General features: G+C 48.3%; 1 protein-coding gene across 1 annotated transcript; it reads left to right on the forward strand.

Moving 5' to 3' along the window:
- The first annotated feature begins 9,208 nt into the window (after positions 1–9,208).
- On the forward strand, positions 9,209–33,653 carry WSCD1 (WSC domain containing 1). Its single transcript, XM_068415576.1, has 10 exons — positions 9,209–9,292; positions 9,786–9,830; positions 18,346–19,007; positions 20,879–20,993; positions 21,442–21,626; positions 24,235–24,356; positions 28,952–29,117; positions 30,268–30,432; positions 31,235–31,435; positions 33,281–33,653. The coding sequence occupies exons 3-10, from the start codon at positions 18,581–18,583 to the stop codon at positions 33,631–33,633; spliced, it is 1,734 nt and encodes a 577-aa protein (XP_068271677.1). The 5' UTR covers positions 9,209–9,292; positions 9,786–9,830; positions 18,346–18,580; the 3' UTR covers positions 33,634–33,653.
- The last annotated feature ends 38,133 nt before the right edge of the window (positions 33,654–71,786 follow it).

Raw genomic sequence — 71,786 nt, forward strand, 5'->3', positions numbered from 1 at the left:
TGTTATGGAACAGCATTCTTGTTTTACGCATTGGCATTTTCTTGATGCATAGAGACTTTTTATAGGTTTTTTGTAGTTCATCACAGTGAAAGTCCAAAAAAAAAAAAGAATGAAAGGAAACTACCAAGGAAACATTTGTTCTCCTGCAATTTATTCTAGAAAATCTCTTTCCCTTATCCCACTTCCCTTCTTCGGGAGTTTCAGGCAGACTTCACAAGCAAATGCATTGGCAGAGTATCTCCTAAATGGGAATAGGGCAACAAACAGAAAATAGACTGTTGCCCACTAACGCTACAGAGACCTGATCCACCACGATGCAGCCAAACACCAGAGCATCGAGCCCAGCGTTTCCAAAGGGAGGCCACCACGCTGCAGGACAGCTGGGGCACGACATGCTCTCTCACATCTCATCCCTGAAATGGTCCTCAAAGAGCCAAGACAGCTCCGGGCACTAGAAACATCTCACAGGTAGTCCTGAGCCGTGACGGATATTCCTCAGGACCTGCCTCGGTGCTCGGGTGCAGAAGGCACAAACACATCTGAAATCAGCCTCATCTCCGGTGCCCGCAGGGGGCTGAACTCCTGAAGCCAGGCAACCCTGGCTCCAGCACCAAATTAATCTTGGTGCCCGGCTTGTTGCAATTGCTATGACACTACAAATTTGGGACATGGCTCAGAGACGTGTTCTTGCACTGTTAGCCGCTTCTTCTTTTGCAGCTGTGTGTGTTTCTAGGAGATGGGACAGCAGTCGTGAAATGAAAAGTGACAGTCCACGTCAAGTGTCCTTAAGACACTGTCATTTCGATTGTTAAACAGATGGACTTGGCAGAAATTGAGTGCAGCTCTTCAGACACACTAAATGGCTTTAGCATGATTGGTGGAACTGACCTCTGCGCCCAGGACATAGAGCTGTCATTTAAAACACGAGGGATGACCTGACGTTTCATACAGTGCCGCTGCCCATCAGTCAGCGACCCGGGTACTGCTGGAAAGGGGTTGTGCCTCTGCGCTCAGGAGCCCTCTCGGATGCACAGCACCGACACTGCAACTGCTGCTACTTGTACAGCCCGGCAAGGTGCAAGGTCCTGCGCACAAGGAACGACCTTGGGCTCTCCCACCAGCCTCCTCAGACCACCAGTCACCCAGCGCTGAATCTGCGTGAAGAACCTGACCCGTCCCCATCCCTACGTGGGCTCACTCACTGATGTTTGAGAGTCTACAGCAACTGGGATCGAGACAAAATTGTCTTGGTACCACATGGCTGCATGGCCAACACCTTCATCACAGCGTACTGCAGCAATTGCAGGTCACCACGATGCTTTGTCTCCCTTCGAATTTGGCGAAGACAATTCTGCTAGCAGCACAGAAAGATCCCTCTCTACTACTTTCCTTCGCTGGTAATGTGGCTGGCAGCCTCACCCACTGCTCTGCGACACCCTGTTCTAAAGGCTGGATAGAAATTCAAAACAACAGCAACAGCCTTTGATGTTTTCCGAGGTAGGAAGAGTGCCATTTGGACAGCCACGGAGCATTACAGCTTGCGGGACTACCATTAAAACCTGAAAAACCTGCCTTGGCATGGGAATACCAAGCAGACCTTCTCACTGCTCTGATAATAAAGGTTTATATTCCATTACACCACTGAACTCTGATTATTTTGCAGAGCCACTTCTCCATCCCCACCAATTTAATGGGTGTGAGAATTCGTGCCCTTGCATGTGCAATTTTGAAAGTTTCCAATTTGTTAATCAAAGGATCAGGATAGAGTGATCGTCCTCCCGGTATTTATTACCAGCATTGTAAAGGTAATTATGTGGAAGATGTCCCGATATTGACGCCATACAAAAACTCAAGATTGGATAGAAATTAATTACTAACAGCACTTCTGTACTGTGTCTTTGGGAATAATTGCAATGTGAGTGACATACAGCGGCTGTTCTGCTTCCCACTGGATCAGAGCCCGTGCATCATCCGTGACAGAGGTGCTACACGGGCAGGAACGGGAAGATCAAAGCCAAGCCAACTGATCGTGCCTGTGGCATTTACATGTAATTCTGCTGACCCCAGTCAAGGGTGCGGTGGCTCGCACTGACGCCCCCGCAGGGCTCAGGCGGCCGCCCGCGAGGCTAACGAGGAGCAGGAGGCTGCCGTTAGGTGAATGGCAGCAGTCTAGTTCCAGGGTCCAAGAGGGCCATCAGCACACCACGCTGAGAGCCCAGAACAGACCCTGAACGCTTCCATGGCACCGGTCCTACCCACCACGGTACCTCACCCTCCCTCCACAGGGTGACATATGCAGCTCTTAGAAGAGGAGAGCTGCTCAGCGAGAGGAGAGGTGAGACAAACGCAGACACTATGGGAAGCGCTCGCAGTTTCCTTCCGCTCAGACTGAAATTCAGAAATGATAACGGCTAGACCCCAAGGAGAGGGGGATGAAAGGGCTTCGCTCCCGGGCCTGCGACACTGCTCCCCTTTGTGGGACCAGATGCGAGGAAAGAGAGCGGAGGAAAAAAGCAAAGCTGGAGCTGAAAGGCTCTTTTTTTTTTTAAAAGAAAGAACAAAATGAAAATGATCCTGAAAGAACAACTGCTCCTTTCAAAGCCATTAGTTTGGGAAGCTGGCTGTAAAAGGGTACATTTTTGAAACGTGGCTGCGGTTACCAAGCAACAGCTGAGCCCCTGCTCCGCTGCCAGCAGCCCTCGAAGTGGGGGAGCGCGGGGCGGGGGCAAAGCCCGCAGCTGCACCCCGATGCTGGACGCGGCCCCGGGGAGCTGGGGCAGCCCCAGAGCAGGTGCTCCGCGGGGCGGAGGATGCTCCGCGGGAGGGCCACGGCCCAGCCCCTGCTCCGGGAACAAACCCGAGGGTGGAAAACCGACCGAGGCATTTCACCTGACAGAGTCTGAGGGAGGAACAGGGAGAAGAGGAAAATCTGAAACAAACCCAGCCACTGCAGCAGAAGAGCTCTGGCTTTACGTGGGTGTAACTATAAGCACAATTTGATGTATATTACCAAGACTAAGGGAAACAGCAAACAAGACTAATTTAGAGCTAACAGTTCTCACACGCATTGGACACACTGAAGTGTTCTGCAGGATTTTGTACAGCTCAGGGATCTAACAATGGAAAGAAGAAAACAAATCCTCCTGGGACCTAATGTTTCAAGGCTGGTTCTGTGAGCAGCTGAAAACCCACAACTCAGGCTGGGTCCAGAGCTCCACGGTGTTTCATCCCAGTAACTCCAGACAAGGATATCATTACACTTACACAACCCACGAGCTGTTTTGTTACCTCCATTAATGTTCTAAATGAGAATTAGGCTCAACATGTGCTTAATTCAGGCTATGAGTTGACCTGGCAAAAATCTAAGCTTATATCCAAGCTGTGCAAAGAGATGAGGGGTTTTATTTCCACCCAGTTGGTGAAGAGAACTGGCCCCGAAACCTCACAGCCTCACGCTGCCCCAAACATCTCCCCAGCAGCATGCACCCCTAAACGCCCCGAGCTGTCTGGAGCTGAGGGCTGGTTCAAGCGTGTCGGCTTGAAGCATTAGCAGAAAGACAGGGGTTAAATGTCATACGAGATGGCTGAGGATGCCCATACCAAAAATGCCCATCTACATCTGCTCTGTTCATCACGTAAAAAATTAGGACTGGGGCCATAAACCAGTTGTCCACACAATTCCGTATCCTGTCACTGATGCCGACTGCTTGCACAGACTTGGTGAGTGCACGGGAAAACTCTTTTGTGGATAACCGAGAAAATAAAGGTTTTGCTGTACTCCATTTCATTCTGTTAGCTATCACTAATGGGACTGTTACTATTTCCTTACATAAATTTATTTCACTCTCTTTGCATGCCACCAGGCAACTGTGCAGATAGTTTTTCAAGTCTTGAAACTCACCTTGAGCACTGCTGAACACCTGTTTGTTCCGATGTTACAAAAGAAATGAACTTGGCCCCTCCAGTTCACTATTTCTCTATCATTCGTCTTCCCACATTTCTCTGTGATGTTGCCCTTGTCCTTCCTTCGGGATCCCTGACTCTCTGGATTCACCTCTGATGGTTTGCCGTGTTTGCTGTTTGTGATGCACTTCAAACCGGAGGGAGGGGGCAGCTTTTGCCACAGAAAACCTAACCAGCCAACGCGACAGGGCTGCCAGACAATAACCTAACCCACGGGCTCCGAAGACAGCAGACTAATTGCCATGACTCAACTATTTCTCCTTTCAAAGCTGGGAAAAGGCAGTGAGTGTTAACTGCAAGGCCAGCTTGCAAAGAGCACTGTGTGGTATCCTGACTCTCATTTAAACTCTGAATCGGTGTGATCTTCGCTGTGCTGGGTGTTCAGGGCTCACTAATTGTTGCTGTCGGTTCCTGATAATGAACGGTTGTGCCAGCATGGGACAAACCCTCTGATCTAATGCTCTCACAACCTCACTCTTCCGTACAGAAGCTGAACGGGAGCCTGCAAAGGTTTCTGAGAGGTGCTGGTGCTGCTATTTTATGAAATGGGCAGACATTGGAGACATTCAAATGTTTATGGCTCGGGTGACTTTCTATCTACTCAGGTTTATTATGGGCCACTAAAAATAAAGAACAAGACATTACCTGCACTTGTCAAAAGACCTTCAAGCAGAAACCTGCCATTAAGCAGAAAACAAAAGCAGACTTTTTTGATCAAAGGCTTTAGCTGGCATTGCTTTGTGATTACGGTCTTATCATCCACATTACTCCTTCACCCAGTCTGGCTGAGCAGCTCCAATAAACACCCCTTGAAACCCAGCTCTGGGTCAGAACGGGAGGGGAGGAGGCAACACCTCAAGAGCTTGGTGTGGTGCAGGACCCCCTGCACACGTAACTGAGACAGCAGTGACGCAAGGCGCTGGTGAAACGGCAGGTACATTGGCCCTTCTCTTCAACAAACAGCTGCATTTAAAAGATAATACCAGTCAAGAACATCGACAGGCACCACTCAGAAAAATACCAGTACTTTAAGCTAAATGTGTTTTCTGAGGCTGAAAAACACTCAAATAGAAAGGACAAAGATAGCGAGCTGATTTGGCCAAGGACTGTCCACCTCCCTTGAGCTCCGCACAAAGGGATCCCACAGTCAGACACACAATACCAGGAAGGAACAGACATCGGAGTCGCGCTGGGAGGCACCTGACTGGCAGGAAGCGCTCCCCTTCACGCAGGGTGACTGTAAACACGCTGTTTCCTCTTGCCCGCGTACCTTCACCAGCCTCAGTGCTTACCCACCCAAGACCAGGACGCTCCGTGTTTCGCCACTGCTCCCCGGCTCCGTTCCTCGGGCCCGGCGGGCTGGGCACGGAGGTGCAGCATGGCCCGGACACGCTCCGCGGAGCAGCGGTGGGTCCTGCCAGGCTGGGGCACGGCCGGCCCCGCTCGAGAGGCACCGCCGAACAGAACGGGGGGTTGGCAGCCCCTGCACCCCCAGCCCCCGACACGCGGCCACCCCAGTAGGTTAAAGCACTTCTGCTGAGGCCAGGAAAGGTGGATGTCACAAACCAAGAGGAACATGGAGGCAGAACAGAGAGGACTACAGGAGATGCGACCAGAAGCGTGGCACAGAATTTGAGGCTGAAAAGAACGAAGACCATTTCGTGTGGCTTCCTACAGAATACAGACCAGTACATGCCCAGTAACGTGCATCATAGCTGTGTCCTGTGGTCGTGCTATACCAGAGACCATCTCTTATGACTAAGGCTGTTACTCTACAAATCATAATCAAATCACCTCAAAGATTACAGGTATATAAAATCATTTCTGCACACATATTGCAATACGCTCAATACATTACCGACCAGAAGTGCTACTGTGCTCTTTGGATCTGAGTCTTTGAGTGGTGCTTTTAGCAAATTTACCTTCGGCAGCCACTTAGAAACAATTCCTGTGCATCACCATAATCTCTTAATGGTCGGGTCAAATGATACCCTCAATTTAGTTGCTTTTGCATGAAGCTGCAAGCACAAAGACCAGCAGAGATCAGCAAAATGTTGATTTTTACTGCAAAACTAACAATAAATTCTACCTCAGAACTCATGTTCACGTGCCTGTCTCTTCTGCTCAGTGCCTGCAGCTGATTCCCTTGAACCCTCTCCTGTCCACTGACAACACCTAGCTGTCGTGTTCCTCGTCAACAGCAGAGAAAAAGTCATGTCATCTAATTTTTGTTCCACTGGTTGCATTTCTTTTCCCAGGGATGCTAACCACACCACCAATACTTTCTTGTGCAGCAGTATGTGCAATTGCCATCTGTGTAGTTGGCACTTCTTCAAAAAATATTTCAATATCTGTGGAACTTACAAGAGTGTAAATGAAACATGACAAAAACCGTAACACAACGCCTGTATGCCTGAAGTAAGGGAACACCAACAAGTTCACAATGTTTGAAATGGGGAAAAAACCCCTGCACCAGTGCTACACGATCCCCCTCTCCCACCAGCTTGCTAGAGCTCCCTCCACAATTACAGCAATCCTTATCTATGCTGAAAGCTTGCCTTCACCTTTCAAACCCCCCCTGAACTTGGAAATTAACTTGGCTTTCCTTTATTGTATCTCTTATATTTTCAAGTGGTATTTCACCTCCACTTAGACACCAGGAGTGTGTTCAACTCCCTCATCTATATTATCCTTTTTGTTTTGTTCATTTATCTTTTAAGCAGTCATTTCTTCATTACTGGGAACAGCATCTGTCCTTTCAGACCCCCAAAAGTGCAAAGTGGTACCAGCTGCTTCCATAACTACAACCCACCTCAGCAGCAATGATAGTGGGAAAGGGAAACTGGAGCTGGAGGCTCCAGACCCAGGTGGGCTGATTTGTGCTGCATCTCCCAGCACCTCTTCCTACCACTTCGAACCACACTCCATCATTACCTGAATCAGACGCCACAGCGTAACACCCTGTGCTACAGCATCACTTGCTATAAATCACACAGTATTGCTATACCGATTAGCACCACTTGAGCATCTGCCTTTATTTTCATTGCTAAAGCCAATTCTGAGATGTCTTAGGAATGTAAGATTCTTCGCTGATCTGCACAATCTTCAACAAACTCTCTGTGCACAGCGTTTGACGTATTGAGTGCTCCGAAATCATTGGGAGTTTTGCCAATAATTGTATTAGACCTGATAGTTTTCTCTACATTACGCATAATATGGCATTTATGTTATGAAAGCAGTCATTCTGAAAAAAGAATGACGTTGTCAACCACCGCACTAAACAGCTGTTTTGCTCAGTCATTTCATGAAATAACTGAAAATTGCAGGTAGGCATTACATGGAATGCCTAATCCCTGAGTATTTAGGATTATTAAATAAAAAGGAACAGAAAACTATTTGCTACGTTACATTCATTTATGGAACCACACAGTCTTTTACATGTTTCTTCTTGAAACCACACTAGTGAAAACTGTCACTTTCTGGAACTGATCCTTACTTTTACGATTGGGCCTATTTTCTGAAGTGACTGAGAGTTTGAGTCATCCAGCACAAGAACTGCTCCCACAACAGGATTCTAAAAGTAATGCCACTCATTTAGCAATTTCTGTGCTGTATTTTGTGGAACAATGAAGCACAACCATCAAGCAGAGAAAGAAAGTGGTTAGGATTTTACTAAGACGCAGAATGCCTCCAGCTGCCACTCATTCCATCAAGTGACTGATTTTACAACAGGACCATAATACCCACATGCTTTATTTTCCTAGTTTTGCCCCTTTCTCTTAGTCTTATTAGATACCATTTTTCCATGTCTGCATCCTGCTCAGCTTTGTACCTAGTGCTCCTTTTCTTTGCTCATTCTTGCACTGCTTTTGCCATGTAAAACATCAGATCGTCCTTTGAATTTACGGTCTGATCCATTTCCTTCTTCATCTAATAGGAACTGCAACAGGCGCTCACATGGGTCTTATCAAGGTACAACTTCTCTGTAGACAACGAGATGACACAGATGAGAAAACAGGGCGAGTAAAACAAGAACAATGTCCTGTAGGTCTGAGTATGAAAGCATGTGAAACAACGTTCCTGCATTTCTTTGCTTTTAAGGCAAAATACAACAAGACAAAACAGCCTTCAGAAAAGGAAAGGAAAAGTAAACTGACAAACTCCAGCAGCCAATGCACAGCACAGTCTGCTTACATAGGTCTAAGACAAGAAACACACCTGTAACTACGGCAATGCAAACACAAAGGTGGTAAAATCCATCCCTTGATGCTGGCGCCAGCTAAAGATTGAACCTTTCCAGCACCACTGCGCTACTTTTTGCAAGGTGGTGAACAAGTGAGATGAGTCTACGGCTCCCGTCTTTGCAGTCTATAGCTCCTGTCTTTGCGTGCGTTTCTAATCCAGGTCTGCCCACAACTAGAGCATTTTGAAATCAGCTAGCACGTGTGCAGGGATGTGAAACGAGGAGCCAGGTCCCTCTCCTGCCCTGTGCGGAGATGGGAAAGCCAAGTGCAATTTAAGCAGTGTCAGCATCGCGTTGGCAGCTCACAGGGCGTGCTGTGTGGAGAGAGATCCACGCACACAGCACCACCGAGACCTGCGGGGCCACACGGAAGTGAACCAGGATCAGTCCCCACACGGCACCCGAACTCCCTCTGTCCCCAGCAGCCCCTGGGCGCTGCGCTCTGGCAGCCAGGCGGGTGTCCGGTCTGACGCTACTGACCCGCGCTCCTCAGCACGGGAAGCAAACGAGGGTCCTCATAACCGCGTCCCATTTTGGCTCCAAGAAACAAATTCCCACAGGTTTGGTTTAAATAGGCAAAGACTATGGGGTGCTTCAAAACCACACGCAGTTACAAGCGTGCAGCCTACTCCCACTTAAACGCAGATGCTTTAAGAATAATTATAAGCTGACCGACCTCCGTGTGAACCAGCAGCAGAAAGGGGTCTGTATGTGGAGAGAAGACAGCAGAGCAGGCAGTCCTAAGGACGCCGAGCAAACTGCCTTTCAGCTCTCACATTTATAAATAATTTACTTCCATTCACCTGTGCCCAGAATAACAATTTGCTGCCTGCAATCTCCGCGCCAGTGCCGGCAGGCTGCTGGGGACTCGCTTTCCCGGGACCCCCCGGACCCGGTGGGAAGGGGTCTGGGTCTCCCGAGGAGCGGCTCAGTGGGACCTGCCCCTAGTGGGAAGAGGCACCGAGGAACAAACACGCGCATCCGTTCAGCTGATCGCGTTAGGGCTTCACGCCGCTGCTGCCGCCACTCAGCTATCTGCCTCTGCAGCCACCCGTGCGCTGAGACAAACACACAGAGAGTCTGGGGGTAGGTCTGGAAACGTCGTCGCTGCGGAAGGCTGCAGAGCCCTCCCGCGAAGCAGACGTAAAGGAGAGGCTGTCTCCCCAAACAGGGGGAGCGTTATGAAAGCCGAGCGTGCCGGCGGCGGCTGAGGATCCTGGCAGCGCGGCGCCGGGGCTGCGTCCATCCTGCCCGTTGGCGCAGGAGGCCACGGAGCGTCCCTGTGCCGCCAGCCCCCGCTGACCGCAGGGACCCGGCGAGGGACCGCGCTGGCAGCGGGGAGCAGCACCCCGAGCGGGGCCGCGCGGTGCCTCGCTCCCTTCCGATATAAACAGCCGGGGGGACCCCAGCGCCGCGCAGACGGCGGCGGAGCACGGAGGGTGCTGGGGAGGATCAGGGCTCTGCGCGCTGGAGGTGGGAGGCAGGAGCAGGATTAGTGGGGAAGGGCAGAGGGAGCAGGATTTATCAGCTTTTCAGATATGCATTACAGCTTCTTATAATATTTCACTGGATTGCCTAGGACTTTGCCTGGCTACAACAGGAGTTCCTCAGTCATAAAAGAAAGGTGAGTTTTTTTCCTCTTTTTCTTATACAGTTGCATTATCTGCTTCTGCAAGCTGTTTGTCAGCCGGCCTTGACACAAGTAATAACCGGACAACTTTTTGCAGATGCTGAGGTATTAACATTCATTGCAGTCTGAATGGCTGTTTGATTTATTATATTTATCCGGGGCATCTAAGCACACGAAGCTTAGCTGCATTATTTATAAAGACTGCAGTTTGCTCTCAAGATGCCCTTCTTTGAGCATCCACAAAACATTATTCTTGAAAAGTAGGCATGGATAATGCGAGCGTGCGTTTGTGTCACATAGCCTGGTGAGGCAGGCTGGAATGCCTGGCTTCTCTAAACAGTTTCTGAAGCATCGTTGTTCTAAATAAACAGCCTCTAACAATTCTTAGTAGGTGGATGTTGCAGGAATTTGAATGTTGAGGGGTTTACGAAAGACACTTTTAAAATACCTATGATTTAGTTACAGATCTGCATGTTGTTTTAGTTCCAGTAGATTTCCTTGCACACAGGAAAAGATCTCTAGCTACTATGCGCTGAGGCAAAAATCAATATATGGTACATTTTTTTACAACAATCTCTTGCAAAACTTCAGCCTATAGCCACAGAACCATATCAGCTTCTTTGGAAATTGCAGATAAAGCATCGTTTGCTGGGTGCTTGAGTTCTTAATATCAAAGGAATGTGCATTATGCATGAATGGCTTATTATCGATCAAAATACTTTCTAGGTTCAAGAATACTGTTGGCTGACAGGTCGCGGTTTATCAGTGAATGGTGACAGCAGATTGTACGTTACCTTTTGAGTACACGTCCCTCTGAGTACAGAATGCATACACACACATATATATGTCTGTCTGTGTATACATATCAAATGTAGGTATGCATATGCCGACATCTTTTCCATACTGGCATGGAATCAGTCCTTCTGATTACTGCTGTCACTGAGCTAGGTAAAAAGTACTGGATTAAGGGAAAGAACACCGTATCGCCACGGTATGCCGTCCGCTACAAGCTGTCACTGGAACACTTTCCAAGTCAGCACTCCCTCTCACAACAAGCCTGCCTGGGCCAGCTGCCTCCCGCAGGCTCTTTGCATCCCTCACCACAGGCTGCTGCAGCCACCACCGAAATTACGGCCCAGATTTACACCTACCCATGCTGGAAACTTGGTCTCAGAAAAGTGGAACGTCTAATGAAAGAGCTGCTGTGACCAAATGTGCACAAGTTAGCGCCGACTCTCCAGCCTCAGGCTGCAGCTCTGTTCGTGACATTGCCTTTCACTTCCAAAGCTGAATTATCTGTCAGCTGTAGAACACCTCCCATATTGTATACAGGGGATATCACGTATATTTTTAACTTGTGTATTTTCAGCCTGATTTGACTAGTTTATGGACTATATAGTTTCTCTCCATCTTCCTGCTATCTCTGCATAAAGATTTTTTTTCTGCTTTATTTACCACAGTTCATCATTATTTAACAGTTTTAACACAGTATCAGCATCAAAGATAACTTTACGATCTGATTGCATCTTGTAGCAAGCGCACTTTCAACGCAGCGTGGGAAGGGAGGACGGGTGAGGGAGGAAATGGTAAACCTGCTAGAAAGCCCTCTCAAGCTGCAATGTTTGCCACTACGGCACGTGGAGAAGTTGTGGTGCGTCTACCTCATTTCTAGTTTGTTGACAGACCTTCGGTTGTGCTTAAAGTAACACTCCGAGCAGCACTGTGTCAGGAAGGAGCTGCTCAGGAGCGGGGCATGCGCGTAGCATCCTCTAGCAAGTAAAACTTTATAAGTTGGAAGAAGTGCTTATTGCTCCTGCAAGCCCAGACAGCACGGGCAGATCTTTGGGTAGGGAAGCTGGCATGACACATCGGCGCTGCAGTGGTCAGGACAGGCTGAAGGTCCCTGCACCTCTGTCTCCTTGGGCACCTCATTACTTCACCAAAAATCCCCAGATGACAAGCTTCATTTTGACGGGAAAGGGGTGGAAGAGTTAGTTTCTAGAAATATTTAAAAGCCAAATTATTCTCTAAATCAAACAGTTGGAGGTGGTTTGGGAAGAGATGGGGAAGAAACCCTTCTACTATATTTAAATACAAACCCTCAGCAAGTTCTGCAGCAGCAGCACTGAATGACGTGGCGCGTTTCACACGCGGGCTGATGCAGGATGCGCACGTGCAAAGCACGGGCACTAACCCATCCTCAGCCTCGTGTGCCTGAGCCAGGCATCCTGGGTGCGAACACAGGAGAAAAGCAACTCCAGTTTCCCATTTGCAGGAAGGGCAGGGATGAGAAAATGAGAGCAACAGAACCAGCGCGAGCCGCGGCGGCTGCGGGAGCCTCGAGGCACGTCGCCGTGCGAGGCCTGAGCCGCGCCAGGGCTGGCTCCTGGCCCTGCCCGTGCCGCACAGCTCACTGCCGGGACGGCAGCTGCGGCTGCCCCAGGGTGGGCTAGTGGAAGAGCGCAGGGGCAATGCCAGCCCAGGGCCAGAGCTGGAGGGTGTTTCTGCCTCTCCACCTGAGGCCACGTGCCCTGGGAAGGCCAAGTTGTTGGGTTCTGGATGGTCTTGCTTGAGCATTGCGTTGTAACTGCCAGAAGGGCCAACAACCGGGTTATGTTCCACAGACCTCATCTCCCACAAAAGTACATGTTTACGTTAGTGAAGGAAAGGAATATTATAGTAACTCTTCATCGAAACCTTCCTCTCTTTTTGGTGAAAGAATAACCTAGGAAAGGCGACGGATTTACGAAATCACCTCTTTTTCTTTCCTTTGCATAAATTCCTAAATTACATTGTTAAGTCAGTGAGACGATTCCACGTGACGCTTTTTTAAGGAGCTAGAAAAAGTAACAATGGACCTGAGCCAAAATCCATCAGCATCAGCCTGTATCTCGAGCTGAGCGGATTTTGGCTTAAGACAGTAGAGTGCCAGGATGTTTCTTCTAAGCTTTACTTTTAGCATGTGCTGCTTTCCACACAAATGTGATCCACAGTTCCATTTTTCTCTCTCATGCCACGATTTGGAAACTGGGATAATGTGAAATTTCTGTTGATTCCACCCGAGGTATGAGGAAGAGCTCAGACAGCTCTACCTTTGTAATCTCTTTTCAACTCCTCTCTCAAAACTCAAGAGGCGGCTCTGGCCACGTGTGAAAGTTTGGCTGCGAGAAGCACTCGCTGTCGGCCGTCTCGGGACCGACACTGGCAGATACTCAGGGTTACTCAGGGTGGTTTTAGCTGCAGGAATAAAGGGAACTGCAAATATTTGACAGGATCCCAACATTAAATTTGTGACTTCTCAAGAGCTTTTCTTCCTTCTTGCATTCACGCAGTATGATGTTGGCCTTGACTTTCCAAACAGCCTCAAGAAAATGGCAGCGTGTATCCAAAAGAAACGCTGCGAGCCAGAATCCTTCAGCCTCGTCCTAACCGACTACGTTTGTCCTCAAAGAAAGCTGACAAAAGAGAGGAGAAATGTGGAAGAGGGATGGATTTTTCTAAAAATAGTGTTCGTGACTCCAATTCCCTTCAGTTTACAATAGGAAACATAGTCTTGCTTCCGTGCCAAGAACTCTGAATTTGCAAAATCCTGCTGGTCTTTAGACAAGATCAACTATTGATGAGCTGCAGCCGTCAATGCAGTAGTTCTGCATTGAGCAACCTATTAAGGGACCGGCAGGTCTGGGGCTGTTCTTTGGTGTCTTCAGCCTTTACCGGTTTTCATAGCATCACTGAAAGTATTCAGTCTTCCCTTTAAAGTTCTGCAACTACTGCTTTAGCTAGGAGAGTAGAATTGCCAAGAACTTTACAATTTTCCTTCTATTTCTCTTTACAAATATATTACTGCAGCTGCCCAGTGTGACATCTTCTGTCACACTTTGTGAGATCATTTTGGAAGCAAGGTACTGACCTGCTTTTCCTTATAGCAACTTTGCAACGGCACTTATAAACCTGGTATTATATATGTAATGAAAGAAAAATAAGGATTAAAAACAAACCAGCACTTTAAATGGGAAATGCCTCAGGTCTGGTGCTTAGTCCGGTCGGCGCACTCCGAGACGCAGCGTGCTGAGTACACAATCTGTGCTCTGGCATTTCTCAACGCTGCGCATAACCTCGCAGCATCGCAAAGACACCGAGGGAGGAGAACATTTCCAGAGCGGTCTGAAACGAGCAGCACATGGACAACTCCCTCCTCCGCCTCCTTCCAAACAGAGCCCCCGACAGTCATGTCAGCGGGGCAGGTGTTCCCCTACCTGGCAACCACACGGCTTTATGAAATATCGATAGAGCTCTACAGAGATACAACATCCTTGTTGAGGACTCCCCAGCACGGGGCACTGGTCTGAAACCTGGCTACAGCCAGCAAATCCACTGGCGACCAAGTCAGGCCAGACTTACAGGAACCCTTCTTTTAAGATGTTGGCTTTCCCACAGACAGTGAGACGAGTGGCAGCACTGCCCAGCTTAGGAAACAGATCGGAACAGATTTGTATTTTGAGATTCTGGGATTTCAGGTGGGATGGATTTTTCAGCTCTGCATTGAGTCCTGCTGGTATATATACAGGTATTACAGAAAAGAAACTCGAACTATTTTTTCTAATGACATTTCCAGACCAAAAACTTCAGGCACAAACAGCTAAAAGTGCTGTTCAAACAACTGAATGGTTATCTGACTTCTGAACAGTTAAAAATTCACCTGCCACTAGTAAAGTGAATAAATTCATATTTTATGAACTAAGATCACTCAATGCTTTTCTGAACCCCACCAAATTCTTGCCCTCAATAACCAGACAATTATCCATTTCATAAAAACATCGCCACCAGATGCGCCACCTTTTTAGCGGTGCGGGGGACCCTTTCCTTGCTGAAGGCACAGCACCCAGCAGATCCTCTGTACCACCACTCACCAACTCCAAAGCTGGTCCCTGCCAGTGCTAATTGTTTTCCTTTTTTTTAAGGCAGCATTAACCCTTTCATTGTTCCCCTCACCTGGAGGTCTTCTCTGCTGTTTAACAGTTCTCACTGCTCATCTCAGAGCCCTTTCCATTACTGTTTTATGATTTTACTAAGTCAACTCTCAATTAATGTGGTCCTAAAACCCCTTTGGCAGCGAGAACTGATAAACAGGAACAGAAGACTACTTTTCTTCCATTTCACTTCATTCATTTGAAGTGAATCATGTATGAAAAAGACAAATGATACATTTTCTATTACCAGATACTAGTTCATATCCTCCTTACTCTTTCCTTTTTAATATCACCATCAAAAGCGATGCACTTCAATTCTTTTAGGCATACTTTGATGATATTGCAATATGCAGTTTATGGAAAAATCAAATGACATTATTTTATGTCAGCAGCACTCTCTGCTATTTCCCCACTAAAAAGCAACATTTAATTTTTGAGTTGCACATTTGCAGCAGTTGCTGTGGGCGGAGAGTCTGCTTATTTATTTGGTTGGTTTCTACTACAATGTACTGTCATGGCAACTGTACTGAGGGCGAATGCATCTGGACGTAATTTATATATGTCATATTGACTGCAGTAAAATTGCCTTGTACCATTTAAAGTTTTTCAACCACTGGGCAAGGGCAAAGTTAGCCTTTTGAGACCCAGAAGCAGCTTCTCCTTAGTAACTAAACAAACAAACTAGGCAGAGCAACAGGAGCAATGCCAAATGTTTCTCGGTGTTTGGATGCGGAGCTTGCTGCCCACCTACACCAGGTCCGACGCCCTGGGCAGTTGCCCTGGTTCTGCTGACGCACGGCAGGCTCCTCACCCTGCTCACGTGGGAGGCAGCCACGGGGCCCCGCACCGGCATTGCTGGGCAGGCGGTGGCCAGACCCATCTCCACGGCACCAGGAGGCATTGCCACGTGCTGCCCAGAAAGCAGCAGATCCTCTCGTCGTGGGGATGACGCAGCTTCCTGCTGCTCCGCTTCCCATCACTGCAAACACGGAGAAACTCACCCAAAACCCGCTGAAATCACGCAGTGGCGTTAAAAGGGACTAAATAGGGCCACTGATGCAGTTTCAAGCACAACATGCCTGACCTCCATGACACGGCCTCGACGGTCCTTCTCCTGCCAAGCTGCCACTCTCAGCATCGCTGACTAGCAATGCCTAAAGGTTCCCAGCTGCCACAGCACCGCCTTCCCCATGCAAACCTCTTGGACACGCTTTGGCTCGAAGCATTTCTTGATATTGCAACTTGATCACTGTGTGAGTAAACCAAAAGAGCTACGAAACCCTGAATCACAGTTGGACAAAGATGACTGCAAGTCTGATAAATTTATCTACCGTTATCTCGCTGCTAGGGGGAAAAAAAAAATCTAAAACCTTTTGAATACCTGTGTGATCGCAGCCGTCATCATCTCAGCAATGAGGCTTTGCAGCAGCATTTTCCTAAGAAGGGCCACCCCTCTGCACCCTCAAACAGTGCGCTGCCTGCTCAGCCACCCCGGCGTGCGGCTGCCTCCTCCGCTGGCCCAGCCTTACCTCCAAGTGCCGCGTGCTGTGAGGAGCACGGTAATTTCCCAGTCAGAATCTCAAATGGCTAATACACGCACACATCCTTCTTTTAGATTAGACAGCCTCTTTTGGGAATAGTTCAAGTTTCCAGTAGCCCCATGTTAGGAACAACTAGTGAATCAAATCACACCTCTGCTGATAGACAGTATTTCTTCAGATAATTAGCGCAGTAACAATCTGCAGTATCTAATTATGGCTAATTTCTTGTTCATCTGTCTAGGTACTTCTGACCCTTTTACTGTAATTCTTGAGCACTCACAACGTTGATCAGAGATTTTCAATAATTTAACTTTCAGGGTCAGCTCTTCAGCTGGTGTAAATCAATGCATTTTCTTTGGCTTTGGAGCTGATCAGAAGGGAGTTGTGTTAACTTTTACAGTGAAGAAAGCGTTCTTAATTTACTACAGCATGCTACAGCCTCGCAGCCCTCGGCACCTGCTCGCTCTCTCCAGCTCACTGCCTGCTAACAGACCCACACGTACTGGTGGGAAGAGAGCACTAAGTCCTTGTCAGACCGAGCTCTTGGAGAAAGCGTAGAGAGAAACACATAGAATATTTTTGGATATTCCTCAGCCCTATACAATTGAGACCAGCATACATGAACTTTAACAAAAAAATCAAAAAAGGCATCTAAATCGGGTCCTCAAGACCACCCGACTTGTAAGATTACAAGACAGGGACTCCTGCCTTGTGCCAACCCTGTTTAGCAGTCGAGGCTCAAAGGTCACACAAAAGGAATTCAGGCTCAACTGACAAAGGGTTCAGCTGAGCTTTAACATATTTTTGGCCTAGAAGTTTTTGGGCTTTGTTTTTGATAGAAAGAAGTTGCACAACTAAATGAAAAAGGGAATGGGTGGAGACTTAATCGGTAGCATCTATTTAAGAAAGAGGCATAAGTGAATATCCACAATTATCCACAGATACTGAAACAAGAAACACAGTGAACGGATGTTTCTTTGCCACGACTGTGGATTTCAAGAGTGTGCCCCAAATGCAAGTTAAGCAAAAGCCATAATATTTTCTTTTCTGGAAAACACTGCATCTTTTCTCAACACTTGCCTGGCTCCACAGAGAAGTGATTGACTGGGAAAACAGGAACTTATGGGGAGATGCCAGCTTTTATTTGCTGCAGGAGGTTAAAGGTTCCCTAGAGCACAAAGGAGCTCTTCTTGCCCAGACAATCCCATCACGGTATACATCAGCACAACTAAAGCCTGCAAAGCTCAGAAGCAGTCAAGAGATATCTGGTGAAAGTTGGAATGAATTTTCTTCAAACATCCACTAGTTTTTATCCATGCGCATCCACACATCAATACTTGGCAACAGAAATCTACTAAAAAAATAGTAGGCTCTCTGGTTTCTTTTAAAGCAACATGCACAGCAACTCACACAGCCCTGTGTGCAAGTCAGAATCCTCAAATATTCTTCCAGCATAAAGCCTGACTTTACTGTGTTGCAAAGAGTAATAATTATTATCTTATCTATTGTGAGTTGATGAATTTCTTTTTTTTCCCCACACCCCCACACTGCTCTTTCCTTCTGATCTGCATTTGTAGCTTAGCTACAGCTTAGCTGAAAGGAAGGAATTTGATAATACCTTCCTAAAAAGATGCCTATACTGGGGCTGCCTGTTCCAGCCAGCGACAAAGAATGGAGATGTCAGCTATTGACAAAAGAAAATAAAGAACTTTTTTCCCAAACATTCCAAGAGAAATAACCTCATCATAAAGGTATTTCTTGTGCATTCCAAGTTAAAAGAAAGAAAAAAAAAAAAAGTAAGGCTGAAGATCTGAAACTAGCTTCTGCTTAATCAATCATTCTCATTGGATTATAGTTTTTAAAGTGCATAATTATAAACAACAGATGGAGAAACGCTCAGCTAAAAAAAAAAAAAAAGGGGTGGGTGGGGGAAAGTCACCCTGACGATGGGTATGTTCTATCTGGATGTGAACCAACCTGCCTCTCTCGGTGTTTCAGGTTTCGGCACCGGCTGTCGGCAGCTGGGCGATGGCACCACGGCGGGCGCGCACGGAGCCCCGGGGCCAGCCGGGCGCCTGAGGCCGGCGGTGCCCGCAGGGCGGTCCACGGAGAGGGCCCTTCGCTGGGAGAGGGCACCGGAGGGATGGGCTGAGCTCACGGGAGGAACCAGCGCCGGCCAGGCGGAGATTCGGGGCCCGTCGGGAGGCGCGGAGGGCCCGGTTTCAGGAAGGGCATGGCCAAAGCTTTCTTCAGGCTACAGAAGTTTCTCCGTCGGACCCAGTTCCTGCTCCTCTTCCTCACAGCAGCTTACCTGATGGCCGGCAGCCTCCTGCTGCTCCAGCGGACCCGCCTGGTTATCCAGCAAGGTTCGCGTGGGACCTCTGCTAACCAGGCGCTGCCGGTGCTGGACGGGGAGGCCGCAGTCGGGATCATGGACCCCAGGACACTGCAAAGCCCCCGCCCCGGTCCCAGGCTGCTCGTGGGCACGGAGGTGATGCAGAAGCTGGCCCCGGACCAGTGGCACGGCCCGCGGTGGCTTATGTCCCGCAACTCGGGGCTCAGGCAGTTGAGAAGAAGGTGGTTCCACAGGTTCATCAGCGACCAGGAGCCCGCGCAGACAGCAGGATTTAAAGCGACGAAGCACACTGCTGAACACAAAGGTAAGGGACATACCCCTGCCCCGCCTTCTGGCACGCACATAAGCTGCACGTCCTCCTAGGACTGTCCCAGGCAGACTGGCGAGCACCATAGCGTCCCTGCAGAAACACCTTCCTCCTTCTCATCACCACTTTCGAACTGGTTCTTCAGCATACGCAGAGGCCTAAGTACGATCCTGATGTCCCTGGTCGTGCTGAGCTGTAACTTCCTCCAAAAATGTATTTTTATTGATTGAACGGAAGCCCAGACAGTGAAATACACTTCCCTAATTTAAATTATTTTCTCTTCAAGCAGGCAGAGATGAACACTGTGTAATTGATTTTCTTTCTCAGAACAGGGAACACTTTAAAAGTGGGGTTTATTAAATTAACTATCCAAAACCACACAATACCTTAAGTCTAGAAGTGCCTTCTTGCTGCTACAGCTTTCTAGCATATACCAAATCACAGAATCACAAAGAATCACAGACTGGTTCAGGGTTGGGAGGCACCTCTGGAGATCACCCAGTCCAACCCCCTGCCCAAGCAGGGTCACCCAGAGCACGTTGCACAGGGTCGCGTCCAGGCGGGTTTTGAGAATCTCCAGAGAAGGAGACTCCCCCCCTCCCCGGGCAGCTGGTCCGCCTGGGCCTCCCGACTCGGGCTCTTTGGCCTCACACACCGAGGTTTCTGCTGCTACTGGTTTGAATCAAAGTACCCAAATCAAAAGTCTCCAGTAAAATGCAGAACATCTTTATTGCAGGTGTGACTCCCATCTCGTTAAGGGTGTGCTGTGGGTATATATTCACAGCTTGTGAATTTTCTAATTGCATGTTTGCAAATTACCCACATGCAGGTCTTTGAACCTACTGTTGTGTATCTAATATTTAAATGTTTGATTTGTTATTCCTAGCTCCAAAATCTGTCAGAGTGGTTTGAACTTTCTTTTTCTTGTGGATTATGTTATTGTTAATATAATGCTTTTTCGTTTCATTTTTTATCATATATACTCTTCCTGTCCACAGCTCATGTTATTTAATTTTCCTGTGTTATCACCTCAATGCTGCTACTTCTAAAATCAAATTTCCTTTTTTCCTTCACATTATAATGATAAAATGTACTTATACACACACAAGTCCTGTATAATAGTGGGACTCTACATCATCCTTCCAATCGTATATTAAAAAATGGGCTGGATTTTTATAGTATTTTGTTCATGACAACAAAAAAGAGGCTTAACATAGGATGCAGTCTAAGAGAAATATTTATCTTTCATATGCTAAGTAAAGCAAGACATATTTGAAGAGATTCATTTGCACTGGAGAAGAGATAGTTCAATGTGATAGTAGACAGTGCTGCCTAGTTAAGACTGAAGTTATCGTTCCACTAGAGCTTTAATATAACTCTATGTACCCAAAGAAAACCGATTTTCTTAATATTTATCTTGCACCATCTCATTGTCAACTAGAGATTTTCAAGAAAACGTGGGAGAAATCCAACAAGATTTCCCCAGGTTTATACCGTTTTGAAGGCTGCCTTCTCCTTTACACCGGAGGGAGTCGAGCAGGCGGCAGCCGCCCGCGGGAACCGCGGCTCCGGGGCAGCCGCAGACCCTGCAAAAGCAGACCTGCGTCAGGGAACCGGGCAAGGGAAAAGTCTCGTTTCCCTTCTCTCCATTTCCATCGGGCACTTGGGCTGCCCCTTCAATGGCACCTACGAGCGCTGGGTACCAGCGGGAGGTCGGCAGAGCAGGCAGGACCCCAGACGGGTCGTGACTTGATCGGACACCGCCCTGCTCGCAGCTTACGGCACCGGGTCGCCACCGCAGGTCCTTTCCCCTCTCCCCCGTCCCCATCCCCTGGGTGTTGCCTAACTCTGGTCTTGCACGCACACAGGCACCTACGTGGGATGCTTCAGCGACGATTCCAGGGAGAGGACACTGAAGGGAGCTGTGTTCTATGACTTAAGGAAAATGACAGTGTCTCACTGTCAGGAAGCTTGTGCTGAGAGGTGAGTGGTATTTTTTCACTGCAAGAGGAACCGAATTTGAAATGGGAGAAGCATGCATGCGTTAAACGTACAGTACCTGTGAAAACTGTGATTATCTCATACCTTCAAGCAGATCTGCCTTGCTTGAAGTTGATTATTTCACTGCTGCCTATTCTCTTTATTATAGCATGGCTACTTAAAATATATTTTCTGTTGTCCTGCTCAAAAATTACTGTTTTGTTGGACAGTCTTTGTTAGACGTGGTCCTGGGCAGACTCTGGCCACCACCGCTCCCTCCTATCGCCTGTGGCTCGAGGTGGCCGCGCTGGTCCCCGTGGCCGCGGTGTCTCTGGAGCAGGGCGGCAGAAGCGCGCGCGGCACACGGGGCCGGGCTCCTGCCTCCGTTAGGTGTAAGCTCAGGAACAGACGGGGTGCCTGCACCGACCGGGCCTGGTTTTGTTCCCCACAGGGCTTACGCCTACGCGGGGCTGGCGTACGGAGCAGAGTGCTACTGCGGGAACAAGCTCCCCGCGGCCGCCTCGAAGCCGGAGGAGTGCAACAGCGAGTGCAAGGGGGAGAAGGGCTCCGTCTGCGGGGGCGTGAACCGGCTCTCTGTCTACCGGGTGGAGGAGCTGCGGGCAGGAGCGAGGCGACGTAAGTGGGCGCGCGGCCGGAGAGAGGAGACCACCGTCCCCATGGGAGGAGACGCCACGGCCGGGCTGAGCGCGTGGGCTGTCCCCGCTGCTCGTCTCGCTCCGTTTGCTACCAGGGTTTGAAACAGCAAAGGACGAAGGTGCCCGCGGGGCACGGTGTCCGTCTGCTGCTGGTCCAGTCCCTGGCTCCCTCCCCGAAATGGCACGCGGCTCATGGCCTCGGCGCGGCGTGCCCAGCCCCGCTGCCCCAGGGCTGCCGCATCGGAGGGCAGCTCACCAGGGAAGAAACAAAACACAGTGCAGAGCAACTGCAACGGCAGCAGAATTTCAGCTGCAAAACTACCCCCCCTTCTGCATCCATTGCAGAGGGACAAACCCACGTGTGTTTAAGAAACAGCCCCGGAAGCGGGTGCCTTATAATGGAAGGGCAGAAAAGCACTCGTATCAATGCCACCCTAAGCTCAGAAATGATCCTAAACAAAATAAGTACTATGTGGCTGCAGCAGGAGAATAAGTAGAGGCCAGAGAGAGAGGCACAGCAATCTCTTTCCTAAGAGAGAGAAATGAGACCACAGAGTTTTGCTCTTCCAAAGACTTCTGCTCTAGCAGCAGTTGGGATTTCTGCTTCATCTTTAGATGACAACACTTACTCTACCTGTCATTCCATTAGCTACCATGGGATATACAATAGCTAAACCTTTGGGCCAACACAAAGCACATAAAAATATCTAAACAGCTGAGCAGTCTTTACTGTTGGCAAGCTCAGAAGACCTTACAGATGTTATTTACTGAGAAGAAGCACCAAGACCTCAGGTTGTGCCAGTATTGATGGTACTTCAGTTCTTCTTAAAGACAAGTCAAGGTTTGTACAATGATCCACCCAGCTACATATAAATTATACATCAAAGGTACATAGACCTAAATTGCTAGTGTCAGGCTGACAGGCACGTTGGCAGGTTTCCCAGGACATGCATCACTGTTTAAATCTTCAGCATAAAATATATATACATATGTCAGAGGAAAAGGCGGCATTTATTTCTTTCTTTGGTATTAATGAATTAGTCATCAAATTAGTCTAGCCTGGAGCTAGATTTGTATTTTGTTTGCCCTTAGTAATACCTGGTATTTGACTGTTTGAAGAATCCCACTGACACAAGCTAGCTGAGGGGCCAACAGAAGTATTAATCACGATGAACAAGCGTATTGGAAAGTAACTCTGAAACTGTAACGGCGTCCGTGATTTATGCTGTGCAATACAGAGAACAGACCTCGCATAAGGCTTCTACTTATGCAGAGCAGATCCAGTGGCATCTCCACTTGAACCTTCCTGACATGGGGTTTGCTGGCCAAAGATAAGCATTGCTTGTAGTAACTGGTTTGAACAGTTATCAGAACAATATTTGAGCAGCTTCTCCTCAGATGGCTCTTGGCTCATGCTGGAGGATCTGGGCCCTCCTGCCAGCAAATTCACACAGAACCAAAATGTTCCTTCAGCGCTGCACTGCACCTCTTCTGCCACCCAACATACTTCTCACATCAGTTCTGGTGAGCATTGCTTAAGGCAGCCACTGGGTGCTGACCAGGACTGAGAAGACCCAAATTCATTCCTAAATCCACCTTTCTCCCTGTTGAGTCACGCTAGGCCAACTCTGTCAACAGAGCATTAGTACAGAGCGATGAAGTAAAGGCATTTTCCACCGTTGTAAAGGCCACAAAATCCTAAGAATTACAGAAGTGCCATACAGCACGCGGACTTTTTGCTTTTCTAACCAGCCACACGATGTCCCTTCCCTCATTACCACTAGTTCATCTGTGCAAATGCACGGCCCCTCCCGGGGTACTGAGCTTCCCTGGCAGCTTTGGGTTTTCGTTTGGTTCTGTCAGGGGACATTTCTCTCTTAAGAAGGAGGGAAAACTGTATTGCTGCTTGTAACAAGTATTTGAGACAAATCCTGACTTCAACCACGGTGATGCAAAAAATGGAGCAATTCTGCCAAGCTCTGTGGCATTTATAGAGAAGCAGGCGAGATCAGAGGCTGATGCTGAAGACTTGAAGAAAGCTGTGCTCCCTGAACTGCTCACAAAAGCCTAGTTTGGATTTCGAAGGCTGCCGCGAACCCCCTTGGCCTGAGCAGAAAGGAGGGGGAAGAGCAGAGGGATAGCTCAGCAGCTGAGCAGGAAGGTGGGTCCCTGGGGGGGCTTCAGGATTCATTTGAATCCCTTTCCTTTCCTGGTGCAGATCATGGGAAGCTTTGTAGATTTTTATCGGAGCTTTTAAGTCTTTCAGGGGAAAGCATGTCTTCAAAAGGAACCTGGGACTTGCGAACAATAGCAATGCCCTCCACTGGTGGAATTTAATTTAAACTCTTTGCTGCAGCCCTGCTTTCAGTGGTTTGTACAAAGCTAAAGGCATGGGCACCTTTCAACACCACAGGATTTGCAACACATCTTTCTAGTGTATATCACGGTTTCTCTTATTTCTCCAGCATTTGGAATATAAAATTTATTTTATTATTTTTAGCTTCTGAACCTAATATTGTTCTTTGTGAAAGAGGCAGGATACTATGGACATTGTTTTCTCAAGAGAAACCTATTTCATATCCCTGCAGGGAGGAATGTTATCTATCGAGGATGTTTTAGAGCTCCAGAAAATTTAACAGACACCTTTCCAGCCTCTTTGATACAGCCCAATTTGACGGTGGAGATGTGCTCTGAATTTTGCTCCAAGAAAGTAAGAACAATTCTCATTTCACATCCTTTCTTCTTTTTTTGTTATTTTAAATTTTAATCTGCTAAGGGAATAGCAGAGATTAGTGCCTTAGAGCTTTGAATTTGTAAATGAGTTTCTAAAGGACAAAACTCATCAGAGTAAATACCCAGTGATACATCTGGTCCAACCGCTCTCTCGAGTGGGGATGGCGGGAGGGAAAGCCACCAGAGTGATGCCACTAAACATGATGCACGGAAAAGCCATTCTGAGTGAGTGCCCTTTTGGTCTCAGGCTCCTTGACAGCGTAGCAGCAGGCATTGCCATAGCGAACAAGAGGAGCTAATGCTGAGGTATCTACACACAAGTTTTACACCAGTGTGTAACTGTGTTGGCTAGGAACATGATACAATGTTAAATATAAAAAGAAAAAAAGCTGCTCTTGGTCTGAAGCATCACCTTCACTCACCCTCCACACCTACCACAGAGGAAGACCATGGATGTAAGAACTGAAGGAGTTTGACTCTGATGGACTCGTGTATCCTCCCGGGAGGGAACGCTGGGCCCAGGGCACCCTCTGCTTTAGTGGCTCTTGCTGCGGTTGGTTCCCTTCCCTCCCTCCCCACTCCGATGGGGCTTCGTTTTTTGTCCAGAGGAGGGTTCACTGCGTGGTCAGGTTTAGCCTGCAGCCACATTCAGCCTCGCACACTAAACTGAGCATTCAATTACTTTGTCTTTTAGCATCACAAAATTGATTAAAACTATTAAAGCATGAACAACAGATCTTCTTAATTACTAGGTAGAGTGGGAAAGCTTTTCCTAGTCAACATATCCTCTACACCAGCTCATCAGTGTTTTAAGAATGCGTCACGGAATTAACGCTGTGCAGTGAGCTGCAGTGAATCACCCACATACCCTGTATGTGGTACAAACACGCATACCAACACACTCTCACGTCCTCTATGCATGTAAATGCTCAGTAAAGCAGGACTTCGTGAGCAATTCTTTCCAAGCTCTACCATTAATCTGTTGTTTAATGATGGAAAAAAATCTTGATCTTTCTGTCAGTTTACCCACATGTAACATCGTTTCATTAATATTTACTGATTAAGTCAATTAATTATTGCTTCTCTATCTGGGAGAATGGTATGAAATATCTGGAGAAGTTGTTTTCAGATGTGCTCAAACATGACGTCAATCTTTCTAAGCACAGTCATGCCATTCTGGTTTTGGGAGATTACTTTTCTAAATAAGTGGGTTTTCAGAAGTATAGTTCCTTCAAGGTTTTCTGGCCATGCAGCCAAAAAGTAGAAGCATCTGAAATTACTGGTAACTCAGAAGGATTGGAAAAAAGACCACAACGAAACTGTACCACATTAGCGTGACATTCGAACAGGACTAGGGCAGAGGAGGAAGCCGTCCATCTCTGCAGACCAGCTAGTGTCTTTCCAGAGTCAGAGTCAATGCATATTTGCTTGATGAAGCTTGGGTGAGAAAGCCTTAATGAGCCATCTCCGTTTGAATTTGTATTTTTAAATAGACAGTCCTTTTACAACTCAGCTGCTGTATGCAGTTATATATGACGATATGAATAAAATGTGGAAGAACACTAAGTCTTGAGGAGAGAACCCCAGTATCTCAATGCATTCAAAAGCCACGCCAGCAAGTTTGCACACTTGAACATTACCAACTCTAAGGTGCTTTTCCTTTTCTGTATAAACCAATACACAGATTATAGCAATCTTCTAATTTCAAAACCAGACCTGCTATTTTGGATTCCAGATGTAGCTACATGCCATTATTTACCCATAAACAAAAGACTCCTGGGATTTTGATCCAAATCCCATTGTAGAATTCATACAGAGTGTTTCCATAGCTTCATTTACATATCTTTTTTTAAACACAATAAACCAAAGATAAGTGGGCCAGAACCTCAACTGGCGCAGATAATCACAGCCCTGCTGACTTTATTCAGCAGCGAGAGGAGTATTTCAAATCAGGGTCACATTGGGTGTTAACAGTGCACTGAGAAATTGTGCCCCGGCCTCAACAGATCACAGTGTAAAGCAAGCCAGATTTTTTATGCAAGATCATGATTGGCTCTGTGGTATTTATTCTTTGCTCTTAGCAGATCCAGTTCAATGAAAACTTGAAGAATGACTTCTAGGTTTGTTGCCAAATGAACATGCCCATCTTTAAAAAAAAAAAAACCAAACCCAATCCATCATTTTTACTTGGGAGAGAAATTTTCTGCCACGAGTAGCCCCCCATCTCTTATCCTTTTTGGCTGATTGAGTTAGTGTAGAAGTTGGAAAAGAAAGGAATTTAGCAGAGTAATCAGAGTAGAACCAGACAAGTGTACTTTTAAGCTATTCATAATTCTTAATTCGGATACAATCTAATAAAAAAAAAAATCAGTGATTGAATCATCACATCGTCTGTGCTGCTATTGGAGAACGATTGCTTTCCTTACAGCACTTAAACTGCCTGTTGAGGCTTCATCTCACACATCGTTACGTAAATAGTCCCACTGTCATCAGCCCTCACTGAGTTACAGCTCGCAGGATGGACACCTGAGCCCGTCAATGCACACACTAAAGCTCAATCCTGAAAAATGCTTATGCACAGACCCGCAGCTTTCCCTGGAGACACACCTGCGTTTAGCTGAAGTGAAGCACCGCAGATTGCGTGCGCTGAGCCTGAGGACTAGTCCTGCACTTACAAGTTACATGGCTGCTTAAAGCCGTAACCACAGCTTGGGGCGTACGTCAATACAGAGGTGAGCGAAGTGGATGGCTTGTAGGTTCGATTAAATACTGACGGGAAGTCAAGACTGAACACGTTATTTGCACTCACTCTATGCACCGCACCAAGCGGACAGGCAGCCCGATCCCAGCGCTCTGCACGGCGCTGGGGATGCCGGTGCCATCCCCAGAACTATTGTCATGCTTCTTCCGACACGCGTGCTGCCCTCCCCGAAACCCTGAACCTTTCACCTGTGAAGCCCGCTCCCGTTTCTGCCCTTCCTCAACCGCTCGCTGCCCGGGCAGCGGGAAGGCTGCAGGGGCGAGGGCCACCCTGCACCACCGCGGAGGGCTGCGGGACAGCACCGGGTCGGCCAGCGCTCTGCAGACGCAGGAGTACAGAGAAGCGTTTGCTCAGGCCTCTTCACAAAGCCTCCAGCCTTCCAGAAAGGTCAATCGCTTGCAAGTGCCACTGGGCATGAGGTACAAGGTACATTCTTATTCTAGGGCTGTGTTTGAGGGCCGGGACGCTTACTAATTTCTCAAACGGAGAAACACTGCTTTCTTGTAAAGGGAAAATTTCTGTTTGCAGGCAGAAACAGAACTATTTTGCCCTTGGATCAAATCTGTAAATAGTTTTTGACAGCGTCATATCTCATTCGCTAAGCAAACGTTGGCTGTTTGGGCGCAGATGGCACATGTGCTGTATTTGACTCCTTATCAGAGGATGAGCACGTGGGGAAGAGCAAGAGATAAGCTGCTCGGCAGTCCTGTCACGCACTCCCAGGCTCCAAAAGACTTCTAAAAGGCAGAAAACGTTGATATGGAATAGGCGGAATTGCGCGCTCTGCGCTCACATAACCCCCGACCTTGCTCCAGCCCCGCTGTGCCCAGCCCGGCCCTGCACGCCCGTGCACCCCGCGGTGCCGCTTTCCTCTGGTTGCACGTTTTACACGCTGCTGAGATACCTGTCATTCGCAGCAGCCGCTCTGGATTTCATACGAAGTTTCCCTGCCTAGAAGCAAGATCACATACACCAAGAAGTGCCGGCGCCTGCAGACGGAGCCCAGGCGCCCGCCGAGCTGACCCTGCGCGCGGGCAGGCAGAGCCACGCGCGTTCCCCTCGGCCGTGTCTGGGGCAGCCCCACGCTCGCCATCAGCGCAGTCCCCCTGGACAGATGTGCCAAAAATTCCTCGGTATCACATTTCTAAGTAGTTTTTTCAAAAAAATACACAGTAGCTCTCAAACCCCGTATGCACATGCATTTTTTGCAAACTGTGAAGAAGTCACACTAAGACACGTACTTTAATGGCTTGACTTTTTTCTTTCTGTTTTTAAACACGATGCAGCAGTTAGTAGGTCTAAATTTCCTTCTTCCCTTTAATTCTTAAACTACAGGCAAGTTTCCTCTACACAAATTCTGGTAAAATCAACTGAATACAGCAAACCTTTCAACAGCTGTCTCCCCAGTTTGGGGCAATATAAATGTAAGTTTAAAAGATGATCCAATTCAAAATGCTCATTTTGGAGGCAATTAAGAACAACCTTCTCTACACTGATGTTCTGCAGGTTGAATTGCATACTAGGTGCTGCAGGAATAGTATAAAATCATTTTTTATGAGTAATGAAAAAAACAGAATATTGTGAACTTAAGCTTTACGAGGTGTGTATCTGAAAACCACTTTTTAAGCAATTGCAATACGAAAGACAGCAGCAGTATAAGCAGCATGAGCTTTACAATGCGATATCAAACACTGCTTTGATCTTGACAGCGGCCTTGTGAAGATTTATTTGTCTTTGCATAGCAGCAGCGTTCCCCGCAGGCTGTCCATGCCGTGGCATTTACGCACTGATCTATTTTCTCTCTGCCGCAGGAGTTTCCCTTGGCCGTCATCCGAGGGCGGGAGTGCCACTGCGGCTACCCCACGGGGCGCTTCTCGCTGCGCGACGGCGCCGACGGGCTGCTCTGCAGCGGGACGCACGACGCCAGCGGTGCCGCCCGGGGAAGGTACTGCCTGGTCTATCAGACACCGGTGCAAGGTAGGAGCTCCAGCCTCCTCGTGCCAGGGCCAGACCCAGCACTGCTGGAAACAGCCCCTGCGCACCCGCCGCGGGGCGTAAAAGGGACCTCGCTTACAGCGGCCTTAGCCACAACGGCTGGTATCGCAGTACAGGCAGGAATTTAGGAAACAGCCCTTATGCAAACCATTTAGGTGGTACTGGCAACTTTATCCGTGCAGTGATTTGCACTGAGCTCAGTGAAACCTCCCACAAACTTAAAATTAAATTAAGTGCTTTTCTGGATTGGTGCTGGGCTTTTTTTTTTTCCCCCAAAATCCTTTTTTTCCCCCCTCCATCCCCCAGTTCAGAGGTAGACTGCAGACACCAGCACATGAAAAGATCATGCAAGAACACTTGTTCTCATGAAACTGCTAGTACTTCCCACCTCTGTGTAGATCAGTAGTAGCAGACGACAGCCTCCTCTGGACTGTGCTGGCACTTTCCAGCCATGGCTTCCACCAGAGGCTGCTCTGAAGAATGAAGAGAGTAATTTCTAATTTATTCCCTGGCTTCATTTTGAATCATCACAGAGGGTCAAGTTTGGTTCTCATCCTACCCTTGCTTTTATGGGCACGCTAAGAAATAAGGTTAGGATTTACAAAAGCACATACGGAAACCAGGTGTTTAGCCCCCATGGGAGATTAACACGACGCGGGCTCATCACTGCCTTGGGCCCTCGGGAGAGGAATGACAGCCTGGAGCTTTACCGAACGCCAGCTCCTTTCGGCACGAGGGGTTTCTCCTGCCTTGTAGAACTCGCAGTTTCCAGGTGTAACGGCACATGCAGGGTTTCACTGAAGAGCCAACCTGCCAGGCACACAGCCGTTAACAAACGGGCATCAAGGGGCTCTCATCACAACTTGCTGGCAAGTACAATGGTTTGCCACAGCTCTATCACGGAAGTGTTCCCTAACACAAAACCAGGAAAAACCTCTTCTGAGGATAATCTCTTGGGCCTCTTATGGCTGAATTAATTTTGGCAAGTAGCTGACTCACAACTGGACTCAAATTGATATCCTGTATTCGTAAGGGACAGAAAAAAGAAGCAATAAACCCTGTAATCAAGAGCTGTCGGTGGAATTATTAAAAAGCCACAATGCTAACACTGATGTGTCTTCTGTACCCGCAGACACCCGCTGCACGGACAGGAAATTCTTAGCCACTAAATCCAAAGCGTTTGTTGCTTTGTCGAGCTTTCCTGGGGCTGGGAACACGTGGGCTCGCCACTTGATAGAGCACGCCACAGGATACTACACGGGAAGCTATTACTTCGATGGAGCTCTCTACAACAAAGGTACCGTGCCCTCAGGGTCGGGGCACACACAGCCCTTCCGAGGCGCAGAGCTTTACTGACTCGCTCTGCCATCCTTCTGCTTGGAGCCGGCGAAGGCTGTCACTGCCAGCGCGTTCGGTAAAATGTAAACGCGTGCCGGGCAGGAGCAGTCTCACGTGGGGCAGGCAGCAGCGGGGACTGCTCCAGCAGCGTGCCGAGCCTGGCAGGCCGCTGCTTTCACACCCGGCAGCCAGGCGCTCGGTCTGCAGGATTCGCCCGTCGCCTGCGCTGGTGCTGCTGTGCCCACGCACACGCAGCTCCCACCTAAAAGGCTGGTCCAAAAGACCAGTTGACTAAAAAAAAAGCCAACTAAACGCTGAGGGTAAGACTCATCAGTAACACAAGGGTTATTTAAGTGTTACTAACCCTTCTGGGAGGACAGTATCCTGAGAGGGCACAATATTTAGCAAGTGCCAAGCGTGGGCCCTGTGAAAAACAGCCCTTTTGCAGCAAGGTGCCATCAAAGCTCTCCCGAGCGGAGGAAAGCCTGGCTCCCGGCACACGCCCCGCTCAGCGGCTGGGCTCCGGCCAGGGACGGGGTGGAGAAGCGCACAAGAAGACGGTTCCCAACCAAATAAAGTCAGTAAGCCTTGCAGGTCGGTGGCAGGCCAGGAACAAAATTCAGCCGTGGTCCCAGGTGATGGGTTTAACTGATTCCTGCTTTCTCAACAGTTTTACACCACTGCAGGGAATGATTTAGAGTGTGGAAAGGCACAGACACATAATCAAGTGAAAAAGCCAACCATCCTGTCTTGTAAAACAGGTTTCAAAGGTGAAAAAGACCACTGGAGAAGCAGAAGGACCATCTGTGTGAAAACACATGAAAGCGGCAAGACGGAGATCGAAATGTTTGACTCCGCGATCCTGTTGATAAGGAACCCGTACAAGTCGCTGATGGCGGAGTTCAACAGGAAATACGCCGGGCACCTGGGCTACGCCACCGACCGCAACTGGAAGAGCAAAGGTAACGGCCGGCGGCGCGGGCTGCGGCGCGAAACCCGTCTCCTTGGCACGCGGGGAAGGGGTGACGCGCTGGGACCCGGGTGAACACTGCAGACGGGTTCAGCGGGACCCGAGCCCCCCCGCAGCCGCGATCAGTCCCGGCAGCACCCAGCCCTGCGCGCTGGGAGCGGCCGTGGTCCCCCCGCCGCGGCGAGGAGGGCGGCGCGGCACCGACGCTGCGCCCGGGGCACGCAGCCACGCTGCTGCCGTCGTGCCGGTTAGCAGAGAGAGCACGTCCGGGTACAACACCCCTGGCACAGCCCGTTTGCCAGGCTATGCGAGGGGAAGAGAATTCGCCCCTGCAGCATGTAATAACCGTGAGAAATCTCATTTCAGCTCTGGAGGACTCAATGGAGCATGACATTTCCTGAAGCAAATTTTACAGCGCTGCACAGGTGCTACTGCACTGCAGATAAATAAGGATAATGGCAGTAAGGGGACGAGATTCAGTGTTCCCTGAACGCATGAAAAGGCTTCAGGAAATGCCTGCCACGCTTCACGCACCTCGCTGGCAAGCCGAGTGGTGTGACTGCAATTTCCCCACCGAATCCGCTGCTGCATTCAGACTGCGGCAGAGAGGAGGCTCAGCTCACGCATGTTTTAGGCACCACAGCTGCGGCTCGGCAAACCGCACAGCACGGGGACGGGGAAGCGTCCTCTGTCACAGTACATTTCTTTCCCAAGTTCATGTATCAGCTTTCATCAGTCACAACTCAAGGCCGATTCATCAAAAAACAGACAAAATAGCCCTTAGAAAAAAGTCCAGAGGGAATGGCCTTCCTCTACTGCAAACTACAAATTGTTACGTTTCAGCCACAAATGCTCTTTGCGCAGCCCAAAAGCTTTAGCTGGGACTATCTTGACCCTCAGAAAATTATTATCACAGACAGCAAACAGAGATTGAGGTGTAATTAATGCCCAAGGCAAAGGTGGGAAAATAATTCAGTAAATTTTGTCCCAGTGACCCTGGCAGGTGACCTTAAATCCCTCCCATGTGCCAGGAACAGAAGAATCTTCCCTATTAATCCTGTTTCCTTATCCACTCACCCCATAAGCAGGCTGGTAACCATGCAGAAAAGTATGTTATTCAGATTTGGGAGTCAGGAGCACCTTGGGCTGCAGCCAAGATCAATGTCTTGATGCTGCATTTACATAATAAAAAAGTTAATATATTACTATATAATTATTATATATTATTTGTTTACATATATATTAAAAAATAAACCTGTCTCTTTCTCAGTTTACATTTGAAATGGAGGTAAAAGGGTAGGAAAACCATAGAAGTAAAAGAATCTGCTTGAAGTTACATGGCAAAGTGTTGCTTAAGCCACCACCGGAGCAGGACCCGCTCCCTCCCCTGCTCACACCCCTCCACGGGCTTTCAGCCAAACTCTTCCCTGGGACGTTTCATCCTCCCCCAGCCCCTGCACAGCGCACCCGCCCAGCGCACCCGCCCAGCGCACCCGCCGCGGGGCTGCACAGAGAGCTCAGCTCCTACAAACAAGGCACAGGAAAGATGCCAGGTTGCAGCTCTGGCCGCTGCTGTGCCCTGGCCCTCCCTGGGGCTGCCTCGGTGGCTCCCAGCCCCGGGAAGGGCCATGAAGCCCGTGCGGTCCAGGGGCCTGGGGGCAGAGGGTTCAGCATCACCTGTCTCTGTGCCAGAAGCTGCAAAGCCGAGCTGCTGCACCCCAGCCGTATCAGCCCGTGCCCAGCAACACCAGTCTCGTTGCACAGGGTAACGTTTGGAAACCACTGGAACGCAGCATGGCTAACGTTGTCTCATTTTCCCGGTTCTCCGGTCCTCTAGAGTGGCCCGATTTTGTGACCAGCTACGCTGCCTGGTGGGCCTCCCACGTGCTGGACTGGCTGAAGTACGGGAAGCGCCTGCTCGTCGTCCACTACGAGGACCTGAAGCGGAGCCTCATCCCCAAGCTGAAGGAAATGGTGGAGTTCCTGAACATGACAGTGACCGAGGACCGACTGCTCTGCGTCGAGAACAACCGGGATGGGAATTTCAAGCGGTCTGGTGCTAAGCAAAAGGATTTTGAGCCATTCACCCAGGAAATGAAAGATCTTATCAACAGATACATCCTGACAGTGGACGAAGCCCTGAGGGAAAGAAACTTCACAGGGCTGCCCAGAGAGTATGTGCCAAGATGATAGCCTGGTAGCACTCAGCTGTGTCTAAAAATAAAATAATTTTTTCTATTAAAAAAAAAAAAAAAAGGACCAGAGCTTTATAGCAGTTAAAGCAAAGATGCTTGTGGAATCTGCTGAGCAGTGCAAATTCTTTCCACTCTTGGGTGTTCTTCAGGGCACTAAGTGTTCCAGAAGGCAAGCAACGAAGGATGGAAATTGGGTTATAAACCAGGGGAAAAAAAGCTGTTAGTGTCTCCCTGCGCGTGCCCCTCCCCGCACAAACAGCTCAGCGCTTCGCAGCGGAGCACCCCCGCTTCTGCAGAGGGCATCCTGCCTTCTCGCCCCCGCTGCCACCACAGACCTGCCACGGGCTGCTTGGGTTTTCACAGCAACTGCGTTGGAAATGGACGTACGTACAGGTTGGGGGGAGTAAGTCTTAACTCTGATCAACAATTTTCATCTGAGCATTTAAGAAAATCAGTTGCTTTCTTCTTAGTATAGCCCACTAGCTTCCTTCCCCCAGGGTTGCTGCTCAGGTCACCTGCCACAGCGGTGTCAGAGGTGCAGGGGGAGAAAAGCACGGGTGGGCGAAGGTGCCCCAGATGCCGGGCAGAGACGCTTCAGGACAGACCCCAGGCTTCCCTGCAGGGACGGCACGGCCCGGGGCCACGCGAGCTCCGCAGGGAGGTGGGCAGCCACCGCATCCCCCCATGGGGAGGTGCACGGCTGTGGACTCAGGAGAAAACCAGAATTCAGCATGGCCGTGAGTAGAAATCCCTTGTGTCACCCGTCCCAAAGAGACCCAAGACCTGGCCCCAGGAGTGCGGAGGAGGCCCCGGAGGGGCGGGAGAGGAGAAGCTCCCACGTCAGGGGCTCGGCACAGGTTTCTGCGCCTCATCCCTGTGCCTGGAGAGTCACGGCGGGTCCAGGGAGATGCTGGGGTGCTAAAGTGGCCATGGCTGGGCAGCACTGGTGTGAGCTTGGACACCCAGGGAGCGGGGATAAAGGGGATGAGCCCCAGCACGGGCAGGATCCCCCCTCCCCTCCTGCCCCCAGAGGAGGGCCAAGGCAGCCCAACCTGAAAAACGCTAAGCTACCTATTGCCGCTCTCCAGAGCCGCCCCGGCAGCGACACGTTTCATTTCTAACTCACTGCAGTTCCCCATGGTTTGTTCCCTCCTGGCTGGGCTGCGTGTGCGGCACGGAGGGGGCACAGCGCGGTGTGGTGGCCCCGTGGTCCTGCTGTGGGCAGGAGCAGCTCGGGATGGTTAAGCCACACAGCCCAAGGGGCTGCCCTGCTGCAAGATGCTCTTGTTCGTGTGAGATAAAGGGCTCCCTAAACACTTGAGTGAAAATACTAGTTTTAATAAAACAAGAAGTTTACATAAAGGGAGCTGGACTTCCTCTGCGTGCGTATCATTGGCACTTCAAAACAAATACAGGACGTGGAGCACACGGGCCTGAGTCTCTCCCTGTTTGTGCTCCACACACGGCTCGTCTCTGTGCTCAGGGCCACCCGTCCCGCTTCACTGACTCGCTCTGGCATCCTTCTGCTTTGAGCCCAGCCTAAGCAAGGTGCACAAATACTTCACAGAAAGAAGCTGCTCTCAGCCTCCCTGAATCACACACATGAGACCACAGACCAGAATTTGGGTCCACCACAAAACATTAAGATCATGAGAATGACATTTTATTATATTGCCTTTCTAGCCTGGTATAGCTTCATAGGATCATTTCAAACCCATAAATGGTGAGAGTAACGACAGTTTGCAACCTATCAAGAAGGGTGTTTAATTATGTGCCTGTCCTGTAATGAAGACTCTAGGTGACTAAAATTAGAACTGGCAAAAATTATGTATATTCATTAGCTCTGTGCATGCCAAAAATCAGCTCATTTGAAAAAGAAATGGTAGCTAACCAGTTCTTAATGGATGAGGTACAGGAACTGCCTCATATATATTTTTAAACTAAATCTATATACTCATTATATACATTATACATGTATACACACACATGGGTACACACCAGCTTGCTATATGTTCTGCAAGGGTTCACTTAAGAGCACAGGACTAGACAAGGACTTCTCAGGCCATCGCACACAATCCCTGCTGCCGCCTGCATCACTGCATGCAAATCACTCACACGAATACACTGACTTCTCTTAAAAACAGCGGCAGTATTTTTAGCCCTTACTCTCCTAGGAAGAGGGCTGCAGAATCTTTCTCCTCCAGTGGTCAGGAACCATCTCCAAACCTACAGTCTGAACTCACACTGCCCTCCCTTTTTTTTTTTTTTTGCCAGCACTGTCTTTCAGCTGAAGTAGCCCTCATTTCCCCCCCGCCGTGTGCTCACAGACATCCATCATATCCTCTCTCAAGGTCCATCTCACAAGGGCAAATAATCTGTGTTGCTTTAGCCTTGTGCCCTAAGTCAGCAGTTCAACGGCATTTGGAAAGACAAAGCTCTTTGCCCAGCTGACCCAAGCACCGCGGTCGGTTTGCACAGCAGACGCTGATGGCAGCACGCTGCACTGCGCCATAAGAATTTTGCACAGATATTGTACCCATTCATGAATATGAAAACATGCATTTCTTACAAAAACAGTGTGCAAGTTTCCCGTACGTGGCTGCACGCGCTCTGCTCAGGAGCAGGAAGAGCGAACCACCACGTGCGGCTACTGCTGCCCTGGGCAGCAGAGAGGAAAGCTTCTGTCCGCTCTCCTCTCCTTGAAGGTCACCTCCCTCTGACCACAGAGGAACTTCTGGCAGATTAAGACCCGCAGCACTTGACTCTGCTAGCTGTATTTGTCCCACTTTCCCCAGAACTTTGTTTAGAGATTGCTCATCCTTCCCACTCTCCACGGGGTTCTCTCTAAATACAGAATATCCCAAAGTAACACAACGTTTTAGACCCTCACACATTGCAAGCTGCCTAGGTAAACCTCTCCATGTATTTGGGCAGGTGAAGGAATGGTCAGAGTCCAAAACCTGTCCCCGAGATGGAGAGGACAGAAGGCTCTGAAGCCGCAGACTGTTACATCCAGTACAGATTTTGGACCACAATTTACTGGGACTCCTCTGCTTTATGCCAGGTCAGGGAGTGACACTAGCAACAGATCTATCAAAATCAGCCAAATTAAGTTGCATTTGGGGCTGTCACACAGTAGAAGCCTATTGGGGAACGTTAGGTTTTATTGAATTATTTCTCCCCCTGCATCCATTTTAATGAAACATAGGAGTGGATGAAGAAAACTACTTAAAAAAAAAAAAACAGCAATTTCCCTGCAAGGCAGGTTTTCCCACACTCAACAAGCTCTATGCTTATCACACTGAGCTTTAATTAACCAGGATGTTTTAGTCAAAAAAAATAAGCTATCATGCCGTTAAAAGCCATGTTGATGTTCACTCCACGTAGATTTTCCTTCTTATTTTGTATTCAACAGTAGCATATTAGAAATGGAAACATGCATGCAATTCCCTGAAGCTGTCGGATGTCTTCAGGAAGGTCAGGCTGTGATGAGTCATAAGCACCAACTTGAACAAAACAGAGATGCTACATTTGGAAAAGGAGAAGAGTTTAACACTTGAGTTTTTCGAAGTGAACAACTGTCACAACAAACAAGTTTGAATCAAAATTCTCCATTAAACTGCAGCTACATTTTGTCCTGCTGCACATCTGGATTCAGGTTACCCCGACCACTCTCCTTTTGACTCAAGGGCTCGAAGCCAACCTCCAGCCACACCACCAAGTTCAACCGGCTTTTTCCTTAAAGACAGAGGTTGCTCACACTTTGCATGTCTCCTCTCCTCCCAGAACAGCCACTGCCGGGACCTACAGGATAAAACACTTGCAGACACCCTCGCACCTCTCTGCGACCTGTGCAAGGTCCATCGTGTCGATGAGCAACGTTCCCCGGGCGCTCCAGTACTGACAAGCCTGGTCGCTCAAGCTAAGCCCAAGGACACAGGCAGTGGCGATGCAGGTGGCCACGCTCCCTACAAACCGCCGTACGCACGTAAGCTTGCTACAGACACACACCGTAAGGGCACAAAACCAAACCCAAGTTGTGCCGGACTTGGCCTGAGGAGAGGAACAGCGAGCCCCTCTCCCCCCATCAAAGCTGAGGTCCTGGAAAACCTTTACATGTAGACAACCTCTCTAGAGAGACAGGGTCGGTATCTACTCACTCCTCCAGTGCACTTGCACTCCTCCATAGAGGGGAGGGGAATTAAAAAAAGAGGTAAACCTTACTAGGAACAGAGGGCATCATAGGAGAGGAAATGGTTTCGCTTCCTGGAAACCAGCTGCAAAATAAAGCCTTTAAAGCAACACTAAAAAAGCACGAATGTCATCAGCCTTCATATGCAATCCAGCCATTCTGCACTGCTTTATTAATTTTTCCATTAAACTCATTTCTGCTAAAACCTATTATTCACTGCTAAGACCAAGCTACTACTCTACTACAGCAACATTAACCTCCATAAAATAATTAAAGGATGGATTATCAGCATGAGACCTTACGTGCCACCTCTCTGGAACCTAATGTGTCTTCCAATGGCCTAGAATATAATGAGATGTTCAAATATAGAAAGTTGAGTTACTGCTTTTCTCAGTTGTGACATTTATTCAGCCAGAAAGATCCAACTTCTCAACTGCATTACTTATAATTTACTTTTGACCCTGGGTAGTTGAGAGCAATCTTTAAGGAAGCTATCCCTTTGAATCTCCTTTTTATATTGGCATTTAATTACTCTAACAAATTTCCAGATGTACAAATTATAATGGACTGTAAATCAGCTCTTCCCCTTTGAACCACGTCTCATAGTAAGGCATTTTTTTGCCTTGCTCATACTCAGACCAGCAAACATATCTATCTCTCAGCATCTGTTCTTGTTCCTTACAGCATCTCTTTATTTTCAATTAATGGCGCTCGGAAGCTTTTCCTGTTGCAATACTCAGCCTACCACCTGAGCACCGTGGTCCCGTTTCAATCTGCAGGGCTCCCAAGTGGCACCCTAATGCTATTTTTCTTACAAGTACAGCGACGCAGATGCATGTCCAAGAAAATGCAAGAAACATATCAGAAAGTGTATCATTTCTACACCTGGGGGCACGGGCATCGTTAACGGGTGTGTATTTTTGACCAAGCTATCTGTAAGAGCAGCAGAGAGAAGAACGGCTGCTCTTAGTCACATGAAACTGTGTCAAGCAGTCCCATAAACGAAGAGAGATACGATTAAAATGCATTATTAAAATGAAATGTTTTATGCAATAGTTAAGATGGTGTGATAGGCCCAAAGATTTTTAAAAGAAATCAATTCTCATTTCATTTCATCAAGTTTGTCCCCCCCCCGCCATTCACCACAAGCTGTGTCTCTCCCCTATTTTTGGAGCCCGCTCACCCCTCCCTGCCCAGGGGAGGGTGGTCCGCTGCCCCCTGCCCACCCTGGGGACACCAGGTGGGATTCTTCTGAGGTTCAAGGCTCACCAAAGCCTTGGCCAGAGCTCCTCCAGGTCCTGCCCCAGTGCAATAACCCCTGGCTGCCCATCCGGTTATTGCCGTTGCCTTTCAGCAACGCTGAACGTAAAGCACGAGGTTTGCAGGCAGGAGATACTGCGTCATTGCAAGCTCTCCCAATTATTGCAACGGAGAATAGTTTTCTCATGTGGACCACAGTGGAGAGATCGTTCAAGGTCAGTTCTGCATCAGTGGGGTGGGTCAGAAGAAATACTGCGTAGCTGGAGCCCTTCCTGCGGATACGCATTGACTGGATTACAAGCAATTATCATAAAACCACTGCAGAGGCAGAACAAACGACCATAGCCTTTGGTTTTTTAAGGTGTGTCGAAAGCCTGCATTAACCTCTAATGCTTCTAAAATAAAGCACTTAGCAGTGCCTTAGCAAAATTATACAGCTCATTTCATAGGAGAAAATTCATGTCACAATGGATTAAAAAATACAGATAGGGAAACGATTTAAAGGAAATACCTTGCTAATGACAAGAACATTTCTTTGACGAGTGGGGTTATAAAGGAGCAGTCTGAAGTAAAACTGCATCCTTCATGAAGCATCAAATATGCTGGAAAATAAACCGAATCTTCCACGCTGACTGACCCTATTAAAATGATGTTCTGGAAAATTGTCCCATGCACGCAGGTACGCGCATGTGTGACCGCACGGGCGGTGGGTCCCGCGGCCTCCACGGCTTGTCCCTCCTCGGGCCCTGGCGCCCCCCCACCGCCCCGGGGTGCGCAGGGCCAGGACCCCCACCCCACACCCCGGCTGGGGCGGGCACAGCGGGGCAGCAGAGCGCCCACCGCCGCGGGGCACGGCTGCGCTTCACCCACCGGGCGCCGATGGGGTATTTCTCGTTAAAGCCTGTGCAGAACACTTGTTTTCTTACAAACTGTATTTCTTCCGCAGTCACTCATTTAAATGGATTCCACTGCGCCCGTTTCATGCCTCTCTTCATTCCAGCAGAGACTAAATTAAGCTTTGAAGTTTAGTGAGAAATCCCAATGGCATAAGACTTCAATGCTATTTCCTGAATCCTGGGGAATTAAAGAAAGGAGGAGAGCAAGAGAAAAGAAACTGCTCTTCTCTTTTATTGTTTTCTGCAGCTTGATCCTGAGATGACTGACTTTGAAAATAACCTTAGCGTCTAACTTTATGCATTATTCATATATACTAAAACATGTAAATATAGTTTTCAAAGGTTAAAATAAAACTCCTCTCCTATACAGGTTACAATTATTTAATATTTTGACACAGCAACTTACATCATTAATATTAAACAGCAGATAAGGGAAAAAAGTGACCTAAAACGGGCATGTACTTTTCTCTTCAGTATGCAACATCTACACATTGCTCAGAAAACTGGCAGACTACAAATGTGCATAAGGTTTTCCAAAAAGGAGGGAAGAATTAAGCATTTTAATTTTGCATAAAACTGTGTGGCTGCCAGTTTGCCATTGACTAAGTATGTAGTCTGTCAAAATGTCCATTTGTAAGGATTTTCCTGGCATAGTACTAGTCTCAGGGGGATCAAGTAGTAGTATTATTTCAGTTTTCAGAAATAATAATGACAATTTACTCTCAATTAGCAGATAAGTTAAGTGTTTGTACTTGATTACTACAACAATAGACAGGATGCATCTGGAGCATACCTAGTACACACTAGTCTGGACTAATTTAAGGCCGTGTCCTCCTATATCACAGAACTTTGTTTTCCACAGAAAAACCTGGAGATGCTGTGAAGTTTGGACAAAACAGTTGCCTCAAAGAGCAGATCACCTGATGGCATCTTTTTTTAATTATTATTGGGTCTTATTATAAAAGACCCACACATTTTGGGTCTTTTTTCCCCTCCCCTCCAGAAAACTCTTCTTGGTGTAAGCAATCCCAGGCCAGCTCACCCCAAGGCCCCAGCACAGTAGGGGCAGGAGGAGCAGGGGGATGCTCCCTGGCCCGCGCGCCCGCCGGTGCCAGGCTGGAGGGAGGGAGCAGCAGGGACAGGCAGGGCTGGTGGGACGCCAGCCTGTCCACACACCCACGGCCTCTGTCTATTGCTTTTACCTTGAGGCTGCAGGATTTGAGCCGCGCAGCTCCGCTCGCAGCACCCTCTTGCACCACCCAGCCCATCGCAGATCAGCACTAACGCGTACGGTGTCGGGCAGGTTTGCTGCACGTACTCGTACAATGGGCAGGAGACCCACCTCAGCCTACGTGGACGTACCTAACCCCGTGCCAGCTCCTCTGCGTTCAGCCCCTCGAGGTCCCCGTAGTAACTCACGCAGCAGAAACCGCCTCGGAGCATTAGAGGTGTGACATGCTCAGGAGGAGGTTTCTGTGAAGGCACTCACTTGTAATCACCTCAGCTAGAAGAGCTTACTGTAAGATTACATTAAAATTAAAATTAAGCATGACTAATTTTCAAGTTCCAGAATGAAATTTAATGGGCATTTCTAACCCATTTTGTCTATAGCAGCTTGGTTCTCACCTGGCTCTCTCCAACACGTGTACAAGAAAAGCATGCAAGAGACAGCAGCAGCTTGCTATTAAAACCTTCATGGTCTGCAAGGGAGAACACATACACAAGTGCTGAATGTGAGAGCGCATGGTTTCTGCTATACACAAGCAAGCCAGCAGAAAGAGAGAGGAACAAAGTAATAGTGACAGGCTGCACAACTCGCTGAGTCCCTAAGGACTCTGGCATGGATGCCGATGGAGGAGTTCCCGATGCTAAATAGCTATACAGTGGGGAAAAGTCACCAAAATTCCATGGGAACTAAGATAAATTGCATTCTCACATGTGATTGTTACCAACAAACCAAAAAAAAAAAAAAAAACCTCATCAGGGTAAATCAGTTCTCTGCATACCTTGAGATACCAACTAAAAACTATTCTAAACCCATTTGGGCAATGTCAAAGATACCATTTCACCCACCACTGTCATGGTTAAATTTCCTTATTGAAGGATGAAACAGGCCTGAGCTTTAAGCATGCATTCATTTCTCCCAATGTTCATTCAGAAAGGAGAGAGACAAGAACTTCTGCCCTTGGCAACTCCTCACCAGCCGTGAGCGGGACTAACCCTAATCTCCAGGGACAGCAATCCTGCCAGGCCATCCAGCCCCACGGGCTGACAGCACAGGATGGTCCCCTGGGCCTCCGCCTTATTATCTACTGCTTTGTTTAGTCTGAGTTTCGTGTTGATGCCCATAACTAGTACCCAGGCACCTCTCGAGTTAATTACATTGCTAAGAAAGATCAATAAATGTCATGGACTCTTCAGTTCTCCAATTCAGGTCACTTAGGCATGGTACCAAGTATTAGATGCTGACAAGAACATCCCGCACCCTCTTCCTGCCCTGTCAAAAACTGCTCATGGAAACAGGCCACGTTCAGTGTCCCACTTTAAGAAAATAGACTTGCGGGGGGAAAAAGGCAACTGCCAAAGCAGCATTCATTGAAAAAGATTTGTTTTAGTTCAGAGTACAGCAGCTTTACAATTTCAGTTTATGGTGGTTTGCTTTTTTTAGCAATTGAAGGTGAAACAACATCCTTTCTGGGCCTGTTTTCTTCCTCAGACTAATTACATTCATGCACACACAAATTGCCCTTTCATCTCTCATTTAAAGTGGCAGCAATGTGAGAGAGTAAAGAAGGTAAATAAATTGAAATCTCAAATTTCTTCTGGAACAGGAAACAAAATCTTCTGCTCATACCTGCAGCCGTGTTAAAATTAATTTCTGAGCTTTTTTAAACATAGGGGTTTATTACAAACGCTTAACACAACCTCTGTCGACTCTCCATGGACAGTAGGCACAACAAAATTATTTTTTATGTACTTTCTGCATTATTTGACCAAGGATTGTTAATGATGTTTTATTTGCCATTGCTGTAAATACGTGGCCAGTCATAATTAGAACAGAAGATGGAAATCACACGCTGCTGTTCTCTGGAGATGCACGAGAAAGATTCTTGGTTTACAGGATAACCGTAACCCGGTATCAGCGCACTTCTTTCAAGTTAGAAAAGCTAAAATGCTTCATTTTATCACACCCTGCAAGATATATGCTAAGTGTAAATATAGCCAAGTTGGAAATTGCTAAAGCATTAGCATATATGCAAAATACCTTTAATCAGAACCATGCAGAGCGGAACTTCCAAAACAACTTGTTTCCACAGCATTTTATGAAAACTGATATCACTATTTGTACTCAACTAACTTCCAAAAATAAAAATAGGCCTGCATCAACAGTGCCAAGAAATAAAAGTTACGTAGTATCAGAACATAAAAATCTGGTCAATCCTGCCAATTTTCTCTGTACTAGAAACATAATAAAACTTAGAAAAAAGAGCAGAACGAATAAGGAGGACGGCTTTTATTTAACTGATATCTAAGACTTAATTAAAATAAAGATTTGCCGTCAGTTGTGAGCATCAACAAATGAACACAACATTATTCTAATAATGGCTTACTGCATTATTTTTCTGCTAGGACGCAATATTGATTGGAAATCCTTGGGATGGAACAAATCGAGTATTTCAGCAAATTTAACAACTGTTTACTTACGAACGCAGATGCTTATTGTTTAATTTGAGTGAGCCTACGGTAAGCTCTAGGCGCTGGCGAGAGGGCCCCGTGCACCCCAGGCCTGGGCGGTCAGCCCTGGACGAGCTGATCCCGGGCAGTTTTTCCCCGTGCAAAGGTCTGACTCAGTCTGTCCTTCCCCAACCGCCGGCGCAGCCCGCGTTCTGCCGGGGGGCGCGTCGGTTACCCAGCCCCGCAGAGACACGCGTGCTCACGAGCAGGGCCGGCATCCCGGGCACGGCATCGCCTCTCTGGGGCGCCGGGACCCCCGGGGGGGCTCACCCCGAGCCCCTTCCCCTGTAGCACCCGGGCAGCTGAGCGCAGACCCAGACCTTGCTGTCCGCCTGCAACCTACCCCTCGAGTCATGTATTTAATGAGACACACAAACAACTCGCTACACACAAACGCTGATCCACCAAGAACTGCGACGGTGCCAAGCTGGTACCAAAGAAACATACCGAAATAAGGACAACATCCAGAGATTGGTTACCCTCCATTTGCGGCTATTGAATCCACTGCACCTTCGACTTAAATGTCTGGATTCCACAGCTACAACTTAATCAGCACCGAGGTCTCAGGGCCATAAACTTCTGATAATCCTAATTCAATAAAACACTTTTCAAGCAGCTAGCTGAAAAAAAAAAATTAAAAAAAAAAAACACACCACCAAACCAGTCACACCCAGCAAGAGAAAAAATTCCCCTTTCTTCTTAGGGTGCGACATGAAACACTGCAGTCCTGACCCTGGAGAACTGTCCTTTGCCACAACAGCACAATTTGGTCTACGCGTCCGTTTTGATCAGCATTACTAACAGCACAGAACAGCCTTCGTGCTTCCAGTGGGGCTGGCTCCAGGTCTTAAAACAGTCAGTGCACATATTTAAACTAGAGACAATAGCACGCACACGCTCTATAAATAATTTTCAATGTGTCAGCAACATGCAGAAAGCTCAGAAGGCACCTACAGCCTCTGACAGTGCCCGTGTTCAAATCATTCCTGCGTTCTTAGGTTTTAATTTCTGTATTATTTATGCTGATTTCAAATCTACTAATATTACCAAGCCCAATTGCAGACTTTTAAATTAAACAAGTACCTGCAAGGTAGAAGGGGATGGAAACCAATAGATCAATACCAGAAAATACCAAATTGGCTTATTCTACAGGAGCTATGCATAAAATACACATCTTGTTTTAAACACAGCAAAAAGACCTTAAGACTGGCTTCTTTTTGACCCCAAGCAGACAAAATCCTTTCTCCTGCTTTCGACCCAGCTGTTGAACCTGAGAAGAGACGGTGGAAGGGTGCCACAGCATCCACTTGCAAGTCACAGAAAGAAAAACATTAACGCAATCACATCCACAAAGCTTAAATCCCCTTTTGTACCTGCCATAGCCAGGTTTACAAACAGCAGGTCTGCTGTATTACCGAGTATTTGGTCTTATAAGAAGTCAAGAAAAAAGAGCAAACAGGTTTTTAGTAGTAATTTGTCTCAACACAGGCTTCAAACCCTCAATTTATCTCTGTCATTGCCAACATTTAGCTTAATCTGTGTCTCTTTCTTACTGCTAAGAATCCCACAAGGATAAGAAACTGATATACACAAAGAACTGAATTTCAATTAATGCAAGCTCTCACTAATTTTTCCAACATATAACTAAAACATTTTAACTCACTATTTTCTCATTGCTGAGCCTCTAGAGAAAATGCTTCTACATATTTATTTTTTCTGCAAGTTGGTATTTATCACCCACCATGGCTGTGTCAATGCCGTGAAGGTTTGCAAGTAACATCTCCATCTTCCACCTTCCCAGAAGTAAACATTTCAATTAAAATGAGATGCAATTTAAATATTAGCATGAGGTTTCCAAACAGATTTAAATAACACCCCAGCTGCAAGGTGCCTTGTCCTTGTTTGGTTCATCATTTTAAAGGAAAACATACAATATTAACCAAACAAATATATCCCATGTTCTTTCAACACACCCCCATCAACAGGCCTGACACCAAAACACACGTGAAAAGCACGGATGTACCTGTTTGCCGAAGCAGGAAGCGACACGTGGGGCATGTTTAAGCAGAGCCGTTGCGTTCGTTCTTACCAAAGACAGGACAACGCCGGAGCAGTGCCCGGGGAAGCGGAGCGCAGGAGGGGCTGCCGGGGACCCCGCTCCCAGGGACCCCTCTGCTTCCCCGCAGCCAGCGACACCGAGCAAGGACCAGCGTCCTACCAAGGCAGTGGCTACGCTCCACAGCCAGGAAACCATCCGACACGGCACAGGCAGTAACAGTTGTCCCCCAAGGAAGCTGAATTTCTAAGCACCAATTTTTTTTTGACAAAGTCATTGAAAGGTTTGTTACACCACCCTAAGTGAATCTGAGCCTTCGCTCTGGCTGAAAGCTTTCCCAGAGCCAAGCACCAAAGAAATGAAAACGTTTTACTTACGGAGCCAGGCGAAGACCCGACAAAGCCGCAGGAGCCAGCAATCCTGTGGTTCTTCTGTGTTTCCCACGTCGTCAGGAGCTTCCTCCACCAAAGCGCCCGCTCTCTGTCTCAGCCCAGGCAAGCAGAGCCCCGGGGCACAGCAGAAACACCACTGCGAGACCCTACCCGGGGCAGAAACCAGCAGCTGCCACGGCTGCGTTCCCCCACCACAGCAGAGCTCACCAACAGCAGCGAGCCGGGGGTCTGAGCCATGGCCAGTCTCACCATCACCTCCTTCCCCCCATCAGCACTGCCGCCCTCGCAGCACCTGGGGGCCAGCCCGGCCCTGGGCAGCAGGACGGAGTTAGCACCTTGTTCAGAAGACAACCTGCCCCAGCTGTGAAGAGCACTGGGCCTCACCAGCCCCAAGCCTCTCATTCTCACCTCTGAGAAACAGCTGGTACCAGAGCACAGGTGAAGCGTTTCTAACGTGAGCAAGCTGGTTAATCCTGGTGGGGAAGAGAAAGGGAAATACTCCCTCCCTGTGATGACTGATTAAAGGCAGGAGCGGACACCTTTTGGTGTGGTGTTACCAAGAATAACTCTCGCGGTGCTTTGACAAGGCTGCAGGGCCCTTTTCAGAAGGATCTAACACCAAGCTTGGTCCCGGTCCTGAGGACCGTGAGCCCCAGGGCCGAAGGTAAACCCGTGGCTACAGCAGCTCCCCGAACAGAGCGCAGCAACCCGGCCTGCAGCGTTTCAGCAGAAAACCAAACCCCGGGGCAGGGCGATTCCGTGCTCCTTCGTGGTGGTCGTCCCTCGAGCACTTTTATCGCTCCATTTTGTTTTCTCTGTCTACCTCCACAGCCGTGATGTGTCCTGCCGAGGGCGAGGAGAGACGCTACGGGACAGGCGCTGGCGCCCGAGGGACGGGGCACCTCCGGGGTGCCGGCGGGGACGGGGGCTGCGAGGCGCCGGCCACAGGGGCCTGCAGGGAACGGCTCCGTGCTGGTGTAGGAGCTCACGCAGTGAAAATCACAACCCTGCTGACCTGAACCCAAAACACAGCTTTCCATTTCAGCCTGGTTTTGACAGCAATGTAAACAAACTCGAGCCCCGGCCTCAGGAAAGAAAACACATCGAATTAGTTAATTAGGCCAAGCAGAGTGCTCTCATATTGCCTCATTTTCTCCCAAATTAAAAACAGCCTTTTGAATTTTTTTGTCAGTGAACAATGTTTTCTTCCTAAGAAGCCAGTCTAGAAATAACTGCACTGCTATCTGACAAGCTTAAAGATAAGGGACCTGCAGTCCCTTCCCAGCATTGGCACATGCTTTGCATTTCTCCTTTGTGCTACTAATTCGTTAATCCCCTATATCTGCGCTCCATTCAGATTTCTTCCCTGCTGTTTTCCACATAAAGTAGTGCTTTGTATCTTCTGAGTGTCTGTTTATTGACTAAAATAAACAAGACTGTACAAAAAAGGCCATGCTTGTCCTCTTCAGCTTCAAAAATAATCATGTTTCTTTTTATCTTGAAACCATAATTCACCACATAGTTCAGAAAGCCACTTTAAAGAAATTGTATTTTTCCTTTGTGAAATCTTTATTTTCATACCTTTTAATTTTGATGTCAATGTGGAAATGGGTACAAATTACTCTCCACATCAGTTAGCAGCTTTAGGACAATTCGGTATTTTCTTTTGGTAAGAATTGGGACCAAAACCTGTGCAGGGCTCGCTGCAGGAAGGGCTGTCACCACCGTGAGCTGCTGCTGGAGGTGGCTGCCAGCACACGTTGTACCTGGTAGTGCTGGTGGGGGAGAGGGAGGATTTTTCTCTTCCAATAAAAAACAGGAGATTTTTATCTCCTTCACTTTCCCGCTAAATACCAACACAGAAACCCACAGACTATTCACAGCGTGCAAGTTACACACACGTAAACCTTTGCAGGATGCTTTTCATTCATTCCAAAGGGCCTGTTATTCTGTCTCTGTACAGTGCTTAGACTTGGGGAATGCGGCCAGGAGTCATCCTGTCAACACCTGAATTAAATAACTCTTAACAAAAGCCATAAATGGTTTTTAAAAGTCATGAGCATGTCTCCAGCAATCGATAAAACAAGCCTGTAACCACGGAAAGACTCCAAACACAGGAGATGACCAGGCTGGATTCCCTACGAGTCAGGCACGTGCACTTTGAGCACCCTGTGGTCTGCAAACGGACTTTGGGAAGAAGGCAGAAGGCTTACAAAGGGATGACTCCGTTAGTCCAAAGGTAACACGAAGGTGCTGTATATTCACCGCGGTACGTGAACGGGTGCAGCCAACGATCGCGTTTGGAAATACATTTGAAAAACACTGCTGACAAAAAAGCATCCTGCTCGAGACCTGCACGGAGACATTATTGGAACTAAACTAACCCAACAGCCAGTAAGAGGCACCATCAAAGGAGCAGCGACACAGCCTGACCTTCCTGGGACCGAAAATGGTCTCTTTGGTTTCCTCTGAATTTGACTTTAAACTAAAAGCCCATTGTCAGCTCCCCTTCGGCTTCTGTAGGCTTTTTGTTCTCCAGATTCTGCATCTGGAAATTGTAAACTTTATTTCGCTTTCACCTTACATCCTAGGGCAGGCTTTCAGAGCGAATCCTAACAGCAACTTCTGCAAAGGAACAGTTTGATACAGAAGGTGAAAAACTGCAGAACCTGGGCTGGAGTCTCACCCTGCAAGTCTACGGCCAAGAGGGACAAAACCTTCCTGAGGATGCTACGCTTCTAAAGGATGCCACGCAGGCTGGGATCACTGGGGTCTCTGGCTCCAGCCTCCCTCCCCAGCTTGTGAACATCTGCCCAGCAGCAAGATGCTGCAGGACAAGGCCGGGAACAACCAGAGGTACGGGGATTCTGCGAAGCAGGAAAAATGCGCCAGCACAGCACGGCTGGGATTCGTCAAGCTGGCAGGGGTCTAGAAAGCCGGCCCTTTAACTTTGCATCAATGAAATAAGGGCAGCCTTTTCACCCACAAAATCAGGTTTTACAAACAGCCCTGACTGCTCTGTGGACGCTGGATGCTCCCCGCACAATCCCTGGGACCGTGGGTGCCGTCACTGCTCCCCTCTCGCCCATCTGTGCCCTCTTCCCAGTGCCCCCAGGAGCTCTGTTCCCACCAGGCGAGCACCCATGTGAGGGGCACCATGCAGGATAGATGATGAGGGGTAACAGAGAGGGGCTGCTCCCCTGCGCTGCCTTCGAGGACGCCAGCCCCAGGGGCTCCGGTCCCCGCATGGCGCGGAGGACAGACTGTTGCTCCCAAAGTGGGGGCCAGGGCACGGGGCCAGCGCGGCCGCTGTCGGGGTGCACCCACCCTCACCTGCCGCGGCTCTGCCTGCAGCTCTCCTTCGGGAAACTCGTGCCACATTGCGGGTGACAAGCAGGAAGGTCACCATAATTGTCAGAGACAAGCAACCTTTGAGGCAGAAGTGCTCAGCAAGCATTTTACTGCCAGCCCCAATCGGGCAGTAACAGAGAGGAGAGGGTGGGGGGGAATCCCATCCCCAGCGACGAGAGTCATTGCTTTGGCAGCACTTTGCTTCCACTGCAAGGAGAGCTGTCATCCCTGCGACACGCGGGGGACCCCTGAAGGAGCAGACAGCATTAGGGCTTAATCAAAAGTCTCTGCAGGCCAAAAAGATTTTTTTTTTTTTTTACATCTGTCTCTAGCAGTGAATCTCACAACCCGCGGTAGGGAAGCAAATTACACAGCAACTTTCTTAACCTTTGAAATGGGACCGTTTGTTTTGGCTTTCCGTCCTTCTATTGTACTTTTACTTTATGGGCTTTGTAGCAAAAGGAAGTGAAAGACAAGGGGGGAGGAAGCAGCAATGCTGCTGCTGAGAACATCTCCTTAGAAAGCAGCAGTCCCCCTCATATTGCAGGGAGGGCTGTTATCCACACACATTCATACCCACCACTAAAGGTGCTATTAAAGACAAAACTGCATTTGTTATGGCAAAGATCAGGCAGGTTAAAACTTCTTCTCCATGTCTGTTGGGAATGTAAGTCTGCACCACAGAGCCCTCAAAGACCTCTTTTCCCAGAAACTCCTCCTGTCATCCAGGCTATTGAATCCAAACCCCAAAAGGGACAGCAGAGCAACCTTGCAATTTGGGACAAGACTGAAAAAAAATGGGTATTTAAATTATCAGTAAATACTGCTCAAAGAAACCAGATTTTAAAGAAAAGGCATGCCAGTAAGTTTGGAGAGCTTTTGCTGCTTTCAAGACCAGGTAAAAAGCACCTCATTTTCTGCTCTCACCCCCACTGAATTCACCTAAGCTTTACCATAAAGTTATATGGTTCAGGAGTCAGTCATCCTGCTGTCCTAGCGCTGTCAGGGACCATTTCTTGAGCTGGTAAAAGTTAGCATCATTCCGTCGACTTCAAACAGATTTCTTTTGGTTTATCAACTGCTGAGGATCATCTCCTTCAGCCATTTCAGAGTAATAAAAAGGTTGTTTAAAAACCCCATTACGACTGATAAACAGTCCATGCAAGGAAACATTAAAAAAGATTTGTATGTGCAAGTTGTAAGTCTGAAGGTATACCTCGATGATATTTTTATATTGCTATTTGTGCAATAAAACAGACAAGGGAGTCATGAAGTAACTTGGTTTTGGATACACAGAAGGGCAAATAGAGGGGACAGCGCTGCACTGAAGTAGCATAGATTTCAGAAGATTTTCACGATAATGAGATCAGCAAGAGAACCGCAGTATCACAGTCATTATAGTCACTGCCTCTTCCAGGAGGGTCAAGCAGAAGGAAGTGGAGGACCTACCTGTTGGCTCTACATGAAACAGAGACGAGACTTTAAAAGGCTGCGTTAAATTATTATACATGCCAGATGCCCTACGAAATAATGCTATGAAGGAACATGAACCAAATATTCATGGAAGTGACACGTGTTTGTGTACTTTGTCCAATTTCCCACCCAGACCCACCAGAGCAGTCAGACCCCAACGCCAGCCGCTGGTCAGCGGGACCGATGGCCACCGCCATCGCGCAAGGCCCAGCGGCGGCAAGGCCCAGCGCCCCCCGTGCTCCGGCCCCAGCACGCCGGGTCTCTCCCCACCCGCAGCCCCCTCACCCTCGCTGCTGACCCCGCACCTCGCCGCTGGCCGCGCCAGGCGGGCGGAGATGGCAGCCCCCTCCCGCCCCCGCCGGCAGCCGGGCTGCGCCGGTTCGGCCTAGCCCCGGCAGGGAAGGGACCGCCCGAACAAACCGCCGCGCGAGCAGCTCCCCTTTAGGAAGAACAAACCGCCTCCGTACTTGCTTTCCTCCGCTCGATCCGAACGCGGCGGGCGGCTGCGGCCGGGCTGAGCCGGCCTGGGCGGGGCCGGGAGCAGCGGCGGGAGATTTGAGCGCGGCGCCACCGACACGCGCCCTCGGCGGCCGAGGCGAGCGGCCCCGCGGCCGGCCCGGGGCGCTGCGAGCGGCCTACGGGGGGTCCCGGCCCGGGGGCCCTCAGGGAGCGGACACACCGGCCCGGAGCCCGCGGCGGGCGCGGCAGCGCTGAGGGGACCTGGGCGGGGCCGGGCGCTGCCGCAGCCGAGCCCCCCCGCCCCGCCAGCGGAGCCCGCCCGGCCCGGCCCGGCCCGCGGCCCCGGCCCTCGCCGCTGCTCAGGCTGGTGGCGGTGAGGGCGCAGTAGGAGCCCACGGGCGATCAAGAGCCTTCGGGGCCTCTGGACGAGCGGTTACGGGGCCTTCCCCTTTGTCCATACAATTAAATTTACTATGGTGAATTGGCATGCAAAATTGCGCTCTTCGTACACATTGTTGTTAAATTACTCTATAATTAGTACTAACATATTGTACTTATAGCATTTACTATGCTTGATGGTTCCATCAGCATAACCTTATTGTGATCTATAGCAGTTAGGATAACAATTAAAATGGTATTACTCAATTTTAAACAGCCACTGACAAGTCCTACCCACATTTACAGTCGTTTCAATCACGTTTAGCCAGATCCATAAACTCTATTAATATTTCCATACAGCCTTTTTGCACTGTTTTCCTATGTACAGGGAGAAACAGAAAAGCCTTCCCACCCTTTTGGGCAGGACTGGGAGGCAGAGGGTTCTGGGCCATGATGGGGCACCTGCCTCCCATGGAGCAAAGACCAAGGGGGCTGTCAGGAGCCCAGGAAAACTTTGCAAAAGCATTTCTCCCTGGCATTCCTGCATTCCCAGTGATGCTAAGGGTGGTGTTGAAACTTTGCAGGGAAAAACCGAAGCCTCCTTTGGCCAGAATGGAAACTGGGAGAGATGCCTTAGAGGTCACTGGGAGGTCCACACTGTGCAACAAACAACTTGGACCAGAGCACAGGCCAAAGACGCGGAGCTCCAAGCATTGCCAGCAGCTACCACAGCCAAAGAGGGATTTACCCACTAGGGTCAAGCTTCTAAATAAATTATTTTATAGCATATGTTGTCTAAAATGAGGTGCAATTTCAGCTCCCTTGGCCTTTGGGTGCCCAGCTGGAGACACTGTACCAGGGATTGTTCGGTACTGCTCCACCTCTCAGTTCCCAAGATCGTCAGAAGTTAGGTACCCCCTGGGGCCCAACAAAACAGGGAAGTAATTCCTCTGTTGGAATTATATCCAATCACATGGACCTATTCCCTGTGTACCATCTTAGAGCCAGGGCCAAGATTTAGCCCTTGGTTAGAAAGAATATTTACACATCAACTTCATACAAGCTGAGTGCAGAACCCACCATAAATAGGCAGCTTAACACTAAAATTACTTTCAGAAATGAAGTATTCCATTTTTCATATGGAGAAGGAAATCCATTTGAATATTAATAGCATTCATCTTTCCCTTACAAGCAGTGTTTCAGATTTGTAGTCTGGTACAGAAGAGCAGGGTGAGGAGGAGGGGTAGAAGGGATCTCAATTCTGACAGTCACATAATTTTGCAGTTCAAAAGTTATTGGAACGTTTCAGAGCATAATGCCCAACAATTTGCATTCCAGATACCTCCCATACACACTGAAGGATTGCTAAAGGCTGCATACCTCAGCTTTAATGCTTGTGCCCTTTTCTCAAATTAGCGATACAGCCAAGCTCTGATGAGATCATATCTTTGACACAGAGCAAAATGATGGTAACATTCATGTGTGATCTTATCCAGTACTACTGCTATTTCCATGGGATTAGAAAAGGAACGAAAATCCCATTAAACTATATTAAAGAAGGTGATATTCACCCTGTAGCTATAGGAATATATTTGAGCACTACATATCACATCCTGTGAAAAGAAAGTGGAAAATGAAAATTCAAAAGCAGCAACAAGGATCTAAGCAATTGGGTAATACAATCCCAGCTACAATTTAGTGCTGATTATAATTCTAGGTTTCTAGGCATAAGTGAAGGAAACCAGATGAAGTTTGGGGGACTGTTTCCACATGTATCATTTAAAAGGGTGCCTGTAGCAGCTGAGGACCCAGCCTTATTTGTGAGAGGCAGGGTTTGAACAGATATTTTTTCTATAATTTGGCAATGCCCAGAACACATTCAAATATCCTCCCACTTCCTGAAGGGGAAGGATGACTAACGACAAGAGAGGCACGCTCTGCACTGATGGTAACTCTCTCTCTCCAGGGAGGACGGAGCGGTACAGGGCTCCCACGCTGGAGCAGCAGGTCAGGCAAGCCCGCGGGCAGCGGCCCCCCAGCTCTCCTGGGCTCTTGCACCCCCAGGGCAGGGCACGGCTGCAGGAGCGGCTGCCAGCAGGCAAGCGTGCAAAAGATCGCTTGTTTTTTGTCAGAACACAGAAAAAACCTTCCCTTTTGAACTCATCACCTAGAAACTGCAATTTTGCTCATTCCACATAGAAAATCATACCTGTGTGCTGAGCGTGGCTCGCAGTCATTTGAGATATTAAGCTCTGTGCCACTTCAGCTGGTCGTGGAGCCTTCCACCGCCGAGGCAGAGACACCTGCGCGTGTCCGGCTCTTTTGTCTTGCTTATTGCGTTAATTGAAACCGATGTGGTGGAAGGTGCAGGAGGTGAATTCATCACACACTCTATGAAGGCTGCTGCTCAAATGGGAACCGATCTGCTTTCAGAATGTCTTGCTTTAATGCGTCTAGTGATATTTTGTTAAAGAAAGAGACATCTAGTATTTAACGCTCCTCATCTTTCAACAGTGAGCAAATACTTGTAATTAAATTAATTATGATAATCATGCAGGTGTCTCGTGTGTGCTGCTGGGTTTTGATTTCCAAGACATTGCCTCCTAAAAGGAAATAGTTTATTCCTTTGTTCTGCACTGCTTTGATTGGAAGGACAGTGAATAATTAATTACGGCAATATTACAGGCTTGTAAATTACTACAAGAAAATGACAGGGTCTCCCTATGGCCCCCTCCCCTGCGAACGGGCTCTTCCTTCTGGAGGCATGGGCCAAGGCAGGTGGCTCACTGCTATTTTGAGAGATGAAAGAAGTAGGAATGGTTTCATCAGGAAAGTGATCTTAAATCATGCCAGAAATGCCAAGCAGTTCTCAGTGCACCTTTACCTCGGGGGTGGGAACTGCAATTTCCATTTCAAAAGCATTTCCAATTTTAAAGTAGGTTCTTCCAATTACAAACAGATATTATGTTTTCCTTTGAATTTAAATTAGACAAATTCAAGCCATTCTTAACAGCTCAGTCTTACTGAGCAGTGGAAACCACACATCCATCTCCCATTAAAGTATCCCATGTACGGCTGTGAAAGGGAAGGAATAAAACCTCTCTCCAGTCACCTCTCTCAGTGCAGGCACTTTGTGGATTTCTGCAAACAGGACACTGCCTGTTGGTTTTTCGTCCATGAGAATTTTGGCTAAACCAGGACGGCTGCTTGAGGTCCCAAACAGACAGAGTTGGATAAACTGCAAGAGTGGATAAAATATAAAGGAACACAAACCAGGATTATGTGCAGGTATTTCCAGAAATAAACGCAGAAAAGTCAGCACTGAACCTGTTTCCCTCTGGAAGCACAACAGAGGATGCTTTGCAAAGCCTTTTGGAAGGGCTTGTTAGAGCAAGATAACTGGAAAAGAGATAAAATAATGATTCACTACCTTCGGGGAGACCAGACAGGTCAAATGCAGGTGTGAGAGAGGGTCCCTCGCTTCGGCTGCTCATTCCTTAGCCCTGGCAAGCTCCTGCCTGGTTTTCCCATCTCCATCAGGGCTCTCTGAGCATCCCGGCTGCCCAGGAAGGGGAGAGGCATCCGAAAGCAGATTTGCAATGCTGGGAGAGTTCCCAAAGAGTTTCTGCCTCCATCTCCTAAAAATGTTGCAGCTCAAAGTTGCAGCAATAGCTCGAGGAAGTGGGAGAAACAATAAAATGGACCTTCAATTAAAGCAGCCCAGATCTGACATGGTTACTGAGCAGTGAAAGAAAATAAATGGCCTTTAATTGATGCTGGAACTGTGCAGTGTCCTCACATTGCTCAGTTTTAATTTCTGAATTAAGAAGTCTCTCTTCTTAATAGTCACTCATAACGACTAACTGTTGCCTTCTGCTAGTCCCATAAGGTGCCCAATAGCCAAATTATCACTTCTTTATTCTTCAGTAATAGCTGGACTCTTTCAAAGAAAGACCTCAGTTCAGGGGAAGCTCATGAAGAAGTTTAACGATACGTTAAATGATGCTGGAATCCTGATCCATGCAGGAATTTGCATGGATTTGCATTTTACATTTATATTAATGCCAGGTGAGTTCATTATGATTCATCTAACAATAATGAACACTAAAGGAATAAGTAATGATCATGATATTACAACTGTGCCATAATCCTGTCTCTGCAATTTCAGTCTCTCCTATTTTCTACAAAAGCAGAGAACTGGTTACCATCACTGCCAACGTGACATTGTTCCCCTGTTACCATCCTGACTCAGGTCTAACTTTCATGAGACCTTCATGGGTTTTCTGTGAACATATGGTTTAAAGTCTTTGCCAATTAGCATCTTTCCAGGATTCAAAATAGCTGAAAAATCACCAGAGTCACAGAAGAAAGAGCTCCCACTCTTTGTTGAAGTCGATACGTTTTTAGAGCTCTTTCTTCCTACCCATGTTACAGTCTGTAGAATGGCGTTGACTTGATCCCTCCAAGTTTACCATCAGAAGAGTGAACGGTCTTGCTCTTTGAACCTCACACAATGGACTTCCATGAGGTGGAGAAGACAGGTAGGAAGAAGATGACCAACCACTGAGCATAAGGATAATTGAGGATAATCCATTAGAAAGAGTGACTGAGGAACAGAGCAGACTAGAAACTGAAATGCGAGTTTTTGTAAAAAAATTCAGTTTGGGTTTTTTTTAATAGCAAAATCCAAAAGTTGATGCTATGGAGATGTAAATGGTGGATATGTATGGAAACAAACCAGACAATTTTTTTTCCTGATTCACCTTAGTGAATTCCTCTGATATTGTCTGTCTTAGAATGTAAATCGGTCTTCTGGCAGCACAGGTGTGACTTAACTCGCTGGCAATTTTTTTTAAATTTACTCCTGTAAATTTAAAAGATATGGCCTAAAATTTGCCTTAGGTAGGAACATAGTTTGGGAAAAAAAAAAAATCTGAAAAAAATCCTGTCCTCATAATCCCTGTAACAGCAATTCTGTTTCACATCTTTTGCTACATTATTTTGCTTTCTTAATGCTGCTTTAAACCCCTTTGGCAGGAACAGCTAATAACAGCTTGGAAAAATTAATGTGTGTGTTAGATGGAAACGTGCTATTGTTTCCATGGATACGGGTGCAAAAATCCCTTCTGTGATATGTCTTCCTGCAAAACGTTTAAACAGCGGCAAAAAAGCGAAATACCTGTAAAGTGGAGAATGAGCTTAAAAAATCCTGTTAGACCGCTGAGGACATTTCTCTGGCTCCTGCAGTGACGTGTACCAGGCACTCGACAGCTGCACCGCCCCTTGGCTGCTTGGGGCTTCTCGTTTGTTCCCTGTCCCCCACGGCTGCATTGTCTTACAAAGATCCTGGGGACATCAGACGATGTTCCTCGCTGCTGGCCCCTCGGGATGCTTATGGCTGGGGGGATTTCCAAGCTGGGGTCCATCGCGCCGGGTCCGTCTGTGCGCAGAGGCTGCGGCGAGGAGAAGCCTCGCGTGACCTTTCCCTGTCTCAGTAGCCACGGGGAGAGGCTGTAGCGTCTGTCTTGTTCCGTGAGACCACTAACAGCCCAAGGCAAAGGCCCTTCCTCTGACATTCCTGCTCTGACTTTGCCATGGAAGATTTCATAAGAATTTCTGCTGGGAAAAAGGACATTTTAACTAGATTTCATCTGCTGTTGAAGAGCATTCGCCTCTTCCCCAATACCTTTTCTCACTTCAAAAATCTTGCACCGCTGTCATTTCACCGAGAACCCACCTTAAGTTCCTCAGGAAATTTAGACATTTCCACATCTACTTGCTGGAATGAAAAGTTAACAATTTGGAAATTCTCTCCAGAGTTAGAAATGCTGAAAAGCTGCACGACAGAAATGTTAAAGGTAGAACCTTTCAAGAGGCACTGAAACTGATCTCAGGGAAGCTTTAATTTCAGTTAAAAAATGAACTGTCAGAAGGCAAAGGACATTTGAAATGGCAGCCAGGGACAGTCAGCCCAAGGCAGAAGGTCCCCGTTCAGTGAGGCAGGATTGGTAGAGCAGAAACACTCGTCGCTCTTGATGAATTAAAAGACACTTGAAGAGCAGAGAGAAGGCTGTGTTACCCTGTGATTTCAGTCAGGCGCTGTGCTGCCCTTCCTTCACAGACCATGGCGCTGTGTGCTGTTAACAGCTGCCTTTTCTTTGCAGGTGGGGCTTACACGTAGGGGTGAGGAGAGACCATTCCTTGCATACAGCAGGTACAAAGCAAGGCACAGGGAGCCCTGCCCGGCGGACACGGCACCGGCGCAGCCAGCAGGACCTCGGCCCCTCACAGCTTTGCGGGGTCTGATCCGTGCTGTCCCTTCGCGTTCCTGCACAGATCTGCCTTCTGCTGCATCGCCCCGTATTTGCAAAACACTCTGACATCGGTGGATAGGAATTGTAAGAGAGAAGTATTCTCCAAGAGAAAACCTGCCTATTCAGTTACAGTTGCTTCAGTTAAATTATGTCCTGGAGTGAGTGCTCAGTTATTCTGACAGTGGTGAATTTCAAAATTAATTTGATTTCCTTTTGCTGGGCAATATTTCCTCTGGGGCTGGCAGGTATTCCGAACGGGATGCTCTCTTCTCCCGGCCGTTATTTCCCTTTTCCATTTGCACCAACGCGAGCACAGAGTTCCCCAAGAAGGGGAGAGTCTCCTGACCGCCGGTCACCGGCAGCAGGCGAGGGTCGCAGGGGCTGCCCCAAGCGGCACTGCTGAGCCCAGCCGGCGCCCCGAGAGCCCCAGCACCCACCAGCAGCATCCGCTGCCCTTCCACACGCGGCAGTTTTGAACCCCCCCTGCACAGGACTGGGCTCGAGCCTCCGCGCGCACCCCTTGGCTGTGCATCAGCACAGGCTCCGTCCGTTGTTGTAGCTGAGCACAGCCGCAGCACTTGGCGGGTCACTGACTTGCACTGATACACTTTATTAAAAATCAGGGGGGACCGAAGCTCTCAGCTCCGTATTAGAGTGCAGACTTGTTAGGAAAATTTAGTGATATGAAAACTATTACAGGATCCAGCAGAAACAGTCCTTCTGAGACATTCAGAATAGCAAAAGGTTAAATTAAAACTTCCCTGCTGCAGCATAATCAGGAGATGGCCAGGCACAGCCTCCATGTTATCATGCTGTGCACGCTTAAATTAGAACAGCAAAGCGAGTTTTATATATATATATATAGCACGAAGATATTGTAATACACAGACCTGCTTCCCCTCTCCAAATGGCCTTCTTTTCCACTTCTGACTGAGTCTGAAACTGTCAGAGCTTGATTCAAAGCTCACTGAGAAAACGTGCTTTTCCTATCAAGAAAATGGACTTCAGTGGCCCTGCAGAGCTCATCTCCGAATGCTGGCAAAACGCTGGTCAATGCCTAGTGATCAGGAGAAGAGTAAGAGCCCTCACAGGCACGTCTGTTCAGTTACAGACTACAGGTACCATTCGCAGCATGGATATGACACCATCAACCGATGCAATGAGCAAAGTCTCTGAGAACTGGACAAGGGCCACCCTTGCACTGTCTCTGCCCGACACTTCCGACGCCTGATAACCACAAGCACAGCTCGGTATGACGGACAGCACCTACAGCAACCAAAACCATGACCCGGGGAGATGAGCAGGGCTGTACAGCAGCCGTGTGTCCGAAGCAAAGACCACAGTGGGTCTCCTCCAGGGCTAATCGTGCCCTCCCTCTCCTCACCGCAGAGCCACTGGCCTCCACAGCCGCAGGTGGGGTCAGGGTCGGTGCCAGCATCCACACGGAACGTGCGTCACGGTGCACACACAGGTTTCACGGACCCCACACATGAACTGGACCCAGAAAATGTAGATAGTCATGTACTAATTATACAGAGCATTTTCTACACGCTATTCTGTATCAGCATCGAGCTGGCTGGGCGAACCCAGCACCACGAGCGAGCACAGCTGAGCCTCAACAGTGGGTAGGGACAGGGACAACTTCCTCACAGTCCGCAGAGCACAAACTCCTCTGAGACTGCAGCCTGCAGCACAGCTCGGTCTGAAGATTTGTCTAACCCCAGCATGGGAGCTGAACAGTGTCAATAAACAATTAACATGCTCCCAACCAAGCAATTAAATCAATGGCAAGTGGGGAATTCCAGCAGACAGTGCAATTACTGTATTAACTACAAAAATTGCTATGTGTAACTGCTGCAAGGAAGAACCACCAAGTAAGGAAACGCTGGGGCTGTTTGCTTCGGCGCTCGCCTCTGCAGTGGCACGGGATCCTGCAGTGGGAGCTAGAGAGGGTGTTTGATGCCCAGTGAAGACAACACTTAGTATTACAAAAATTTGTTGGCAAGAGGGAAGAATGTTTTTCAACAGCAGTGCCATCCTCTGTGTGTGGCTGCTCCACGGGTGGAGGCCGTATAAATCTCGGGAATATTTCATTAAGTGTTAGTGTGTTTTAATGGAAGGAAAATGGGATTCAGCACCATGGAGTCTGTCTGCGGGCGGGCACTTCTGGTCCTTCCTCCACACTTGTGTCAAACGAGGGGCTGAGGTGAACCTCTCCCATCTTTTCCTGTCCTTGGCGGAGAGCAGGGGGTCGCAGCCTGCGGCTCAGTGGCCGGTCTGACCGGAGCAGGCAACAAGCACACGGGGAAGAGCGAGTCCCCCTCGGGCTGGGTCAGCGCCCTGACGCTCCCTGTGTCCCTCGTGCTTAACTACGAGTCACAACGCACATCCTGCTTGAGCCGCCGAGAAGAGCTGCTTAGCTGGGAAAATTCAAACCCATCCGCTCATTATGCGAGATAAAACAACTCTCACTTCAACGGGAGCTGACGCGGAGCCTGGAGAAAGAGCAGATCTGTGAAACGGGGCTGTTTGATCCGTGCTTTGCTAGCGGTTCTAGCAGCTCCTCTCAGGAGATGAGAAGGAATATTAGCCAGGAAATTACTTTCCAGTTAGTTCAAGCTGTGTTTTGCAATGCTGATTGAGGTGGAAGGTGACAGAAACAATTACTAAATATCAATAATATTATGTACACAATTAAAATGCAGCCAAGAGTCTTTTAATACAAAACAAAATGGGGTTGTGAGCCCATGCAGGGATTCAGTGATGTTGCTAGGTTAAATCTTCCACTCAGTAGAATATTTGAAAATGTAATTTTTGCCTCCTCCTCCAAATCCCTTTTAATATTCACAATTGGCTTCTCTGTGAGAGATTTCCAGCTCTGAAAAGTTGTTTGAGCCGAGTAGCTAAGGATTATCTCTAACACAGCACTGTTATTCAGGATAAATCTCTATAGACATGTTTACTAAATAACTCTGATATTTTGCAGAATAAATTACATTAATTACTACCACAACAGCAACAAAAATAGGTGATGAAATGTTTCAGTCATGGCCATCATAAAGAAAAAAAATAAATCAACGTGGAACCTTATTTTGGAATAAACACTGGATGCCCCAGACAGGCTTTTGTCATTTCTGAGTTCATGAAAGAAATGAGACAGAGAGCAAACGAAGCAGAGCACAGAAGAGGGCAGGGTGCCCCCGGTCTGTGCCCCAGGGACGGACCATTCGAGGCAGGGCTGGGGTCAAGCCCCACACGGGCTTGAGGGGTCCTGGCTGCCCAACCAGGCTGCACGGAGGGAGCAGAGGACCTTGTGTGGGCACAGCGAGGCCAGAGGACAACCCACCGTCACCCACCAGCATCACTGAGCACAGGATCCTTCTGTGTGCCCACTGCCTCGCGGGTCTTCTCTCCCGGGCTCTGCGGGCACCAGCAGCCGGGAGCAAACAGCCTGACTTTCAGCTCTCTTTGAAAACCACGGCCTGTGCTTGCTCTCGCAAAAGGATAAGGAGAAACCTTTGTTTTGTCTGGATCCTTCTGACATTTTTGGTAACAAAAATAAATGTGATTTGCCCAAGCTGTGAAGGAATGGGAACGATGTTATTTCTAAAATGCACATGGTGCTATTGGATATGATAAAAGACTGAATGAGTCAGTAAATGTAGCAGTTTAGTAGCTTAAAAAAAAATAAATCAATAATCACGCAGCAAGATCTACAGTATTGGAACAGAAGAATGTAGCTGGAAGCCTGCCTGTCTGGGAGGGTTAACCCTCGCCTTTACCCGTCCCTGGGAAGCGGTGGGGGGGGGTTCTTCAGGGAGTCACGTTCACCCTGGGGGGGTGAGCTCAGCCCATCCCCGGGCTGGCAAATCCAAGTGTTAAAGAGGGAGCAGAGTCAAATTCTCTCCCCTCAAGTGCCCGAGGATTTTCATGGCTCTCACCAGCCGCTGGCGTCAGCCACCATCCTGACTGTGGTGACAGAGCGAGCACGTCAAACACGGGGGAAGAGTCGTCCCCAAGAAGAAATCTCACCTTAATATCAGGCACGTGAGTGAGATTAATTTCTCCTCATCACCCTTAAACACGAGTAGAATCCAGAAGAAGGATCAAAGGAAATCCTTTTTAGGGCAACAGCACCTGTTTTTCAATCTACTGCATCATCGCTGACACGGTGGGAACATTCGTAAGTGTAGAAGACTGGATAAACTCTTACAAGTTATCAAAATCTACTTGCTAGTCCTTAGGAAGAAAGTTATCTCACCAAGCTATCCATAAATTAATATATCTGCCTCATTTTAATTGCCCGGGCTCCCTTCACACTCAACGGAAAGAGAGAGTTAGACACCATTCAGGGAATTGTTCATTCTGCCTATTTTAGACACCTTTTTTCTGATTAGAGTTGATGCTTGTTTGACCCAGCTCTGATTTTAATCATGTGAAAATGCTAGGAAGAATAGCATGCTAATAAAGGAGTTTTTAATTTTTTTTCCAGACGAGGACTGGAGTGCCATTTCTGATCTCAGTGCCATGCACACAAGGTTCCTTGATGCAATTTGTATATAGAAGAATTTGGTCTTTGGGCTTCTCCTGTGATTGCATAATTATTCCCCTGCTGATCAACATACCCGAAGGGAAAACAAAAACCTCCTCAAATTGCAGGCTTCCAAGTTGCCAGAGAGATCGCTCAGAAAATTAGTCCTTCTTCAAAAAGGAAAGAAAAAAGATTGTTCCTGCTTGGGAGGGAAAAAAGAAAATCCAAAAATTTTTACTAACTCAGTAAAAAAAGCCCAAACCAACAACAGACATTTACATGTGCACTTGAGTACATAAATAAGGGAATACTCTCACAGCAAAGGAGACACGGAGCATTTTGCTGGCCAGAGGTCTAAGTCCGCTGCCCCCGAGGGCAGAGACCACCCGGCTGCGTTAGAGAGCACCCAGGAGAGGGGGGTCCTGGCCCCTGTCACAGCAGAGCCGCTCCCGAGTGACTCAGCAACTCGCCCACTAGGAAATGAGGAATGAGAGGCTGTGAAGAGCTTGAGGATTATTGAAATTATCTGCTTCAAGATTTCCAAAGTAATTTCCGCCAGTTGTAAACCAGGCAGGTGCCGGCTCCCTCCGACTCGCTGCAGGGCGGGGGGGAATAGGGGGTGTGCTGTCCCCTCCTCGCCCACCGCTGACCCTTCCCCTCGAGGAGCCCGCAGAGGCAGGGACCAGTGTGGTGGGAGGAGGACAAGCTCCGCAAGCCAAAGCGACACAAAAAAGAAAAGGAAAGAAAAGGCGTGCTGGGGGTCTGCTGCACAGGACCCGGGGCCTCCTGTACAGCTGGCTGGCTTTTAATATTTTGGGTCTAAAGATGCCTTTCAGTGTAACCACAAACTAGTGTTACTGAAGCATAAATCCCAGAGATGTGATTTTATGTATAAATATATATACACACACACATGTATATGCCTGTGTGCACATCCTGTGAGCACTCGCCCCATTCCCAGGCCAGGGTGGCCGTTACCAGCTGCAAACCATCACCTCTGCAGGCTGGGCACAAGGACAAGGGCTCCTGCCATTTTTGCCTCTCCTGCCGTGGACCACCACAGCCCCGTCACCTACCCCCGTCTCCAAACCCTGGTTTGTCAGGGTGGGCTGCGGGCCGGGAGCTTCTCGTTGTCTTGCAGAAAAGCAAACAGTCTGAACAGGGAAATGTAAAGGGCAGCGTGGGTCCCTGCAGCAAAGGAAAATCAAACGGCCACAATGACGAGTTACCACAGGATGCTCTGACTCAACAGAGCTGGGCTGCGTCGCTGCCTGAGTTACTTCCAAAGCAGATGTTTCCTGTGCGTGATTATTACACTGAAAGTGCAGAACAGAGTAGGGAAGGCAGATGTTATCTTGACCTCTACTTTCAGGAGCACGATGGCTGATTTTTATTTCTGGCACATAATCTGAACGTATTCATCAAGGAGAAATGACGGAAAAAAAGGACAGCAGCAGCGATAGCAGCTGTACCCAAAAAAAAATGTTTCTTTTTCTTGTCTGAGTAATGAATACAGAGGAAAAGAAGAAATGACCTTGAGCTCCTTCCACCTGCTCTTGCGTTTATTTGCTTTATTTCAGTATTTCCTGTTTTCTCCTGACTTCCCACGTCCTCTGCGTGTTCAGAGCACCCCGGGACACTCCACCAAGCCCTGCTGCAGCGCAGGGGGCTGGCGCAGGCACTGAGCCGCAGGCAGTGCTCAGGGAGCCTGGGATGAGAGCGACCAGCTTGGGACCCAGTCCTGATCCCCCCACAGATCTGTCGGGGGATGATTGCCAAGATTAGCAAGTCACTGGGGGCCTCCGAGTCGTGGTCAAGGGCCTCCGTGGCGGGGGCGCGGAGGAGCCCTGTCCCAGCCCAGCAGCCGCCCCGTCCCCGCTGCCGTGCTGTCCTGCCTCCCCACCACCGCTGCGCTGAGCGAACAGTGGGGTGGTGGCTGCACTGCAAGAGCATCGCCTGCCCCTTCCCTGCCAATACATCCCGGGTCACAGTGGGAGAGAAACTGCTCCTGAGGAAGGTTTGTGCCCACCGTTTTCAAACAGTTCCCATAAGGTATCCCAGGCATGCTCCTTTCCGCACAAAGACAGGGTACCACAAACCATGAGTCACTTCTGAAAGCATTAATTAACATGTTGATTTACTAGCATCTGTATTTCAGTACTGGTACACACCCAACTGCAGAGGTGACCCCATCTCAGGACCGGCTTCTGCTGTCGCCCGGGCCCCTGCCACCCGAAACACCCTGCGTTGTGTTGCCTCCCCTTTGCTGCACATAAGCGTCTGTCCCACTGCACAACACCGCAGCGCTGGGAGGGGGATGCTTGATAGGACCGGCTGGGATCCACGCTGCCCTCAGCAGGAGTTGCCCCAAAGTTTAACAAGATACCAAAAAATCTGGTTAAAAAAAAAAAAAAGAGGATTTCAGCCAGCACAAGGTCAACCAAGTCAGAGTTCCTGTCAATGTAATGAAGATGGAGCGAAGCAGATTTAGAGAGAAGAGAGAAGGGTAAAAGCAAACTGCTCGGAGCAAAGATGACGCCAAGATTTCTGGTCTCGGGACTCTGGTGAAGGTCTAAATCCAGAGAAGCCAGAAGAGCCACTAAAACTGGCGAGAGGAACAAGTCGTTCCTCATTAGCAGCAGAGACAAGACCAACGCAGCCACAAGGAGCTGAGCAGGACCTCACCTGCCAGGAGGTGCCCGCGGTGCTCCCCGAGGGCTGCCTGGTGCAGCGCCCGCTGCCACCCCGGCCATCCCCTGCGAACGCCCGGCGCACAAACCATGCATGGTCGTTGAAAATGAATGATTTGGCCTGAACTATTTGTTCCATTTCAAAGCCCAAGTGCCAGCCGAGGAACATCCTGACGGGCGTCACCTGCCTCAGGTCTGACGCATCCAGCAAGGAAGCACAGCTGCTGTTGTAAGGAGGAGAGGCACTTAGCAACACCTCCCATTAAAAATTTCAATTGTCTCAAATAAGCACCCTAATATGGATTTAATAAGATTGCCTATGTTAATTATATATCCATTTATTGTTAAAATAGCATTAAAGATTTAATAAGAGATAAATCCAGATGTCTTCTAATTAGCTGAAAGCTGCATGAAGTACCAAGGGTGAAATCCCTGCCTGCGCCAGCCGGCGTTAGCGCGATGCAGAATTTGACCTGCACTCCAGCCCTGGAGGCACAAGTACTGCGCTGGTCTTGATCTGACCTCATTGCACAGAAGCAGATTCACTGCAAACGCATAATGACCTTTTAATCAATACTAGATACTTGCAAAGAGATTTTTTTCTAATCAATTTAATGCTTCACCTGCAATTCAATACCAGTGTAATTACATCAAGATTATGCACATTCAACTATTACTCACTTTGACTGCTGCTGCTCAGCTAGAAGGTATTTGAACAGAAGAAAATAAAACAAAACTTCCCTTCAAAATATGAATGTAAATGTTAGATTCTGATGGGTGTTTTGTGGAGGGCCATTTTCAAACATTTTACATAGAATCGTTTGGGTTGGAAAGGACCTTTAAGAGCACGTGTTCATTGCAATCAGGCTTATCTGACATTGCTGGGTGTGAGACAGACTTTGCTCACAGCCCTGGAAACAGGACCAGAGGCTGGAGGAATCACGGATCTATCATCTGTCCTCCTGCCCATGGCTAGGCCAAGAAAATGGGATTTACCTTGGCTCTTAAAGGCCTAGACAGTCTGTTGCAGAGCACTCTGGGCCGAGAAGCCTTTTCCACAAGGGGAATAAGCATCTGCCCATGCTTTAGATTCAAAGTTTGGATTTAAATGTCAGGGATGGGAGCTTTTGTTCTGCTGGGCTGGGATGGTTTGTACAAGTACCTTGGGGCAACGGCACTGAGTGCAGGGCTGCGCAGCCCAGTTCAGGGTGGTGTCATTTACCCCAAGCATTTGACCTTCTCATTCACAAAGCATCCCTCTGCGGGATGGGAAGAAAAAAAAAAAGATTTAAAAAAAAAATCAATGCCTTACTGCAGATATTCTATGATTTTACTCCTTCTCTCCCTCCTCTTTTCTCTTATAATTAATTATATCACTTTGTCTCAGTTGGGATTGATACAACTGCAACTGTGCTAATCACTGTGAGCGTACCTTCATAAACACTATTGACTGCTAATACTACACAGAATAGCTATCACTTCTTGCCTGGCATTTCTTTAATAATAATTTGATTTGGTAAATTGATTTTTGAAAGTAACACATCTTATTAATTAATTGTAATAAAATGCTTGAAAATAGGGGAAGGAGAGAAGGCAAAAGGACACACAGGGTGCCCAATTAGCGAAGACTTTGGGTGGAAAAGATGAGCATTGGGTCAAGCTATCTACAGGCACTAAGCCTGGCTGGCTAGGCCAGAAAGTAAAGCACAGGAAAGCGAGCTTCTCCTAGTGTAATTAATGACACAGAACCAGTTGTAATGTAGGAGTGTCATGTATTACTTTTGTGATATAAGATGCTTGCTGTAGTGATAACGATAGGGCATCAATTACCCTTTTAAGTCTCTTTGCCTCTGGTGAGTTCATTTTCTTTGCTTGCTTGCCTCCATTTTAAACTATTCAGCTGAATTCAGGGTTCCTGAGTGGGATTAAGAGCCAAGCCGACAGACACCATCATTGACTTACAAACCCACCCAGGAGCCCTCCCTGCTGCCTCCCTCCTCCCCGCCTCAGCAGGGCATCCCCGGGTTCCCGATCAGAGGGTGGAGACGGGACGGCTCGGGGCAGCCCTCGCGTAGGAAACCCCGAGCCCCCGCGTGCCGGCTGACTGACTTGTCTCCCCTTGAGTCAAATTATTCGCTAATCTAAGAGCGGGGTCTAAAGTGTTTCAGAAGAACGTGCTTAGATCGCTTACATAATCGTGAAGGTTTCAGGTTAGGTCCTGAAGAAGCACTGACCTTTCCGAAATAGCGTGCCTCTGTCCCCAGCACAGGTAGGCGTCGGTGCTCTCACCGTAAAGCACAGTGACTTTATTTAGACCTCGTGCAAGTCAAATTTAGTCACGTTACTCTAAGCAAGCAGGTATTAGAGAAGAGAGCTTGGACTTGAATACCAAAAACATCCAAAGAAAGCAATATTTGTTAACAAAGAACTGTTCAGAATAACACTAGCTCATATTAACATATAAAGAACATGCAGGGAAAAAAGAAAGAAAGAAAGTGAGCAAGAAAGAAAACGGTATAAATCAAGTCTAAGCACTCCACCTCTCTAAATCAAGAAATCTGGCAGATTTTCCAAGTGAGAATCAATCTTCCTGTCTCTGCAGTAAATACTGTAATCTTTTTTCCAGCACGGTATAGAAAATATAGCTGCCACATTCAAGATTTATTGAAAAATATTGTGCCAGGCTGTTTGAATGTCGCGGTTCCAAACGTTTTTAAACAAGAGGTCAGAAGAGTTAGCACGACTCCACCCTCCCGCTCCGTCCAGAACAGTTTTGGTGACAGATCTCCGGGTGACGCTGTGATTTTGCAGAAATAACCCTGAGGCAACAGGTAAAGGGAGAGGAAAAAGCCTATCAGATTAGGAAACTATTTAAATTAATAAGTCACTGAAACAACTAAGAGAGCTGAGCTTTCACTAGCATTTTTAGATGTGTTTTTAAAGCATAGCAGTGAATCGACAAAAGGTATTCTTCTCTTCCCTCATTGTTTAAGGCCCGTGGGACTTCAGCACATGCTTATAATGAGGCCACCTCAGAAGCGTTTCTCTGGCTTGTAGCTCACGCTGGTGTCACACCGATGCTCCCGAGTTGTCGGTGTCGGTTATTAAGCTGTAAAGTTGGCACAACTGCAGTGAACTGGGACCCCCTGGAACATCAGAGCTTTTGACACGTTGTGTTAACACTGGTGTCCTGGCTTAACTCCAGCTGTTTAATTATACCCCAGCGATCTCGAGTCCCGCCGTGGATCGCTGGGGAGGACGATCTCCCTTCGGCTCTCCGTAGCCGTGCCCTCGTCTCACTCTGCGCCGCGGAGCAGCTGCAGCGTCCAGTCCCGGGGGCGGCTGCATTTCGGTGGTGGCTGAAATGACGGCCGGGTATCATCCCTGTACCCACCAGAGGGTTTTTTAAAGCTCACGCTCCAAGATGAGAGCTTATCAATGGAAGAATTACGTCGTACACCCATTACACACATGGGGAGAGGGGAAGGCTCCGAGCAGCAATGATAAGGAGAGGCAACGTGAAGAGCCCGGAATTCAGCCTCAAATACCCCTCGATGTCAAACGAACAGGCAGATGTTTTTCAAGCTGGCCTGGCAGGTAGGAGGGAGCGAGTCACGACTGAGCTTCCTCACTTGAGTTTCAAGGGAGAGAACCGATCCGAGTAAAACTTTAAGAAATATATGTTATCACTGGTGAGGAAAAAAAGGAGAAGACAGGTTGTTTCCTTCCTGTTTATCCTGTAGTCTCTCTAAAAACTTACAATGAGAGCTCGGTTCTGTTTGGCTTTTAACAAGGAGTTATTTGTATGCCAGAGAGAAAACTGAGATTTTATTTTCCTTCAAAGTGTGTATGATACAACAGCAAATGTGTCTGTAAAGCAGCAGAAGGGGACCTTGCAGATTTTTTTTCTACATTGGTAAAGATGGTTATTCTTTTTCCAAAGGGATATATATCTTCGTCTCAGCTTTCTGCATGCATTTCCACTTTCTCAGAGGCCAAAGTAACATATTGAATGCGAAAATGCTGTGAGAGTCTCCCCAGAGCTACAGTGCAGATGTGTCCCCTTCCCCTTTTCTCCACGAGCCAGGTCTGCTCATCACCCCATCAGTCAAGAATATGCCCCAGCAGGGAGCAATCAAACGTCCCTTCAGATGAGTATGCAGTAAAAATGGGATCTGAGATGGCGTTCAAAAATCAGCAAGAACAATTTCCTTTAAAAATTAAATACTGCTGACATCTAATAGAAATGTAGCCTGCAGGCAGACACCAGCAATTAATTAATCAGCAGTTTTCAAAAAAGAGAGTATTGATTTGTTGTTCCTCATAAACCTGGAATATTAGATTGAGGATGAGACAATTACATAAAGCAAGGGAAGAAAATTGGCCTTCATGAATAAGACAAATGGAAAGGAGTCTGGGTGCCTCTGGTTTTCTTACAGGATACCTGCACCCCCGTCAGGGTCGCTGCACCAGAAAGGCACGTTCGAAACAGCTAACTCATTCTGCTGAAAAACTGAGTGTCTCCAATAAATAAATAAATAAATACATAAACAAATTGAACAAGCCATAGACAATGCTACTGAACTGAAGCCTCTGAGATACCCCCAGCAGCCGTGACCCCACCCGCCGAGGGACCACCTCATCCCAGCGGTTTTGGGGTAATCGCCCTCTGAGGTCACAGGGAGGAACCGTGCCGCTGTCCCCTTCCCGCGGGTGGGGAGCCCAGAGCCTCGGCCGGGGTGACACGAGGAAGCCGCGCTGCTTCCGTGCCTGTGCCCTGCCTGCCACCCCCTCCGCCAAGGCGCGTGGAGGTCTCTGAAGGAAGGACGTGCAATTTGAGGGGTGAATATTAACTCCGATTACACAGCATTTGATAACAGCACGGTCACACACATACAAATCCCGGTGAAAAACAAACAGGCAAGGTCTCCCGCTGGCTGTTTCCATGGATGCCGGGCGGAACTGCCTGCTGAGCTGGCTGGATAAAACCCGTCCTTTGGTCCAAGTCTCTATATCTCTAATCTGTGCCCATGCCTCCATCAATGTGCAATGATGCAGGTAGTGAATGAAGCTTTTAAAATATCTGACATTCCTATCCAGCGACCCTAGACCTCTGGAAATGTATCTCTAAGGAGCCCCAGTAAAGTAGCATTCTCCATACCCATGTTTTTAAATTGTCATTTAAGATCTTCAAGTCACTGGGACACCCACAGTTGCACAATCAGCCAGTCTCTGGGTCCACATCCGACTTAATATGGGAGAGATTTTCAAATGAGTCTTTCAATGTCACCTGCACTCCACAACCTCCATCTGTTCTGCAAACTATCCCCCAGAGACTGCGAACATGTCACCTCCCTGATTTACACAACGGGCCAGGGAACAGGGACGTGATCACCTTGCCCGTTTACTGTTCAGCGTGCTGACAAACAACCCAGTGTTACATTTTCAAGGCATTAAAGCTTGACTCGGAAAACCAAGGCTTCATTAGCAGAAGCTGTTTACCTGCTGCCAAGACAAGGGTGACTGTCCACCCCGTGAGCTGCGGTGGGTTTGCCCGGGGAGGCTGCCCAGACTCGGGCGCTGTGCGGGCACACGTCAGCGCAGCTTCGCTGGGTTTGATGAGCGTGAGAGGGACGTGCAAATTCTCAACGCTACAAGTCTTTGGCCCGAGTTCCCGAAGAAATAATTCCTCTCTAACTTCACTGGCCAGTAGGTCACTTTATAGCCTTGCCTCCTTGTCTTCCATCACAAACCCGTTTCTTTTAATACATTTTTATCCTGTTGCCTGTTTTCCAAGGAGTTTGGCAAGAACTCCAGGGCCTCAGAGTTGCCAAAGTCCTGACGAATTTCACCCCAGCTGAGCCTGTTGGTTGCAGGGCGGCCTGGCCAGCAGGTCTGGGTCGAAGGAAACCCTCCTCCCTGGTGCTGCTGCTCACAGAGGCGCGTTCCCCGACAGCACTGATCTCCTCCCCAGCGTTTTGCTCTCTGTGACCTTCCCCACCCATGTCCCGCTTTCACCAGCAGCTGGAAGGTGTCCCCAGCCCTGCCCTGCAGCTGGGGTGCGGAGGGAGCCCAGGGGTTCGCAAAGGGCCATGCCCCCTGCCAAGGGCGGCAGAGCAAAGCCAACGTGGGGCCCCTGTGCCACCGCCCTCGCCAGACACCCACACCGAGACCCCCACGCACCCGCCCGAGGCCGTGCAGGGGGAGCCTGGCTGCGGCTCCGCAGCGCGCGGGGTCAGACAAGCTCCGCAACAGATGAGCAGGTTTGGCCCCGGCCTTCCGGCTGCATTTCTTTTTCAGCATCTCCCTCTTCTTGCATTGCATTTTTTTTTTTCCCCTTGCTCTCTAGCACTTTCAAAACAAAACTGATTAGAAATGTCTGGCCAGAGACTTTGGTCTGGGGAAGCAGAACGAAGCAGTA

The sequence above is a fragment of the Nyctibius grandis genome, chromosome 18 (genome assembly GCF_013368605.1).
Source record: "Nyctibius grandis isolate bNycGra1 chromosome 18, bNycGra1.pri, whole genome shotgun sequence".
NCBI lineage: Eukaryota > Metazoa > Chordata > Aves > Nyctibiiformes > Nyctibiidae > Nyctibius > Nyctibius grandis.

What these genes read in the sequence shown, in the direction of transcription:
- WSCD1 (XM_068415576.1), top strand. Translation starts at nt 18,581, where the DNA reads ATGGCCAAAGCTTTCTTCAGGCTACAGAAGTTTCTCCGTCGGACCCAG. An exon ending in GCACACTGCTGAACACAAAG is followed by an intron (nt 19,008 to 20,878) that starts GTAAGGGACATA and finishes GCACGCACACAG; the next exon opens with GCACCTACGTGGGATGCTTC. An exon ending in CTATCAGACACCGGTGCAAG is followed by an intron (nt 29,118 to 30,267) that starts GTAGGAGCTCCA and finishes CTGTACCCGCAG; the next exon opens with ACACCCGCTGCACGGACAGG.